At 45.4% G+C, this 72,089-nt stretch overlaps 1 protein-coding gene across 1 annotated transcript; it reads left to right on the top strand.

Moving 5' to 3' along the window:
* Positions 1 to 26,667: 26,667 nt before the first annotated feature.
* LOC129699111 (contactin-associated protein-like 5) lies at positions 26,668 to 57,357 on the top strand. The gene is made up of 2 exons (XM_055638769.1): positions 26,668 to 27,275; positions 56,932 to 57,357. Exons 1-2 carry the CDS (start codon positions 26,972 to 26,974, stop codon positions 57,162 to 57,164), a joined length of 537 nt encoding a protein of 178 aa, XP_055494744.1. The 5' UTR covers positions 26,668 to 26,971; the 3' UTR covers positions 57,165 to 57,357.
* The last annotated feature ends 14,732 nt before the right edge of the window (positions 57,358 to 72,089 follow it).

Raw genomic sequence — 72,089 nt, 5'->3', positions numbered from 1 at the left:
ATTTCAGTTTATTAAAATTTAACACCACAATAATTATACATTTCAGTGTTGATGTGCTGAAATTCCTTTGAATTAATTCACCAAAATATTAGCTTTTATGAGGTCTGTGTTTTTATAACAGTTGATGTATTGCATTGGAATAAGGCAACACAGAATCAGTTTTTAAAAATTGTATTTGCAAATCACGGATGTGGATTTATTTAAAAAAAAATAATAATTCTATGATATTCCAAAGGCATCAATCATTCTGTTTAGATTCAATCAGAAATCATTTTCATAGAAACCCTTAACCAAGTCCCAGGCATATTGATTCTACTTTAGTTTAGAGATACAGCGCAGAAACAGGCCCTTCGGCCCACCAAGTCTGCACCAACCGGCGATCCCGCTCTCTATAACACTGTCCTACACACACTAGGGACAATTTTACATTTTACACCAAGCCAGTGGACCTACAAACCCGTACGTCTTTGGAGTGCGGGAGGAAACCGAAGATCTCGGAGATAACCCACGCAGGTCACGGGGAGAACGTACAAACTCCGTACAGACAAGCACCCGTAGTCGGGATCGAACCTGTGTCTCTGGCGCTTTAAGGTAGTAGCTCTACCACTACGCCACCGTGCCGCTCAGTAATCATAGCATTTGACAAAGTTTCTTCATAGCGTTTCCACAGCCTGCCTGACTAGTTGAATTATTCCAGCTTTGTGTCACTGAATCATACAGCACAGAATCAGGCCCTTCAGCCCAATGTGCTTATGCCAACCCATCTACACTAGTCCCATCTGCTCACGTTTGGCCCATATTCCTTGAAACCTTTCCTATCCATGTACCTGTCTAAGTGTCTTGTAGAAGTTGCTATAGTACCTGCCTCAAATACCCCCCTTTGGCTGATCATTCCATATACCCACCACCATCTGTGTGAAAAGGCTGCACCTCGGGTTCCTATTAATCTTTCCCTGCTCACCTTAAAACAATGACCTCTGGCTCTTGGTTCCCCTACTCTGGGTAAAATTATCTGTCCATTTACTCTATCTATTCCCCTCACCATTTTTTACACCCCTATAAGATCACCCCTCATCCTCCTGCACACACCTGTACACTCGGGACAATTTACAGTGGATAATTAGCCTACAAGCAAGCACGGTTTTGGAATGTGGGAGGAAACCGGAGCAGCTGGAGCAAACCCACGCAGTCACAGGGAGAAGGTACAAACTCCGTACAGCCAAGCACCCCGCAGTCAGGATCGAACATGGGTCTCTGGCGATGTAAGGCAGCAGCTCTACCGCTGCACCACAGTGCCGCATCTAAACTAGCTAAACTACCATTCATCATGTCTTGAGAGACTGGACTAGTTGAATATATCTTTCAAAAGCCAGGGTGAGGAAAATGGGCTGTATGCCATATTTCTATGATATATTATTTGACGTACATCGCTCCTTTAAGATCTTTGAAGTGAGCCAGTTTATTTTATTTTGTTCTTGCTGGTGATGGATTGATTGTAACAGTCACAGAGGGGTCTGAAGAAGGGTAAACACTATGGTTAGGCATCCAACAAAATGGGTTAGAAGCAGAGAAAACGTCCCTGCACAATGTCCCATTTTTACACGTAAAATAACTGCACTCTGGCACAAAAAGCTGGAGTAACTCAGTGGGTCAGGCAGCATCTCTGGAGAAAACAAATAGACAATTGGTGCAAGAGTAGGCCATTCGGCCCCTCGAGCCAGCACCGTCATTTAATGTGATCATGGCTGATCATCCACAATCAGTTCCTGCCTTTTCCCCATATCCCTTAACTCTGCTATCTTTGAGAGCTCTCTCTAACTCTCTCTTGAAGGCATCCAGAGAATTGGCCTTCGCTATCTTCTGAGGCAGAGAATTCCACAGATTCACAACTCTCTGTGTGATCTTTCTTCAGACAGAGAGTGAGTCAATTTTTCAGGTCCCCGTTCCCCCATCATTACTATCTTATGTCCAAGACACCTCACACACCCTATGGCTCTTCGATGACTTCTGTTTACCAGACCCCTGTTCCCTCATCTTTGCTCTTTACGAAATAACTGTAGATGCTGGAACAATCGAAGGTGGACAGAAAATGCTGGAGACACTCAGCGGGTGAGGCAGCATCTATGGAGAGAAGGAATAGGTCGAGACCCTTCTTCAGAAGAAGGGTCTGAAGAAGGGTCTCAAACCGAAACGTCACCTATTCCTTCTCTCCAAAGATGCTGCCTCACCCGCTGAGTTTCCCCATCATTTTTTGTCCACCCTCATCTTTACTGTTTTGCCTGACTCTCAGACCGAATAAGGGTCTCGACTCAAAATGTGACCTATTCTTTCTCTCCAGAGATGCTGCCTGACACACTGAGTTACTCCAGCATTTTGTGTCTTATCACCGGTGTAAGCCAGCCACTGCAGTTCCTTCCTACACTGGGACAAAAATCAAGTGTGCAAGCAGCATTACTCAGGAAAACTTGATACATTGCTTGAATGAAACCCAACCAATTATTTTCTGCAGTAAAACATCTTTATTACTATTTTTGCAAACCACAATCACTCCAGGAAATTGGAGTAAATAAGACATTTTATAGCAATGATGCGGCATTTTATAGCAAGTAACGGACATTTCACTATATATCAGCACTCAGTTACTCCCCCATCATCCAATCCCCAATGACAAATGTCTTCTTTGTTTCCAGATGCTCATAAATTCATGTGATAGGAGCAGAATTAGGCCATTCGGCCCATTAAGTCTACTCTGCCATCCAATCATGGTTGATCTATCTCTCCCTTTTAATCTCATTCACCTGCCTTCTCCCCATAACTCTCAACACCCCATGACCTGCTGTAAGACATTGACACCTGTTGACATTTTGCAACTCCTGTACCAATGTTTAAAATTTGAGTTTAAGGTGTTGCTTAGAAAGTCAGAGTCATTGTCTTGGAGACAGTGTGTAAACAAGCCCTTCGGCCAAACGTGCCCATACCGACCAACTACAATTGTCCCACCTGTCTGTATTTGCCCCATATTCTTCTAAACCTTTCCTTCCCATGTACCTGTCCAAGTGACTTTTACAAATGTTCAAGAAGGAATTGCAGATGCTGGAAAATCGAAGGTAGACAAAAATGCTGGAGAGACTCAGTGGGTGCGGCAGCATCTATGGAGCGAAGGAAATAGGCAACATCTAAACATTGTGATAGTACCTGCCTCAACCAACATCTCCTCTGGCAGCTCATTCCATATACCCACCACTGTGTTAAAAAAAGCTGCCCCTCAGGTTCCTATTAAATCTTTCCCCCCTCACCTTAAAAATTCTGTGTAGTTTTTCACTGTACCTCCACACACAAGACAATAATAACCCTAACCCCTAACCTAGACCTGGTTCAATAAAATCCTCTCTTCTTCCTGAATTGTGGCTTTAACCCACAAGAATCCATGGTTTTCCTGATCCACTCTTTCAAATCCATTCAGAATTTTGAATACTTTTATTAAAACCTTCCCGACTCTAATGGGAATAATCTCATGATTTTAAGGGGCTGTCCCACTTGGGCGACCTAATCCGCGAGTTTGCCCTAGATTCGTACTCGCAGTATGGTCGACACGAGGTCATAGGAGGTCTTCGTAACTCTCCTTCATGCTCGAGAGTGGTTTCCCGAACTCGAGGCCTCAGCTAGGTCGCGGCCTTTTTTTTCAATATGCTAATAAATGCCCACGAGTAAAAAAAGGTCGCCATGGAACAAAATCAATATTTTATTTTACTCGTAGGTTTAGTCGTAGTAGGTCGTAGTAGGTCGGCATGTTAGTCGTACGTAATCAAGGGTTGTCGAAGGTAGTCGAAGGTAGTCGTAGATAGTCTTCATCATAGTCGAAGGGAGGTCTCATTGGTAAACTGGTCACTCTCGGCCTCCCCACTCTCACATGTGCCTGGATAAAAGATTTCCTCACCAACCGGCCGCAGACTGTGAGACTCGGCCCCCACCTCTCCTCCACTCGCAGGTCTGGAAGGCGCTATAGGTGCATCAAATCCAGGACAAATAGACTCAGGAATAGTTGCTTTCCGAAAATTATAACTACTCTTAATTCACATGCACTGACTTCACAGCCCAACACCCAGACTTCCATCTGTATATATGTACATAGCGCCGCAGAATTGTGCACCTATCCCCCCCCCCCCTTCTCCCTTCTGTTTTTGTTTTTCTGTTTCTTGTTTTTTGTACTAAATTATATGTATGCACTGAGTACGAGCAGCTTTTAATTTCATTGTACATGTATAGTGACAATAAATGGCATATCATCGCATATCATCAGGTCGAAGGAGATAGAAGGAGGTCGTCTTCACTCTCCACTATTTGGTGTGCAATCTAGTCGTAGCTAGTCGAAGATAGTCGTAGCTAGTCTTCAACATAGTCGAAGGAGGTCTTCAACATGTCATTTTTTCAAACTCTTCTAAACTCGCCAATTAGGTCGCCCAAGAGGGACTGCTCCTTTAGGGCATAGAAAAAGTACAGCACAGGAACAGGCCCTTCAGCCCACAATGTCTATACCAAACATAATCTCATCTGCCTGCACATGAACCATATCCTTCCATTCCCTGCATATCCATGTGCCTATCGAAAAGCCTCTTAGATGCCATAAATGTATCTGCCTCCATCTGGCAGCATATTCCAGGCACCCTTTCTGTGTAAAGACCTTAACCCACACATCTCCTTGAGACCTTGACCCTTCCATCCCTCTCTCACGTTGCAGGTACATTGCAGGTGCCGTCCATTCCTCGGAAGCCTTAACATAAACTTCATAGTTTAGATTCGTGCTGAAAGAGGCCCTTCGACCCACCGAGTCCGCACCGGCCAGCGATCCCCGCACTTTAACACTACCCTACACACACTAGGGATGATTTACAATTTAACCCAAACATAGAAACATAGAAACATAGAAAATAGGTGCAGGAGTAGGCCATTCGGCCCTTCGAGCCTGCACCGCCATTCAATATGATCATGGCTGATCATCCAACTCAGTATCCTGTGCCTGCCTTCTCTCCATACCCCTGATCCCTTTAGCCACAAGGGCCACATCTAACTCCCTCTTAAATATAGCCAACAAAATGGCCTCAACTACCTTCTGTGGCAGACAATTACAGAGATTCAACACTCTCTGTGTGAAAAATGTTTTCCTCATCTCGGTCCTAAAAAATTTCCCCCTTATCCTTAAACTGTGACCCCTTGTTCTGGACTTCCCCAACATCGGAAACAATCTTCCTGCATCTAACCTGTCCAAGCCCTTAAGAATTTTGTAAGTTTCTATAAGATCCCCCCTCAATCTTCTAAATTCTTGCGACTACAAACCGAGTCTATCCAGTCTTTCTTCATATGAAAGTCCTTCATATGAAGTCCTTTCATACTACATATGAAAGTCCAAACCAATTAACCTACAAACCTGCACGCCTTTGGAGTGCGGGAGGTAACCGGAGATCTCGGTGAAAACCCACGCAGGTCACGGGGAGAACGAACAAACTCCGTACAGACAGCACTCAAGGTCGGGATCGAACCCGGGTCCCTGGCGCTGTAAGGGAGCAACGTGGTATCCAGATTGTTCAGCTGAAGCAGAAAGTTACGACAATTTCCCAAACTCCAGTCTGAGGAAAGGTCCCGACTCAAAACTCCATCTGTCCTATCTGACCCATTGAGCTCTGCCAGCAGTGTTGTTTTCACTTGCTTCCTCAGTATTAACTTGTCACACATGAGGATTAGTTTTACGTAAACCTCAAGGTATATCTGGTACTGTCCGTCCCACCATTGCACCATTTATTTTCTAATCTTTGTCTTCTTTCTTCATTTCAAATGCATCACTTCTTATCTCGGTCAACACTAGCTTCTTCCCATCACTCTTGCACCTGAGTCAGGAGACTGTTGGATAAATTTCATATCTTTACTCTGCAAGTATCAACCTTCTACACCCATTTTGCACTTTTCCACAAGACTTGGCCATGGAAAGATGAAATGGAACCCACAATTTTTAGTTCCGTTTGGTTCAGAGTCCGCGCCGACCAGCGATCCACGCGCATTAACACTTTCCTACACACACTAGGGTTAATTTACAATTACACCCAAGCCAATTAACCTACAAACTTGTACGTCTTTGGAGTGTGGGAGGAAAGCGCAGATCCCAGAGAAGTCCACACAAGTCACGGTGAGAACTTTCAAACTCCGTACAGACAGCACCCGTAGTCAGGATTGAACCCAATTCTCTCTGGTGCTGTGAGGCAGCAACTGTACCACTGCACCCCTGTTTTCTCTTGTACCTTATGGGTAATCTTATGGGTAATCTTATGGGTAATCTTATGGGTAATCTTCTTATGGGTAATTAACAAATCATTCACTGATAAGTCTGTTTAGTCTAGTTTAGAGATTGGTCGGTCCCTGGTGTGTTGAAGAGTGCGAGCGTACGGGGTGATCGTAAGTCGGCGCAGACGGTGGGCTGAAGGGCCTGTTTCCGTGCTGTTTCTCAAAACTCGAACGTCTACAGAGTGGGATGTAAAAGTGGATAGCGAGGGAATCTGGAGAATTGATGTGCAGATGGATCTTGAGATGCAAGTGGGGAAAAAAGACACAAAGTGCTGGAGTAACTCAGCAGGTCAGACAGCATCTCTGGAGAACCCCAATAGGTAGCGTTTTGGGTCGAGACCCTTCTTCAGTCCACACAGTGGGTCCGTGAAAGTGGCAACACAAGTAACTAGGGTGATAAAGAAGGCATACAATAGGTGCAGGAGTAGGCCATTCGACCCTTCGAGCCAGCTGGGCAGTTGCCCGGGGGCCCACGAGCATAGGGGCCCCACGCTAATCTATGTATTGTAGAATGTTATTGTAGAACATGAAAATGGAGAAGAACGGCATATTTGATTCGGCATAAAGAAACTGAAAGTGTAGGGCCCCAGTCCACTGCTTTGCCTGGGGGCCTATAATGCTGTTAAGATGGCCCTGAGTCCACGTCCCCGCGATGGGGCTCAAAGTCAGACCCGAGCAAGGCTACCAGCTCGATGATGTTAGGCCGCAGAGCGATCGGAGATGCGATCCGGAAAACATTCGCATCTCCGGCAAGGTAAGAGATTGAAACAAAGTTTCCTCCACCCCCCCACGTAAAACAAACCAGCGAACATTACCGCCATCTTTTAAAACACACTGAAAAATACCAAAAAAGACAAAAAGACAGACAGACCGTTGGCGGGGCTGCCATCGCTGATGGCGCCACCCGGTGGAATCAATCAATCAATCAACTAATCATTCAATCGATGAATCAAAAACACGCTGTGTTTCTGTCCTGTGTTTTGAATGAAAATTGACCTTAACATATCCTGAATAGGAAATAGACCACATCCAAAACTCTCCTTACAGAACCTCCAGCACATCTACCATATCCTCAGCAGCAAATATTCCACCACTGATATTCAATTGAAATTGCTGCGCTGAGACATCCCATAGGAGTTTCCGGCATTTATGATGATGCAGTTCGACAGACATTAAGTGTTGTTAGTATTAATAAAGAACAACTTACATTACTGAAGCACAGTTTATGACCCAAATGCTTTGTATCATTGAAGCACTTTTCGAAATATAATAAAAAGGAAGATAGACACGAAATGCTGGAGTAACTCAGTCACGCAGGCACCATCTCTGGAGAGAAGGAATAGGCGATGTTTCGGGTCGGGACCCTTCTTCACCTTTGTTATGTCGGCATCACTACCAGTAATTTTCACACAGTGAGGTTTCTCTAGCAATGCAACTTTAACCCGATAACTTTTTTTATGATGTTGCTTGATGGATAAGTGTTTTTTTAGTTTCGTTTAGAGATACAGCGCGGAAAGTGCCCCTTTGGCCCACCGAGACCACACCGACCAGCGATCCCCGCACATTAACACTATCCTACACACACACTAGGGATAATTTACAGTTTTCACTTGGCCAATTAACCTGCAAACTTTGGAGTGTGGGAGGAAACTGAAGATCTTATAGAAAACCCACACAGGTCACGGGGAGAAGGTTCAAACTCCATATAGACCAGCACCCGTATCCGGGATCGAACCCGGGTCTCGTGTATAAAATCGTGAGAGGAATAGATTGGGTAGAGGCACAGAATCTCTTGCCCAGAGTACGGGAATCGAGGACCAGAGGACATAGGCTCAAGGTGAAGGGGAAAAGATTTAATAGGAATCTGAGGGGGAACTTTTTCGAACAACGGCTGGTGGGTGTATGGAACAAGCTGCCGGAGGAGGTGGTTGAGGCTGGAACTATCCCAATGTTTAAGAAACAGTTAGACATGGATAGGAAAAATTTGGAGGGATATGGAGCCAGGCAGGTGAGACTCGTGCAGCTGGGACATTTTGGCCGGTGTGGGCAAGTTGGGCCGAAGGGCCTGTTTCTATACTGTATCACTTTATGAGTCTATGACTCTTTGATTCGGGCGCTGTGTGGCAGCAACTCTACCACTGCGCAACCGTGCCGCCCACATGTCTAAGACATAGAGGGAGCTATGCTGTAGCTCTGCTTCTATGTTGAGGGTTAAGGGCCTCTCCCATTTGGGCGTCATTTGCGCATCACGCAGATGGCATGCGAAGATTTTGTACATCCCAAAATCCCGGGGCACCTTGCGCGTCACTGCCTGTGTCACCATGCACCGTGCGCGCATCACATGCGCGTCGTGCATCGTGACACGTAAATGATGTTGCGTAAATTACGCACAAATTACGCCCAAGTGGGACAGGCCCTTTAAGGTTTGCTTCCCAGTTTAGGGTTCCATTCATTCTGTCAAAGCAGCACTGTCTCCTCACTGAGGTTTTTGGAGATTCAAAGTTATAGTTCAATCCTTGTCAGCTAAATAGCTCATTTATCTATTGATCAAAAATAAAATGTTGATATTAAGTATAAGGTTACTTGCATGTATCCATTGATTCAGGAAACTGAATAGATGTTTGGACACCACTTTAGCGGTAATAATAGCAGTTGCAAGTACTGGCGATCTCAGGTCAATGGATGTTTTAGGATGTGCTTTTAATGAACTGGGTAATTTGCTATAAGTGGGAAATTCTGCATTCAATTACCTGCATTATCTAAGCAAGATTAAGTCAGTGAAAGTTTTGCCTGGGCAAGCTTACAGCCTGAATAATGAGTTTAATTAACCTTTGTATTCCCTCTCTCTCCTTCCCTCCCCACCCTAGTCATCCTGCCAGTTTCACTGTTCACGTTCCCTCGTTATCACCTCTTCCGCAGCCAACAATGGACTATTGTGGGCTCCACCTTTCTTTGGTCTTCGGGGCCAGCTCTGATTTTTTCCTACCCCTAGTCTCTCTCTCTCCCCTGACTCTCAGTCTAAAGAAGGGTCTCGACCTGTGACATCGCCTATTCCTTTTCTCAGAGATGATGCTGCCAAACCCGCTGAGTTCCTCCAGCATTTTCATAAGTTCATCATTTGTAAGAGCAGACTTAGGCCTGTTGGCTCATAAAGTCTACTCCGCCGTTCAATTATGGCTGACCTATCTTTCCCTCGCATCCCTATCCTCCTGCCTTCTCCCCATAACCCCTGACACCCTTTCAAGACTCAAGTATCCAGCGATCTCCACCTTGAATATTTCCATTGACTTGGCCTCCTCAGCCTTCTGTGGCGATGAATTCCACAGATTCGCCGAATAGCAAAGGGGAGAGGACCATTTTAAGGAGCAAAGACGTTTCCCATGAGTAGATTTGAAATATGTGGATAAGGTTTTCAATTAAGTTTTCACGACTGTCTTCACGTAAGAGTGGGAACGCTACCCGTGCTGTAGTTAAAATGAATAAATGTGAATTATCAGAGGTGATAAAATGAGGGAAAGAGGAAGTATTAAGGGTTTATCATCTATGAAAATGGATTCGTGGCCAGGCCTGGCTTTCTAATATATCCCAGGCTGTTAAAGAAGTCAAGTGAGCAAATTCTAGAGGCTGTGACGATCATTTTTCATTCCTCTCTGGTACAGAGGATTGGAGCACGGCTCGCTTTGTACTGTTGTTCGTGGGGAAGAAGGCAGCCATGAGCCAATTCATCACAGCCCAGGTAGTTTAACTGTGATATCAATCAAATTATTGGGATCCATTCCAAAGGACAATACCAACGTTCGATTAGAAAGGCACAGATTAAATCAGGGAACAGTCAGCGCAGATTTGTGAAGGAAAGATCCCATCTGACTAATGTGATGAAATTCTTTGAGGGATTCACATAAATGGTCGATGAGGACCGATGATGGGCCCAGGGCAGACACGAAATGCTGGAGCAACTCAGCGAGTCAGGTAGCGTCTCTGGATAGAAGGAATGGGCGACATTTCATGTCGAGACCCTCCTTTAGACGGAAGAACCCAGACTTTTGACTTTCTCCCCGTGACCGCGTGCGTTTATCTCAGGTGCTCCAGTTTCCTAGCACACTCCAAAGACATACAGGTTTGTAGGTTAATTGGCTTTGGTAAAAATTGTAAATCGGCCCTAGGGTGCAGAGCTAGAAGCCATTTGGATCCAAGGGAGAGAGGCAACTTGGTGCCAAAATTGGATTCATTGGCAGGAAATAGAACGTTATTTGTGACTGGAAGGTTCTTACCGGCAGGGCTGTTTCTTTGCAACAGAGGACTTTGAAGAATCTTAGCTGAGTAATATAAAAGTATGAGGGGTCCAGGTAGAGTTATAAGAAAGAAGATATGGCTATCTGTGGGTAGTTAAGTGATGGTACTAGCATCATGTTCGGCATGGTCATTGTGGGCCGAAGGGTTTGTCCTTCTGTTGTACAGTAACAAAACAAAGAAAGGAAGAACATTGGGCGTTGTGGAGGAATAAAGGGATTTTGAGCTGTACTTCCACAGATTCTTAAGAGTCATAGAGTCATACAGTGTGGAACCAGGCCCTTAGGCCTAGCTTGCTCATGCCAACGAACATCTCCTTGCACCTCCTCCAACCTCATCTACGGTATCCGCTGTTCTTCAGTCTGACGAAGGGTCTCGACCCGAAAAGCCACCCATTCCTTCTCTCCAGAGATGCTGCCTGTCCCGCTGAGTTACTCCAGCATTTTGTGTCTACCTTCGATTAAAAACAGCATCTGCAGTTCTTTCCTACTCAAGGAATCAAGAGATATGGGGAGAAGGCAGGAACAGGGGACGGATTCTGGATGATCGGCCATGATCATATTGAATGGCGGTGCTGGCTCGAAGGGCCGAATGGCCTACTCCTGCACCTATTTCCCATGTTTTGAGCAAGGATTTGAGTATAGGAGCAGGGAGGTTCTACTGCAGTTGTACAGGGTCTTCGTGAGACCACACCTGGTGTATTGCGTACAGTTTTGGTCTCCTAATCTGAGGAAAGACATTCTTGCCATAGAGGGAGTACAGAGAGGGTTCACCAGACTGATTCCTGGGATGTCAGGACTTTCATATGAAGAAAGACTGGATAGACTCGGCTTGTACTCGCTCGAATTTAGAAGGTTGAGGGGGGATCTTATAGAAACGTGCAAAATTCTTAAGGGGTTGGACAGGCTAGATGCAGGAAGATTGTTTCCGATGTTGGGGAAGTCCAGAACAAGGAGTCACAGTTTAAGGATAAAGGGGAAAACTTTTAGGACCGAGATGAGGAAAACTTTTTTCACACAGAGAGTGGTGAATCTCTGGAATTCTGTGCCGCAGAAGGTAGTTGAGGCCAGTTCATTGGCTATATTTAAGAGGGAGTTAGATGTGGCCCTTGTGGCTAAAGGGATCAGGGGGTATGGAGAGAAGGCAGGTACGGGATACTGAGTTGGATGATCAGCCATGATCATATTGAATGGCGGTTCTGGCTCGAAGGGCCGAATGGCCTACTCCTGCACCTATTTTCTATGGTTTCTATGTTTCTGTTTCCGTGTTTGAAGGCAAGCTTCACGTTTTGCTTCTCGCATTTCTCTCACGCTTGTCCTTTGTTTTAGATGTTATCACCCAAAGACATCAGTGTATTTTTGCGGATGCTACAACGGAAAGGGTGAGGGTCAGAAGGACACGTGCGGGTTCCACTGATTAAGTTGATGCCCCAGGCTAAATCTCTTTCTGCAGCCTCAGCGTTAACATAGACAGGGAGTCCAAGGGGAATTCTTCATGTTTAAAATCCGGGCATTATTTTATGAATCGTATCTAACGGCCAGAGCAGAATTCATCTTCTGATATTTTAATCGAGCTTTTTATTAGTGACTCTGTTCAGGTCACTGCATCTGCTCAGCTGTTATACAGATGACCCCCCTTCTTCTCTATATCATTCCCAAATTCAACGGCGGCACGGTGGCGCAGCGGTAGAGTTGCTTCCTTAAGGGGCTGTCCCGCTGCGGCGACCACCTAATCCACCAGTTCAGAAGAGTTTGCCCTCGACTCATACTCGCAGCATGACGAGGTCCGAGGAGGTCTTTGTAACTCTTCTTTGTGCTCGAGAGTAATCCCCGCGTACTCGAGGGCTCAGCTAGGTCGCGGCGTATTTTCCAACATGCTGAAAAATGCCCGCGAGTAAAAAATGGTCGCAATGGAAAAAATCGATATATTTTTTACTCGTAGGTTCAGTCGAAGTAGGTCGTAGTAGGTCGGCATGTTATTCGTAGGTAATCGAGGGGAGTCAAAGGTAGTCGAAGGTAGTCGTAGATAGTCTTCAACATAGTCGAAGGGAGGTCGAAGGAGATCGAAGGAGGCTGTCTTCTCTCTCCACTATTCGGTGTCTAATTTTCCTAAGCTAGTTGAAGCTAGTCTTCAACATAGTCGAAGGTGGTCTTCAACATGACATTTTTTTCAAACTCTCCTAAACTGTTATAAACTCGCCAATTCGGTCTCCGCAGTGGGACAGGCCCTTTACCCCGCCAGAGACCTGCGTTCAACCTTGACGACGAGTGCTGTCCGTATGGAGTTTATATGTTCTCCCCGTGACCTGCGTGGGTTTTCCCTGGGTGCTTCGGTTTTCTCCCACATCCCAAAGATGTACAGGTTTGTAGGCTAATTGCTTTCTGTGAAATTGTAAATTGTCCCTAGTATATGTAGGATAGTGCAGGGATCGCTGGTCGGAGCAGACTCGCTTGGTCAAGGCTTGGATAGAGTGGATGGGGAGAGGATGTTTCCACTAGTGTGAAGGTCTAGGACCAGAGGTCACAGCCTCAGAATTAAAGGACCTTCATTTTGAAAGGAGATGAGGAGGAATTTCTTTAGTCATAGGGTGGTGAATCTGTGGAATTCTTTGCCACAGAAGGCTGTGGAGGCCATGTTAATGGATATTTTTAAGGCAGAGATAGATAGATTCCTGATTAGTACGGGTGTCAGGGGTTATGGAGAGAAAGCAGGAGAATGGTGTTAGGAGGAAGAGATAGATCAGCCATGATTGAATGGCAGAGTAGACTTGATGGGCTGAATGGCCTAATTCTGCTCCTATCACTTATAACCTTATTACCTTTTGACTCGGTGGGCTGAAGGACCTGTTTCTCTGCTCTAAAATATCTCTAAAATAAACAAATCAAAACTAAATGAAACTAAACTCCTGCACTTTATATATTAGGCATGAATTATCTCGATGGGCTGAATGGCCCAGTCCTGTTGCCCGGCAATACAGGAAGCCACCCGGTGCATGAGATTTGAGCTTTAGTCGAGTTTGGCGATTTATTACTATTCATGTCAACATATTATACATGCGCATAAATTTCCATATGCATGTACCCACTCACATTTACATATGCATAATTGTATATTTACATATGTGCATATTTGCAAAATAAATCACATTTTTGTTGATTTGAGAATCCCAAGAAAGCAATCTACACTTGACATAAAACAGAGGATAAAATCAAAATGGACCAGTAAATCTGTTTTTGCTCATTTAATGAGTCAACCAATGCAGATCATCAAATAACATAACGCCATTTCAATACTGCACAAAGCTTTAGTGCAGATCAGTGGTTTTCAAGCTCTTTCCCCACAATGTGCCGATCTTGCAGTTTTTTGTGGCATAACATACCACTGCCGCACAACTTGTGCGCGATGTTTTGTCTCTGTTATCTGACAGGAACACAATATTACGTGAATATATTGTGTAGGAAGGAACGGCAGATGCTGGTTTAAACCGCAGATAGTCGTGGCCCTTCTTCAGACTGGTTAGGGATAAGGGGAACAAGAGATATAGACGGTGATGTGGAGAGATAAAGAACAATGAATGAAAGATATGCGAAAAGGTAACAATGATAAGCCATTTGTAGGGTGAAAATGAGAAGCTAGTTCGACTTGGGTGGGGGGTCTTCAACCAAAACATCACCCATTCCAGTCTGAAGAAAGGTCTCGATAGACAATAGACAATAGACAACAGACAATAGGTGCAGGAGTAGGCCATTTGGCCCGTCGAGCCAGCACCGCAATTTAATGTGATCATGGCTGATCATCCTCAATCAGTACCCCGTTCGTGCCTTCTCCCCATATCCCCTGACTCCGCTATTTTTAAGAGCCCTATCTAGCTCTCTCTTGAAAGCATCCAGAAAACCTTCCTCCACAACCCTCTGAGGCAGAGAATTCCACAGACTCCAACTCTCTGTGAGAAAAAGTGTTTCCTCATCTCCATTCTAAATGGCTTTCTCCTTATTCTTAATCTGTGGCCCCTGGTTCTGGACTCCCCCAACATTGGGAACATGTTTCCTGCCTAGCGTGTCCAAATCGTTAACAATTTTATATGCTTCAATGAGATACCCTCTCATCCTTCTAAACACCATAGTGTACAAGCCCAGCTGCTCCATTCTCTCAGCATATGACAGTCCCGCCATCCCGGGAATCAACCTTGTAAACCTACGCTGCACTCCCTCAATAGCACTCTGCCTTGACCCGAAACGTCACCCATTCCTTCTCTCCAGAGATGCTGCCTGTCCCGCTGAGTTACTCCAGCTTTTTGTGTCTATCTTAAGTGAATATTGTGTCGTGCCTCTCATTTCCACACGATCGGCTATCCATCAAGCACGTTCTAAATTGAGCAACTTAAAAATTAATGTCAATGGAATACAACAAGGGTTGAGCCAACTGTGGTCAATAGACTGGGGCTGAGAACAGTTTGAATCGATTCGTTCAAAAGTAGTTTATCTCATATTGACACAGTGGGTCTGTGGTGTGATGTGCGATCTTGAAAACTGAACTTTGCTGGTTGCCGTTTGACCCGCTTGGTCAAGGCTTAGAAAGAGTGGATGTGGAGAGGATGTTTTCACCAGTAGGAGAGTCTAGGACCAGAGGTCACAGCCTCAGAATTAAAGGGCCTTCCATTAGGAAGAAGCTGAGGAGCAATTTCTTTAGTCAAGGGGTGGTGAATCTGTGGAATTATTTGCCACAAAAGGCTGCGGAGGTCATGTCAATGGATATTTTTTAAGGCAGAGACAGATGGATTCTTGATTAGTACAGGTGTCAGGGGTTAAGGGGAGAAGGCTGGAGAATGGGGTTAGGAGGGAAAGATAGACCATTGAATGGCGGAGTAGACTTGATGGGCCGAATGGCAAATTCTCTTCCTATCACTCATAACCTTATGGCCTTATGGCTTGTTGGGCCAAAGGGCCTGTTTCTGTGCTGTATCTCTAAAATAAACCAAACTAAACTAACTAAACTATTGCACTTTATATGTCAAAAAGGGAAAAGTGAAAACTGAACTTCATCTTTCTCTTTTGAAGTTGGCTGAGTGGCAGACTTGCAAATCAGCCTGAAAAATGGCTGAAGGTGACAATTCAGCATAAAGCATTGAAAATGGCTAAGCTAGCGCTGTGCTCCAATTTCTAAGGCAGAGAAGTGATGCTAAACTTGTTCAGAACAATAATTGCACTGCACTCTGAGTACAGTGCACATGTCTCCTCTCCACGTTACAAAGAGCTGCAGGCAGCTGAAGGCAGCGACAGGCAGCAGTTAGTGCGGCTGCTAATAAGTTCCGATGAACCAGATTCCAGTGATGGGGCTTCAACTTGAAGCACTAACTCCGGTTCTCTCCCCACCCTCATTTAGTCAGAGGGTGGTGAATCTGTGGAATTCTTCGTAGAGGCCAAGTCAGTGGATATATTTAAGGCTGAGGCAGATAGATTCTTGATTAGTACGGCCCGATTCTAACGTTGTGCCACCTAGCCGCCCAGAGTAGGTTGGTCAAATCAACCACAGTCCGAGAGGAGTAAGCACTTAATGGGACACAAAATGCTGGAATAACTCAACGGGTCAGGCAGTACCCCTGGTGTCTCCAGTCGAGACTCTAATTCAGATAAGTATTTAATTTAATTAACATTGTCTTTATTTTGTCAAGGAAGTTCAGATACAAAATGGGAAGAGTTTTACTTTCATGGCCCTAAAATAGACAAAAGGTGGGATTAATTTCCCGAAAGGATACTTGCGGATACTGAAACCGTTCATGAGTTCATTGCGGTGGCATGATAGAGTTGCTGCCTTACAACGGCAGAGACCCAGGTTAAATCCAGACTATGGGTGTTGTCTGTATGGAGTTTGTATGATCTCCCCATGATAGCGTGGGTTTTCATAAGTGGGTCTGAAGAAGTGTTTCGGCCCGAAACGTTGCCTATTTCCTTCGCTCCATAGATGCTGCCTCACCCACCGAGTTTCTCCAGCACTTTTGTCTACCTTGCATTTTCATAAATTCATGTGATAGGAGTAGAATTGGGCCACTCGGCCCATCAAGTCTACTCCGCCATTCAATCATGACTGACCTAATCCCATTTTCCTGCCTTCTCCCCATAACCCCTGACACCCGTACTAATCAAGAATCTATCTATCTCTGCCTTAAATATATCCACTGACTTTGCCTCCACAGCCTTCTGTGGCAAAGAATTCCACAGATTCACCACCCTCTGACTAAAGAAATTCCTCCTCATCTCCCTCCAAAAAGAACGCCCTTTAAATCTGAGGCCATGACCTCTAGTCCTGGACTCTCCCACTAGTGCAAACATCCTCTCCACATCCACTCTATCCAAGCCTTTCACTATTCTGTACATTTCAATGAGGTCCCCCTCCATTCTTCTAAACTCCAGCCGACAAATGCACATCATACGTTACTTGAGGCAACGTTTTTCTCTTGGTGCTCTGATTTCCTCCCACACTCAAAAGACATACAGATTAATTGGCTTTGGTAAAGATTGTAAAATTGTCCCTCGTGTGTGTAGGATAGTGTTTGTGTGCGGGGATTGCTGGTCGGATCAGACTCGCTAGGCCGAAGAGCCTGTTTCTTTGCATTGAATTGAATACATTTTATTAGCCAAGTATGTATACATACAAGGAATTTGAGCTGTATCTCTAAATTAAACTAAACTAAAACTAGGCTAAAGTATGTTCTTTGTTTAGTGTAAAGAGAAGATTGTGGTTAGGTGGACTTGATGCTGATCAGCTGTTGATTAAATTGAATGGGAAACCCGGTTGGCCTATGCCTGCTGCTAATATTAACAGGCCTCTCTGGTTTGGAGATCATTTCTGTCTGAAGCTTTTACAAGGTCATGGAGACGTATGTGGAAAAGAAAAATTTAGATGTCTATTCCTTGGAGCACAGGAGGATGAGGGATGACCTCATAGAGGTGTACAAAATCATGAGAGGAACAAATCTTGTCCAGAGTATGGGAAATCGAGAACCGGAGTACATAACTTTAAGGTGAGTGGGGAAAGACTTAATAGGAACCTGAGGGGGTAACCTTTTCACACAAAGGGTGGTGGGTGCATGGAATGAGCTACCAGAGGAGGTAGTTGAGGCAGGTACTATCGCAACGTTTAAGAAACATTTAGACTGGGTACATGGATAGAACTGATCTAGAGGGATATGGGGCAAACACAGGCAGGAGGGTCTAGTGTAGTTGGGACATGTTGATCGGTGTGGGCAAGACGGGCCGAAGGGCCTGTTTTGGTGTTGTGTGACTCTGAGTCTAAGTATCTATACTGTCGTAGTGCTTAAGATTCAGTAATAGATTCATCCATTCCTTCTGCTGTGTCTCACACTCTCCATCAACTGATGTTTAGCGTACACTGTTGAATAAACGTCAACCTTTATTACACAGGCAAAAAACAATTTGTCTTACTAAAAGTACAGTTGAAAATGTAATGAAATGTAATTTTTTGATTGAACTCAAATTTATGGGTAGACAAGAGATTTGCTTAACTATTTCTAATATACTGTTGTCAGGTGCTTTTAAAATTGCAAACCTGCACCGTATAATTACAGAATCGAGAACAGAAATGGAAGATTTACCTGCAAAAGAGATATTGGGTAAACTATAGAGTATTTATGCCTCACAACACAATATAAATCCAGCATGTACATTTACATAGACAATTTTGATCCAACCTGAGATGAAATATGAAACAGTTTTTCAGATTTGAATAATTGTTTCTCTTTCTACAAATGCTATTTTATGTTTTCATTTCATCAACTTTTTAACAAAAGGATGGTGGGTGTTTGGAACGAGCTGGCCGAGGAGCTACTTGAGACAGGGACTATCGCAGTGTTAAAGAAACATTTAGACAGGTACATGGATAGGACAGGTTTAGAGGGGTATGGGCCAAATGCAGGCAAGCGGGACTAGTGCAGATGGGACATGTTGGATGGGGTGGGCAGATCAGGCCGAAGGGCCTATTTCTATGCTGCAAGACTCTATGACTCTCTACGATTCTCTTTTATGCCTGGTTTAACGGGTTGTTAATGATGCGGTTGTGGGTCAATAGACAATAGACAATAGGTGCATGAGTAGGCCATTCGGCCCTTCGAGCTAGCACCGCCATTCTTAATGGCTGATCATCCATAATCAGTGCCCCGTTCCTGCCTTCTCCCCATATCATATAACCATATAACCATATAACCATATAACAATTACAGCACGGAAACAGGCCATCTCGACCCTTCTAGTCCGTGCCGAACACATAACCTCCCCTAGTCCCATATACCTGCGCTCAGACCATAACCCTCCATTCCCTTCCCATCCATATAACTATCCATTTTATTTTTAAATGATACCAATGAACCTGCCTCCACCACTTCCACTGGGAGCTTATTCCACACCGCCACCACTCTCTGCATAAAGAAGTTCCCCCTCATATTACCCCTAAACTTCTGTCCCTTAATTCTGAAGTCATGTCCTCTTGTTTGAATCTTCCCTATTCTCAAAGGGAAAAGCTTGTCCACATCAACTCTGTCTATCCCTCTCATCATTTTAAAGACCTCTATCAGGTCCCCCCTTAACATTCTGCGCTCCAGAGAATAAAGACCTAACTTATTCAACCTATCTCTGTAACTTAGTTGTTGAAACCCAGGCAACATTCTAGTAAATCTCCTCTGTACTCTCTCTATTTTGTTGACATCCTTCCTAGAATTAGGCGACCCCTGACTGCTATCTTTAAGAGCCCTATCTAGCTCTCTCTTGATGTATCCAGAGAACCAGCCTCCACCGCCCTCTGAGGCAGAGACATCCACAGACTCACCGCTCTCTGTGTGAATAAGAGACGTAAAAGGACATAAAAAAGGACACGGGAAAAAGGACACAAGCCAATCATTGCATTATGTGAACATTTTGCTAAAAATTATCTTTAAATAAATAGCAAGAGGACAAAAATGCAATACTCTATTCTGGCAATATTAGCAGATATTTTGAAAATTGTGAATCTATTTGGTATGAATAATAGAAGAGAGCCTCGGCTAAAGTTTTAGTTGGTGAGGATGTTTCTGCTCGTGGGCAAGTCGAGGACCAGAGGTCATAGCCTCAGAATTAAAGGACGTTCCTTTAGGAAGGAGAAGCGGAGGAATTTTTTTAGTCAAAGAGTGGTGAATCTGTGGAATTAATTGGCTATACAGGTCAAATCAATGAATATTTTTAATGCAGAGATGGATAGATTCTTGATTAGTACGGGTGTCAGGGGTTATGGGGAGAAGGCATGAGAATGGGGTTAAGAGGGAAAGATAGATCAGCCATGATTGAATGGCGGAGTAGACTTGATGGGCCGAATGGCCTAATTCTGTTTCTATCACTTAAGAACTCGGTCCTGCTGCGTTTCTTAACTACATGAAACTGTGTGAGAGTTATAGCGTCATAGAGTCATATAGGGTGGGAACAGGCCCTTCAGCCCAACTTGCCCACATCGGCCAACATGTCCCATCTGCTTGAGTTTGCCCGATATCCCCCCAAACCTGTCCTATCCATGTACCTGTTTAACTGATTCTTAAACGTTGGGATAGTCACTGCCTCAACTACCTCCTCTGGCAGCTTGTTCCGTACACCCACCACCCTTTGTTTCACCTCACTGAAATTGTTTCGAAGAGAAGTTCGCAGTTTTGCCTGACTGCCACATGCCAAGTTAAAAGCTGAGACTGCTGATGAGATTTGAATTGAATTGAATTGAAATCATTTTATTAGCCAAATATCCATCCATACAAGGAATTTGCCTTGTTACTTTGCTCGCAGGTAACAACATGATATACAGTAAACAATTAAAAATAAAACATTATAATTTAAACATGTGAAATAAAATATGAGAGCAAAAGGAGGCCAAAGACTTTTGGCTGTTGACTAGAGCTACCGCTCATAGAAAAAGAGCTGATTTTATGTCTGGCTGTGGCAGCTTTGACAATCCGGAGTCGCCTTCCAGAGGGAAGTGATTCAAAGAGTTTGTGGCCAGGGTGAGAGGGGTCAGAGATGACCTTACCGGCTCTCTTACTGGCCCTTGCAGTGTACAGTTTGTCGATGGGGGTAAGGTTGCAGCCAACAACCTTCTCGGCTGATCAAATGATGCGCTGCAGCCTCCGATGTCATGCTTGAGCCAAACCAGACCATGATGGAGAAGGTGAGGACAGACTCTATGATGGCCGTGTAGAATTGGACCGTCATTGCCTGTGGCAGATTGTGTTTTCCCAGCTGCCACAGGAAGTATATCCTCCGTTGGGCCTTTTTGAGTTTGGAGTCGATTGTGGCCTCCCATTTAATGTCCCTGGAGATGATGGTTCCAAGGAACTTAAAAGACTCCACAGATGTGACTGTGGTGTTGTTGATGGTGAGTGGGGTGAGGGGAGGGGGAGCTCCCTTAAAGTTTACAATTAATTCCACTGTCTTAAGAGCATCAGCGTTATGTCATCCTCAAACTTGAGAAGCTTGACAGAGGTGTCTGTGGAGGTGCAGTCGTTGGTGTAGAGAAAGTAGAGGAGAGGGGAGAGTACGCAGCCTTGCGGTGCTCCTATGCTGAGGGTATGCGGGTCCATGATGTGCTTTCCCAGCCTCACATGCTGCTTCCTGTCTGGCAGGAAGCTGGTGATCCACCGACAGAGGGGTTCAGGCACAGTCAACTCGGAAAGTTTGGAGTGCAGTAGCTCTGGCACAATGGTGTTGAATGCAGAACTAAAATAAACAGACAAAATCCTTGCATAGGTCCCCTGACGGTCTAGGTGCTGGAGGATGAAATGCAGGCCTAGGTTGACTGCATCATCCACTGATCTATTTGCCCGGTATGCAAACTGCAGGGGTCCATCGAGGGGGTTTGTGATTTCAGGTGGGCCAGCACAAGTCTTTCGGGGTTGATCAATTGAAGCCATCCTTTTGGCAGTTCTATTCCCAGTAGGACCAGGGTGTCATGGTGGTGCAGCAGTAGAGTTGCTGCCTTACAGTGCTTACAGCACCAGAGACCCGGGTTCGATCCTGATCAGTCCCACCTCCATTCACAAAGTTCCTAGCATTCATCTTGCCTTTAATTACTTTATTTTTCTTATTACATCATGGGCGTGAACGTGGCTGGTAGGATTAATATTTAATACCTGTCCTCCAGTCTGAAGAAGGGTCTCGACCCGAAATGTCAACCATTCCTTCTCTACAGAGATGCTGCCTGTCCCACTGAGTTGTTCCAGCTTTTTGTGTCTGTCTTCAGTGTTGTGTTCGAGGGCTAAATAAGGTGACTCCAGGCCACAACATTCGGTTTAAACCCAGCATCTGCAGTTCCTTCCTGCACTTAACTGCCCTTGGAACAGGTTGTGGTGGGTATTGAGTCCCACACCGACCTGACTGCCAAAATTCCTTCCCCGGTGGACAGTTGTGAACAAGATGGGTTTTTATGACAATCTGGTAGTTTCACAGTCACCATTGATGATATTAGCTTTTTAGTCAAGATTTATCGAATTAGCTGAATTTAAATTCACCAGATACACTGATGGGATTTGAACTCATGTCTCGGTGATTATCAGTCCAGGCTCCCTATTTGTCTGTGGAGCAATAGAACTATGATGCCATTGCGTGGAACTACCTGAAATTTGAGCTTTTCAGTGTTGCTTTTGTGATTTAGTTGAGTCTTAGATTAGTTTAGAGATACAGCGTGGAAACAGGCCCTTCGGCCCGCCGAGTCGGCGCCGACCAGCGATCTGTGTACCCTAGAACTATCCCACACACTAGAGACAATTTACAATCTTTATCGAAGCCAATTAACCTGGAAAACCTGTACGTCTTTGGAGTGCGGGAGGAAACCAGAGCACCCGTGGAAAACCCATGGGGAGAACGTACAAACTCCGTACAGACTGCACCCATAGTCAGGATCGAACCCGGGTCTCTGGCGCTGTGAGGTAGCAACTCCACCACTGCGCCACCGTGCCGCACAATTTCTGTATTGCCTTTTTTTAAATGTTTCTTGTGCCTTTCAGAAAACCTTTTTTTGCTTACCTCAGGGGCACCTCATGTTGCCAAGCCCTACATCCACATGGATTGTTGATCCCATTGTCTCCACTCCCTCTGTAATGCCACAGGAGATGAACTAGTCTCAGTTTGGTTTATTGTCACAGGTACACAAAAAAGCTGGAGAAACTCAGCGGGTGCAGCAGCATCTATGGAGTGAAGGAAACAGATTGCCTATCTCCTTCGCTCCATAGATGTTGCTGCACCCGCTGAGTTTCTCCAGCTTTTTTGTGTACCTTCGATTTTCCAGCATCTGCAGTTCCTTCTTAAACAAATGGTTTATTGTCACATTTGCCGAGGTACAGTGAAAAGCTTTTGTTGCATGCTAACAAAGGGCCTAACATCACCGCCCCGCGCGGCTTGGAATGGCCGCGGGACTCTGCGAGCGCACGCCGGGGGCTCTAACACCAAGACCCGGTGTGCGACCTCGCACCACCCGGCGTGGCTTTAATGGCCGCGGGACAATCGCCATCGCCAGCCGGGGGCTTTGACTTTGACTCTGACATCGGGGGGGGGGGGGGGAGAGTGCAGTGGAGAGATAAGTTTTTTTGGCCTTCCATCACAGCAATGTGATGGATGTTTATGTAAAATGTAAATTGTGTTGTGTCTGGGGTCTATTTGTTTGTAATGTATGGCTGCAGAAACGGCATTTCGTTTGGACCTCAAGGGGTCCAAATGACAATTAAATTATATTGTATTGTATTGTATTATAACCAGCCAGTGGAAATACAATGCATGATTACAATCGAGCCATCCGCAGTGTACCCATGCAGATAACCAGTGGGAAGAAAACAATGAAAAGCCCATATGATTCTGATATATGCACCCTATCGCAAACTTGTTTTTTTTTATCAAACCTTCAGGCTACCAGTGTAACTGAAGATGAGTTTTTTTCCTGATGTGTTTTCCATTTATCTCTGCTGTTATTTTAATCTTAGTTTGGCCTTAAATATTGTGTCCAATTTAATGGTTCAATATTGCCTCAGAGGTAGCTTAATTGTTTATTTAACTTCAGGATATCCCTGACAGTCCAGCAAGAAAGTAAGCAGCAATGTAACTTTGAAGAAGCAATATATTGGATCCACAGAGTCCTCTGAGTCATTTTTATGTTCTTCTGATCATTTGTCCTCTTTCTCTGAGGTGAATGATTGAATGGCACAGGGTATCAGATGTCCAGTTGCTTCATTGAGCCTATGCTGGTTCTTTGGAAGAGTAAAGGGGGGGTTATATAGAAACATAGAAACATAGAAAATAGGTGCAGGAGTAGGCCATTCGGCCCTTCGAGCCTGCACCGCCATTCAATATGATCGTGGCTGATCATCCAACTCAGTATCCTGTACCTGCCTTCTCTCCATACCCACTGATACCTTTAGCCACAAGGGCCACATCTAACTCCCTCTTAAATATAGCCAATGAACTGGCCTCAACTACCTTCTGTGACAGAGAATTCCTCAGATTCACCACTCTCTGTGTGAAAAATGTTTTCCTCATCTCGGTCCTAAAAGATTTCCCCCTTATCCTTAAACTGTGACCCCTTGTTCTGGACTTCCTCAACATCGGGAACTGCATCTAGCCTGTCCAACCCCTTAAGAATTTTGTAAGTTTCTATAAGATCCCCCCTCAATCTTCTAAATTCTAGCGAGTACAAGCCGAGTCTATCCAGTCTTTCTTCATATGAAAGTCCTGACATCCCAGAGATCAGTCTGGTTGGTAGAGCTATTGCATTACAATGCCAGAGAACTGGAATCGATCCCGACTACGGGTGCTTGTCTGTACAAAATTCGTATGTTCTCCCCGTGGCCTGCATGGTTTTTCTCCGAGATCTTCGGTTTCCTCCCACACTCCAATGTTAATGTGCGGGGATCGCTGGTCGGCGCGGACCACGTGGGCCGAAGGGCCTGTTTCCACGCTGTATCTCTGAATCAAACTAAACTGGGGTGAACGGGTGACCGAGAGTCGGCATGGACAGTGGGCCGAAACACTTGTTTCTGTGCTGTCTGTACGGAGGTTGCACGTTCTCCCCGTGACCTGCGGGGGTTTACTCCGAGATCTTCGGCGTCCTCCCTCACTCTAAAGACGTACAGGTTTGCAGGTTAATTGGTTTGGTTTAAATGTAAATTGTCCCAAGTGTGTGTAGGATAGTGTTAATGTTCGGGGATCGCTGGTCGGTACGGACTCTGTGGGCCGAAGGGCCTGTTTCCAGGCTGTATCTCTGAACCAAACTAAACTAGGGTGAACAGGTGGCCAAGAGTCGGCGTTGACGGTGGGCCAAATAACTTGTTTCTGTGCCGAAGGGCCTGTTTCCGTGCTGTGTCTCTAAATCTAAACTAAACTAAAAACAGAAGATAGGCAGAAAATGCTGGAGTAACTCAGCCGGACAGGCAGCATCTCTGGAGAGAAGGAATGGGTGACGTTTCGTGTCGAGGCCCTTCTTCGCACTCAGTTAAAAACAGATTGCCCGATGTTTTGGCAACATTGTGAACAGCAATAAGGAATATGAGAGTTATTTCTGTAGGGTAGGAACTTGCCTGGGAATTTGATACACCATGTATTGCGGGATCAGATGCACGCTCCACTCCTCACTCCACACTCTTCAGTTCTGTGGTTGTAAGTGAGAACAATTGTGCAGAAAGTGTGAGTGATTCCCAATGTAATGCAAGGTGAATCTTTGCAATCCCTCTCCGGCATTTTCATGACATTCCCTTGAAATGGAAACGGAGGTTCGCGGTTGCGTTTACTCCGTCTCTCTTGCATTAGAAATTCAACGGCCACACAGCGATTCAATACGCTTAGCATTGCCAGGCAATAGGTTCATTTGGAGTATTAAATACAATATTTTATTTTTTCATTCAATTAAGTTATCTCTTTGGCAGAGAGGAAAAAAAAACTAATTTGTGCATCGGTGATGTATAGAAAGTAGAAATGATTAGATCAGAAGATAGACACAAAAATGCTGGGGTAACTCAGTGGGTCAGGCAGCATCGCTGGAGAAAAGGAGTAGGTTACATTTTATTTCAAGACCCTTCTTCAGACTAGCATCTTTAAGAACAGGAGAGAAGGAATTGGAGACATTTTCTTCAGTCTGAAGAATGGTCTCGGCCCGAAACGTCACCCATTCCTTCTCTCCAGAGATGCTGCCTGTCCTGCTCAGTTACTCCAGCATGTTGTGTCTACCTTCGATTTAAACCAGCATCTACAGTTATTTCCTGCATCTTTTAGAACCGTATCTTTTAAAGAGGCATAAAGCACAGAAACAGGCCCTTCAGCCCAACTTGCCCCTGCTAATCACAGTGCACCATCTATGCTAGTCCCATCCTTATGTATTTGGTCTATATCTCTCGATACCTTTCCTATCCATGTACCTGCCCAAGTGTCTTTTAAATGTTGTTATAATACCTGCCTTAACTATTTCTTCCGGTAGCTTGTTCCATATACCCATCACACCTGTGTGAAAAAGTTGCCCCTCAGATGCCTAATAAATCTTTCCCTTCTCACCTTAGACCTATGTCCTCCTCCTCCTTGATTCCCCCCCCTCTGGGTAAAAGACTCTGCACATTCACACTCTCTGTGCCCCTCATGATACACCTCTATAAGATGGCCCCCTCAGCCTTCTACGCTCAAAGGGATAAAGTCCTAGCCTGGCCAGCCTCTCCCTCTAACTCAGGCCCCCGACATCTTCTCTGCACTCTTTCCACCTCAATGGCATCCTTCCGATAACAGGGTGACCAAAACTCAACACTCAGAACACAATTCTCCAAATGTGGTCTCACCAACATCTTGGACAGCTGTAACAAAAGTTCCCAAACTGCCCCCACCCCCCCACCCCAGATTTGGCCCATATCTTTAATGGCGACACGGTGGTGGAGCGGTGGAGTTTCTGCCTTACAGCGCCAGGGACCCGGGTTCGATCCTGACTACGAGTGCTGTCTGTACGGAGTTTGGACATTCTCCCTGTGACCTGCGTGGGTTTTAGTCAATAAACAATAGACAATAGGTGCAGGGGTAGGCCATTCGGCCCTTCGAGCCAGCATCGCTATTCACTGCAATCATGGCTGATCATCCACAATCAGTACCCCATTCCTGCCTTCTCCCCATATCCCTTGACTGCTCTTTAAGAGCTCTATCCAACTCTCTCTTGAAAGCATCCAGAGAATTGGTTTCCCCCCACCCTCCAAAGACGTACAGGTTAATTGGCTTGGTATAATTGTAAATTGTCCCTAGCATGTGTAGGGTAGTGTAAGTGCGCGTGGATCGCTGGACCTGGCGGGTTCCAGATAAGTAAACTCCAGATGTTCCAGATAAGTAAACTTGGAGAGAAAAGAGGATTTAAAATATGCTTTGTTTCAATTGCAGGAGGAACAGCCTCAAGGCAGAAAGGATTTCTTGGCTGCATCCGGTCCTTGCAATTAAACGGAGTGACCCTTGACCTTGAGGAGAGGGCAAAAATGACCCCAGGGGTGAAGCCCGGATGCCCCGGACACTGCAGCAGCTACGGCAACCTGTGCCACAATGGAGGGGGGTGTATTGAGAAGTACAATGGCTATTCCTGTAACTGCAGCCACTCTGCCTATAATGGGCCATTCTGCAAGAAAGGTAAGATGCAGCAAATAGATCTTGTACATGTTAAATGCAGCTAGACCTTAATCCCTATGGCTGCTCTGGCTTTAGCGTGGCACAGCGCCAGGGAGGACCAGGGTTCGATCCCCACGACGGGTGCTGTCTGCACTGAGTTTTTTGTACCTTCTCCCTGTGACCGCGTGGGTTTTCTCCGGTTTTTCCTCTGTGCCTCCACCTATGTTCTCCTAAGTTGGGCTGAAGGGCCTGTTTCTGTGCTTTATGCCTCTTTAAAAGATACGGTTCTAAAAGATGCAGGAAATAACTGTAGATGCTGGTTTAAATCGAAGGTAGAACGGTTTGCAGGTTCGATGCCTTAAAAAGAATAAATTCCAGAAAAACATTTTTTGAGACCGTGCTAAAAGTAAAAATAAAAGTGTCGAGACAAGGATCTGCAGATTAGTTTAGTTTAGAGATACAGCTTGGAAACAGGCCCTTCGGCCCACCGAGTCCATGCCGACCAATTAATTACCCATATACTAGTTCTACCCTCCACAGCAGGGGATAATTTACAGAAGCTAATTAACCTACAAACATAATTTGTATATTCCCGCCGTGACCACATGGCTTTTCCCCGGGTGCTCTGGTTTCAGCATATGACAGTCCCGCCATCCCGGGAATCAAGGTTAATTCCCGGGATGGTGGATCTGATATGCTGAGAGAATGGAATAGCTGGGCTTGTACACTCTGGGGTTTAGAAGGATGAGAGGATATCTCATTGAAACATGTAAGATTGTTAAGGGCTTGGACACACAGGAAACATGTTCCCGATGTTGGGGGAGTCCAGAACCAGGGGGCCACAGTTTAAGGATAAGGAGTAGGCCATTTACTCCTTAGAAGGGTGTCGATGGCCTGTTTCCGTACTGTAATTGTTATATGGTTATATGGTTATTTAGGACGGAGCCGAGGAAACACTTTTTTCTCACAGAGAGTGGTGAGTCTGTGGAATTCTCTGCCTCAGAGGGTGGTGGAGGCAGGTTCTCTGGATGCTTTCAAGAGAGAGCTAGATAGGGCTCTTAAAAATAGCGGAGTCAGGGGATATGGTGAGAAGGCAGGAACAGGGTACTGATTGGGGATGATCAGCCATGATCACATTGAATGGTGGTGCTGGCTCGAATGGCCGAATGGCTTACTCCTGCACCTATTGTCTATTGTCTATTGTCTCCCACGCTCCAAAGACGTGCAGGTCTGTGGGTTCATTGGCTTTGGTAAAATTGTAAATGTCCGCAGTGTGTAGGACAACGCTAGTGTACGGGGTGATCGCTGGACGGCGCGGACTCGGTAACCGTAGGGCCTGTTTCCACGCTTTAGGTCTAAAGTCTAAAGTCTATGCCTGCTAACACGTGATGTCATGGAGCTGTTTGTAGAAGTGTTTTTAATGGATGAGTTAATTTTTCACAAGGGCACTGTTTAACTTGTAAGCCAAATCAGATGGTTAATTGAACAAGGCAAATACTTCACTGAATATAATTTGCCAGTAGATCATCGCTGCTTATTACTTGCACAGTTAAGTCAGTTTAATCCGTTTCAAGGGCCCAAGTTAATGTTTGTGTGTCCCACGCACAACTGGGAGATCCCTCAAAAATCACTTTTAATTTGTGCAGGGGATGTTAATGTGACTGGATAGACCAGCCACTTCTATCCATCCCCAAACGCCCCTAAACTGAATGAGCAGAGTGCATTCAGAAGGGAATTAGCTTGGTGTGTCTGCAGATATCTGTCCTGGGCCTCCTCCGCTGTCAGAGAGAAGCCAAACGCAAATTCGAGGGACAGCACCTCACACTTCGCTAGGGCAGCTTACAACCCAGCGGTATGAATATTGATTTCTCTAACTTCAAGTAACACTTGCATCCCCTCGATTCCCATCCCTCCCCCACCCAAGTCATTGTACCACCCAAGTCGTCTTGTTGAGTCTCATTGTCTGTAACTCATTTTCACCTTGCTCACAGCTAACAATGGACTGTTATCATCCTTTATCATCATTACTTGTTTGCATATATTTTGTTCATTTGTTCTACATCTCTCGATATCACCATCTATATCTCTCGGTTCCCTTTCCCCTGACTCTCAGCCTGAAGAAGGGCCTTAGGCCGAAATGTCACCCATTTCTTCTCTCCAGACATGCTGATAATTCTCCGTCTAGTTCCACCGTCCTCCTGATTAAATTTTACTGATTGTATGCCTCGTTGTCAACTTCCCCTCAGGTAACAATGAACCATTCTACATTTCCCTTGAGCTTTGTCCCGTTTGATCTCTCATTTTCACACCTTACCCTTCTATATCTCTATGTCTCCCTCTCCCCTGACTCTCAGTCTAAAGAAGGGTCTCGACCCGAAACGTCACCTATTCCTTCTATCCAGAAACGCTGCCTGTCCCGCTGAGTTATTCCAGCATTTTGTGCCTGTCTTTGGTGTAAACTAGCATTTGCAGTTCCTTCCTCCATAAAATAACTTCTTAAAGGAAAGATATATGCATTGGAAAGGTTTCAAAGGATATGGGCCAAGTACAGAAATCTGGGACTATTGCAAAATGCAAAGTCAGCATTGACAATGTAGGCAAAAGGACCTGAGCCCCTGTTGTGTAGCTCAGTAGCTGGATGGATACAAAATCTGCAAAGCTGCAGAAACAAACACTAGCTGTGAAGGGTTATCTAACAGAATGCAGTAAATAGAAACGAGTGGTATCTTAGAACATTCCCATGTCTGTCTCTCTGCTGCCTGATATCTGTGTCAGCTATTTGGTGCTAACTTCATCTTGACATTAAATGCTTTATCCAAGGAAATATTCCTGCACTCCTTCTGGGAGGTTTCATATGACTCAGAAATGTTTGACTAACAACATTTCTAAACCTTCCAAAGCAGAATTAAGACAGAGAACCATTATTTCTGAAAGTACTGCGAATACTTTTAGTTTAGTTCAGTTTAGTTTAGTTTAGAGATACAGTGCGGTAACAAGCCCTTCGGCCCACCGGGTCCGCGCCGACCAGCGATCCCTGCTCACTAAAACTATCCTACACCCACTAGGGGCAATTTACATTTATACCTAGCCAATTAACCTACAAACCTGTACGTCTTTGGAGTGCGGGAGGAAACCACAGATCTCGGAGATAGGGAGAATGTACAAACACCGTACTGACAGCACCCGTAGTCGGGATCGAACCCGGGTCTCCGAAGCTGCATCATTCGCTATAAGACAGCAACTCTACTGCTGCGCCACCATGACCGTCCAAGCCACTGTTGTGGTTTTATAACTGTAGACACTTCAAACCTATTGGAATTTACGCAGTTAAAACACAATATCTCTTTTAAACCAAACTAAACTAACATGAAAGGTTCCATGGGGATTTTCTGAATTCCCTGATCAATCCTTAACCCTAATCACATCACAGTAAAGTATGGAACTGCTGATCATCATCACATTGCAACTTATCAATGTTTGCTGTTTGTAAATTGGTTGCTATTTTTCCTACAATTATACAGCACCCCCCACTTTTTTGTTTAGTTTAGTTTAATTTAAACATACAGAGCGGAAACAGGTCCTTCGGCCCACCGAGTCCGCGCCGACCAGCGATTACTCCATAACTGTCACGTGTACCAACGTACAGTGAAAAGGTTTTGTTGCGTGCTAACCAGTCAGCGTAACAATATCCATTGATATTATAAATGTACCAGTCAGTGAAAATATGAAACATGATTACAATCAAGTCGTCCACAGTGCACAGATACACATACTGTGTACAATAATTAAACACTATTGTGAATGGGTGATCAATTGTTTGCGAGGACCTGGTGGGCTAAACAGCCTGTTTCAGTAATACTATGGTTAAACAGTATCTTTCAATTTAGCCATTCGTGACCAGAACTATCCTACACACTAGGGACATTTACAACCTTTACTGAAGCCAATTCACCTAGTGGTCATGAGGACGATATTCAAACTCCATACAGACAGCAGCATAGTCAGGTCTCCAGTACTGCAAAGCAGCAAATCTACCGCTGAGCCACCGTGATGCCCATTTATTTTCATAAAGGACATGGTGCCAATTATACAAAATCCAGTTTATGTGAGATAATTAATGAATATAATGAATGGTGGGACAATCTCAATCAATCTTTATAGGATATCAAATTAATTAAGACTATATCACTGTTGCTCTGTTCCCTCTTGATTAATAACATAAGTTATGAAGTTGCTTTAGTTTGCAGGAAACTTTTGTTGTAATCATAGTTGGAATCTGTGCATTGCTAACAAGGCTGGCGTTTGATGCCAATCTCTTGTGGCACTGGTGCATCTGCTGGTAAGCACCAATCAGTGGATTCATTACTGGTACATAGAGGACAATTCAGACAAACATATTGTGTAAGAGGGAACTGCAGATGCTGGTTTACACCGAGGGCAGACACAAGGTGCCGGAGTAACTCAGCGGGACAGGCAGCATCACTGGAGAGAAGGAATGGGCGACGTTTCGGGTCGAGACCCTTCTTCAGACTGAGAGTCAGGGGAGAGGGAGACACAGAAATAAGGATGGGTAAGGTGTGAAAACGAGGGATGAAAGGGAACAAAGTTCTAGGAAAATGTGGAATAGGTCATTGTTAGCTGGGGGAAGGTGAAAAAGAAACATGCAAAGATAAACTTTAATCAGGAGGTCAGTCAGACTGATCGGAGAACTAGGATGGGGGAGGGATGGAGAGAGTGGGAAAGCAAGGGTTATCTGAAGCTAGAGTGGTCAACGTTCATACCGCTGGATTGTAAGCTGCCCAAGCGAAATATGTGCTGTTCCTCCAATTTACGTTGAGCCTCACTCGGACAGTGGGTCAACCATATTAGTCGACAAACTCTTCATCGGCGAGAGACCATGCGTAGACCAGGCGATCGTTTCGCCGAACCTTCCTTGAGCTTCTGGTTGCTCACCATTTTAATTCCTCTTCCCATTCCCATACTGACCTTCCTGTCCTTCCAGATTGTGGCCACACACAAGAACAAGAAGGCAAATTATTATCTGAATGGTGTCAGATTAGGAAAAGGGGAGGTGCAACGAGACCTGGGTGTCCTTGTACATCGGTCACTGAAAGTAAGCATGCAGGTACAGCAGGCAGTAAAGAAAGCTAATGGCGTATTGGCCTTCATTGCAAGAGGATTTGAGTATAGGAGCAAGGAGGTCCTACTGCAGTTGTACAGGGCCCTGGTGAGACCCCACCTGGAGTATTGTGTGCAATTTTGGTCTCCTGATTTGAGGAAGGGCATTCTTGCTATTGAGGGAGTGCAGCCTGGGTTCACCAGGATAATTCCTTGGATGACGGGACTGTCATATGATGAAAGAATGGATCAACTGGGCTTATTATATTCACTGGAATTTAGAAGGATGAGAGGTGATCTGAGCGGTGATAGAAACATATAACATTCTTCAGGGATTGGACAGGTTAGATGCAGGAAAAATGTTCCCAATGTTTGGGGAGTCCAGAACCAGGCATTACAATTTAAGAATAAGGGGTAGGCCATTTAGGACTGAAATGAGGAAAAACATTTTCAGCCAGAGAGTTATGAATCTGTGGAAATCTCAGCCAAGGGGACATGACTTGAGAATTAAGGGACAGAAGTTTAGAGGTAACATGAGGCGTAAGTGATGTCAACGCGTAAGTGATGTCACGTAAATTATGCGCAAATAACGCCCAAGTGGGACAGGCCCTTTATTATTCACAAGCAACAAAATGTTATAGGAGACGACATCCAAGCACTCATGTGGAGCTGGGGCATTCAGTATTGAACCAGTTTACATGGTGTTCATGATCCTCAAAAACAGCCACTGAGCGGCAAATGGAATCGAAAGATGCTTGAGTTGTGGTTAATTACATGGGAAGTATATATTTTCACTGATTTCCATTATGGTGCTGCAGTGCTTTTGGTACATGAACCAATAATCGGCTATTGTCGAAAAGAAGACAATGCAATCAATCTTTCTCTGTTGCTATCTCTCCAACGAATATCGCATAAGATAGACCCAGAATGATGGGGTAACTCAACGGGTCAGGCAGCATCTCTGGGAAAAAAAGGAATAGGTGATGTTTCGGGTCGTGACCCTTCGTCAGAATGAGTGTCAGAGGAGAGGGAAACTAGAGGCATGAAAAGGTTCAGAACAAATGCAGGAAAAATGTTCCCAATGTTTGGGGAGTCCAGAACCAGGCATTACAATTTAAGAATAAGGGGTAGGCCATTTAGGACTGAAATGAGGAAAAACATTTTCAGCCAGAGAGTTGTGAATCTGTGGAAATCTCAGCCAAGGGGACATGACTTGAGAATTAAGGGACAGAAGTTTAGAGGTAACATGAGGGGGAACTTCTTTACTCATAGAGTGGTGGCTGTGTGGAATGAGCTTCCATTGAAGGTGGTGGAGGCAGGTTCGTTTTTATCATTTAAAAATAAATTGGATAGTTATATGGACGGGAAAGGAATGGAGGGTTATGGTCTGAGCGCGGGTATATGGAACTAGGGGAGAATACGTGTTCGGCATGGACTAGAAGGGTCGAGATGGCCTGTTTCCGTGCTGTAATTGTTATATGGTTATATGGTTATGGTTATAAGACAGTGGAGGCCAATTCACTGACTGTATTCAAGAGAGAGTTGGATATAGGTCTTAGAGTTAATGGAATCAAGGGATATGGGGAGAGAGCAGGAACGGGGTACTGATCCTGGATGAGCAGCCATGATCATATTGAATGGCGGGGCTGGCTCGAAGCGGCGAAAGGCCTTCTGCTGCACCTATTTTCTGTTTCTACGTATCCCAATAACACCTCATATTCTGCTTGGGTAGAGCATTGACCTGAATGAACAATGAATTCTCCAATTTCAAGTAATAGATTTTTAAGGCAACAGAAGGTGGATTGATAGATACAGCATGGAAACAGGCTGTTTAGCTCCAGGTCCACGCCGACCATTGATCACCCGTTTACAATGGTTTTATGTTATTGTACATGTTATCCATATCTGTGTACTATTGACGACTTGATTGTAATTATGTTTAATATTTTCACTGACTGGGAACTTGAAAACAAGTTTCCCCCGATCCCCTCCCCCCTCCCCCCACATGAAATAAACTGAAGAACATTAAAACAAAAACTTTTAACAAACTAAAAAAGAACAAAAAGAGTGAAAAGACAAAGACTGCCGGCAGGGCTGCCAGCCCCTCGGCGCCCCCTGGTGGTCAGTAAAGGGTGATAGGGTGAATGCACAGTTTTGTTACCCAGAGGACAGGACAGAGGTTTAAGGTGAGAAGGAGCGAGTTAAGGGATTTAAATAAGATTTAAGGGACAACTGTTTCACACTGAGAGTGGTGAGTACATGGAACGAGCTGCCAGATGAGGTAGATGGTAGGGAATTGAAGAATACAGTTGAACAGAGGGATCTGGGTATAACCGTGCATAGTTCCTTGAAGGTGTAATCTCATATAGATAGGGTGGTAAAGAAAGCTTTTGGTATGCTAGCCTTTATAAATCAGAGCATTGAGTATAGAAGCTGGGATGTAATGTTAAAATTGTACAAGGCATTGGTGAGACCAAATCTGGAGTATGGTGTACAATTTTGGTTGCCCAATTATAGGAAGGATGTCAACAAAATAGAGAGAGTACAGAGGAGATTTACTAGAATGTTGCCTGGGTTTCAACAACTAAGTTACAGAGATAGGTTGAATAAGTTAGGTCTTTATTCTCTGGAGCGCAGAATGTTAAGGGGGGACCTGATAGAGGTCTTTAAAATGATGAGAGGGATAGACAGAGTTGATGTGGACAAGCTTTTCCCTTTGAGAATAGGGAAGATTCAAACAAGAGGACATGACTTCAGAATTAAGGGACAGAAGTTTAGGGGTAATATGAGGGGGAACTTCTTTATGCAGAGAGTGGTGGCGGTGTGGAATGAGCTCCCAGTGGAAGTGGTGGAGGCAGGTTCATTGGTATCATTTAAAAATAAAATGGATAGGTATATGGATGAGAAGGGAATGGAGGGTTATGGTATGAGTGCAGGCAGGTGGGACTAAGGGGAAAAAAAAATTTGTTCGGCATGGACTTGTAGGGCCGAGATGGCCTGTTTCCGTGCTGTAATTGTTATATAGTTATATGGTTAGATGAGCTAGTTGAGGCAGGTACTATCACAACATTCAAAAGACTCTTGGACAGGTGCATGGAGAGCAAATATTTGGAGGCATATGGGCCAAATGCAGGCAGGTGGGAATTGCGTAAATGGGCCATCTTGGACAGTATGGGCAAGTTGGGCTGAAGGGCCTGCTTCTCTGCTGTGTGACTGTAACTCCATGGCTCACTGCCAATCCCAGATGCCTCCATTAACTCCTAGAAGTTGTACCACAAATCCCTGTCTATGGTTAGGCATAACTCTAATAACTCTACACCTTAGGTTTGGCTGTCTAGATGGACATTCTTAATGTTTTTCTTTTCAAATATATTGCAGTAGATTCCCCGTCATCGACGCAGTAGTCCGATAAATCCCAGGGACATGTTTTGATACTTTTTGTAAAGAATTATATCATTTTAACTATTTTCCATTTCTCATGGGCCACCATTAAATAACAGTACACTTCACGAGATACCCTACTCTTCCCTTTGCATTTATACTATCGACTTTTATCAGGTTTTTCTGCAATAAAATCCATCAGAAGTGCCAGATTCCTTCCTGGCTGCTATCTGTTTTTCCATGGTTTCAACCTGTACCTTGTAATTTTAATAGACTCTCCAACATCTATTGTGCAAACTGGCATGAAATGATAATTGAAAAATTGTACCTCAGCTCCAAGCTTCCGCACAATTGTACTTCGAGCATCCTTGACTGATTGTTGTGTCTCTTCTTGCCTAGTTTTTTAATTTAGTTTAGCGATACAGTACGGAAACAGGCCCTTCGGCCCACCGAGTCCGCACCGACCAGCGATCCCCGCACATTAACACTATCCTACACACACACTAGGGACAATTTACACTTATAACCAAGCCAATTAACCTACAAACCTGTGTACGAAGGAACTGCAGATGCTGGTTTAAACCGAAGATAGACACAAAAAGCTGGAGTAACTCAGCAGGACAGGCAGCATCTCTGGAGAGAAGGAATGGGTGACGTTTCGGGTCAAGGCCCTTCTTCAGACTGGTTAGGGATAAGGGAAACGACAGATATAGACGGTGATGTGGAGAGATAAAGAACAATGAAGGATATGCAAAAGGGTAACAATGATAAGCCGTTTGTAGGGTGAAAATGAGGAGCTAGTTCGACTTGAGTGGGGGGGGGGGGGGGGGCACTGGATAGACTCGGCTTGTACTCGCTTGAATTTAAAAGATTGAGGGGGGATCTTATAGAAACTTACAAAATTCTTAAGGGGTTGGACAGGCTAGATGCAGGAAGATTGTTCCCGATGTTGGGGAAGTCCAGAACAAGGGGTCACAGTTTAAGGATAAGGGGGAAATCTTTTAGGACCGAGATGAGGAAAACATTTTTCACACAGAGAGTGGTAAATCTCTGGAATTGTCTGCCACAGAAGGTAGTTGAGGGCAGTTCATTGGCTATATTTAAGAGGGAGTTATATGTGGCCCTTGTGGCTAAAGGGATCAGGGGGTATGGAGTGAAGGCAGGTACAGGATACTGAGTTGGATGATCAGCCATGATCATATTGAATGGCGGTGCAGGCTCGAAGGATGGATCCATCTTAAAGAATGGATCGACTGAGTTTGTATTTACTGGAATTTAGAAGGATGAGAGAGGATCTCATAGAAACATAAATATTCTTAAGGGATTGGACAGGCTCGATGCAGGAAAAATGTTCCCCATGTTGGGGGAGTCCAGAACCAGGGATCACAGTTTCAGAATAAGGGGTATACCTAACATGAGGAGAAACTTTTTCACCCAGAGAGTTGTGAATCTGTGGAATTGTCTGCCACAGAATGCAGTGGAGGCCGATTCACTGGGTGTTTTCAAAAGAGAGTTAGATATAGCTCTTCGGGCGAACAGAATCAAGGGATATGGGGAAAAGGCAGGGAAGGGGTACTGATTTTGGATGATCAGCCATGATCATATTGAATGGTGGTGCCTGCTCGATGGGCTGAATGGCCTACTCCTGCACCTATTTTCTATGTTTCTATGTTTCAATGTTTACGCGGTGGTGGTTTTCACTGCGTTTCTTTTCCCACAAGGCTAGTCTGGTTGCTTGAGGAGACTGGACTGTGTGAAGGAAGCTGTTCCTCCACTTCAGCCGCTTTAGGGCTGGGTGATGGGAGTGACAGGAATGGCGGGTGTCCCCAACTTGCGTTCAGTTCTACCGACAACTGACCTATGGATTCTGGCCAAGACATGCAAGCTATCCACATCCGTTGGTTTTAGGTAGCCAGTGTTGCATCTGCAGCTGTCATTAAGGGCGGCATCAACTTTCTTCGCATGAGAAGAGCTCTCCCAAGCGGGACAAGCATACTCTGCAGCAGAGTAGCACAGCCCAGGAGCAGTTGACCGCAGTGTGGATGCATTGGTACCCCACGACAAGTTTGCCAGCTTGCGTAGGAGGCTGTTCCTCGTCCTCACTTTACCCTTCACCCTATCGATGTGTTGCTTGAAGGAGCGTCCACATCTTGAGCAATGGATACTGTAGATGAGGTTGGAGGAGGTGCAAGTGGATAACTGCCTAACCTGAAAGGACAGTCGGGATCCCTGGACTGTCGAGTGAGGAGATATAGGGACACGTGTTGCATCTTCTGCGGTTGCAGGGGAAGGTACCTGCGGAGGGGGTGGTTTGGGTGGGAAGCGATGAGTTAACCAGGGAGTTGTGGAGGCGAAAAGGGGTGGAGATGGGAACATGTGGCCAGTAGTGGGATCCCGTTGGAGGTGGCAGAAATTTTGGAGGATTATGTGTTGTGTGCGACGGCTGGTGGGGTGGAAGGTAAGGACTAGGGGGACTCTGTCTCTGTTGTGACATGGGGGGAGGGGGAGCAAGCGCGGAGCTGCAGAGTACGAGTGAGGGCCTCACGTTAACCTACAAACCTGTGGAGCGTGGGAGAAAACCTGAGCTCCTGTGGAATCGTACACAGGTCACGGGGAAAACTTACAAACTGCTCACGGTGGAACCCCGGGTCTCTGGCGCTGTACGGTAGCAACTCTATTGCTGCGCCACCGTGCCGCACACCTGTCTCCAGAGATAGTCGGAATCCTTGTAGTAAATCCCTTTGTGGCCATTTCTATCTTTCTCTTGCCACTGTTAGAATGTGTTTGTAGCTTAAAGGGCCTGGCCCACTTGGGCGTCATTTGCCTATGTCACTACGCACCATGCGCGCGTAACGCACACCATGCGCGCATCACGTGCGCGTCGTAAAGCGTAAGTGATGTCACGTAAATTATGCGCAAATGACGCGCAAGTGGGACAGGCCCTTTATTATTCACAAGCAACAAAATGTTATAGGAGACGACATCCAAGCACTCATGTGGAGCTGGGACATTCGGTATTGAACCAGTTTACATGGTGTTCATGATCCTCAAAAACAGCCACTGAGCGGCAAATGGAATCGAAAGATGCTTGAGTTGTGGTTAATTACATGGAAAGCATATATTTTCACTGATTTCCATTGTGGTGCTGCAGTGCTTTTGGTACATGAACCAATAATCGGCTATTGTCGAAAAGAAGACAATGCAATCAATCTTTCTCTGTTGCTATCTCTCCAACGAATATCGCATAAGATAGACCCAGAATGATGGGATAACTCAACGGGTCAGGCAGCATCCCTGGGGATAAAAAGGAATAGGTGATGTTTCGGGTCGCGACCCTTCGTCAGAATGAGTGTCAGAGGAGAGGGAAACTAGAGGCATGAAAAGGTTCAGAACAAATTAGAGCCGGCTCCAATGACCCAGGAATCATGGAGCCCACAATGGTCCATTGTTGGTAATGGAAGAGGTGATGATGATGGGATACGAATACTGAAACTAACAGGACAACTTGGGGGGGGGGGGGGGGGGGGGGGGGGGGGGGAGCGAGAGGGACTGCAATGGTTACTTTGAATTAGAAAAATCAAAAGTCATACTGTTGGACTGTAAGCTGCCCAAGCGACGTATGAGGTGCCGTTCCTCCAATTTGCATGTGGTCCCACTCTGTCTGAAGAAGGGTCTCGACCCAAAAAGACACCATTTATTTTCTCCAGAGATGCTGCCTGACCCGTTGAGTTAACCCAGCATTTTTTGTGGAAACTCCGTACATACAGCACCCCTAGTCGGGATCGAACCCGGGTCTCTGATGCTGCAAGGCAGCAACACTTCAGCTGTGCCACCATGCCTGACCCACTGAGCTATGCCAGCACTCTGTGTCTTCTATTGGAATAATATATGGTTAGTTTGTTAATATCCAAATCATCTTTAGCTGTTCCCATCACATCTGACAAGTCATTTTAGTTTCTCGTTTTCAAAGCAAGTCAAATTGGCTCTCCATTTGGTTTCAATTTCTGCATTAAAGCCTCTCCTATCAATCTTTCATCCTTAGATAAGTTTCTTGGCAACAGAATTTCTGCCTCAGGGCTTCTAAAAAATGTATGTGTGTAATAAAGGCCTTCGGCCTTGTCCTTCACAATAATTTATCAGCCAGATTCATGTAGATGAAATATTCTGATGCCTTTCATCAAGCTTGGCCGTCTCAGTGACCAGCTTTCTAAAGGGAACACATTATATCCCTCTTCATTCTGTTGGTACTCAGATGATGTCTTGCTAGAAATGTTTGTCCTCTAAGCCATTGACATGAACCGTAAAAAAATCAATATCATCCTGTCTCTCAGTTTGAAATATATGCATGATTAATTTTGTAGGGCCTTCTCGTATGTTTATGTGTTTAACACTGTGTGTACATGTGTGTTAATATATGAGAGGGATAGATCGTGTAGACACACAAAGTCTCTTGCCCCGAGTCCAGGGGCGGCACGGTGGCACAGCAGTAGAGTTGCTGCCTTATGCCCCTGTCCCACTTAGGAAACCTGAAGGGAAACCTCTGGAGACTTTGCGCCCCACCCAAGGTTTCCGTGCGGTTTCCGGAGGTTTTTGTCAGTCTCCCTACCTGCTTCCACTACCTGCAACCTCTGGCAACCACCTACGACCTCCGGGAACCGCACGGAAACCTTGGATGGGGCGCAAAGTCTCCTAAGTGGGACAGGGGCATTCCAGAGCTGGCAGTGCCGGAGACCCGGGTTCGATCCCGACCACGGGTGCTGTCTGTATGGAGTTTGTACGTTCTCCCTGTGACCGCGTGGGTTTTCTCCGAGATCTTCGGTTTCCTCCCACACTCCAAAGATATACAGGTTTGTAGGTTAATTGACTTGGTGTATATGTAAATTGTCCTGAGTGTGCGTAGGATAGTGTTAATGTGCAGGGTTCGCTGGTCAGCGCGGACACGGTGGGCTAAAGGGCCTGTACCTCTAAACTAAACTAAATTAAAAAAGTTGGGGAATCGAGAATCAGAGCACATAGGTTTAAAATGAAGAGGGGAAAGATTTAATAAGAATCTGAGGGGTAACTTTTTCATGCAAAGTGTGGTAGGAGTGTGGAACGAGCTGGCGGAGGAGGTTACCATTGCAACGTTTAAGAAACATTTAGACAGGTATAAGGATATCCACAGGTTTAGAGGGATTTGAGCCAAATGCAGGTAGGTGGGACTAGTATAGATGGGAAGTTGGGCAAGTTGGGCCAAAGGGCCTGTTTCCACGCTGCAAGACTCTAATAACTCTCTATGACTCTATGTGTATTTCAGTGTATATGTCTGTGTTTAAGTGAGTAAATGTGTGTACCTGCACACATCCATGTGAAATGCACATACTTTGTCTCAAGTTCTTCATTGTATCAGATGAACAGGAAAAAAAAAGGCGAACCTTTCCTATTCCGAATTAATGTTGCGATGGAAACTAGCATGGCAGTAAAAATGACAACAATTTTCATTTACGAAGTGCCATTAATCTAGTAAACATCTCCAGTGGCTTTATTCGAGTGGTTATTAATCAATATTTGACATTAATCCACCTTCGGTGTTGTGACTAAAGATTTGGCCAAAGAGAGATATTGTCAGAGAGATTTTAAAGAAGGAAGGGTATGAAGAGAAGGCACAAACCAAAGCTTGAAGCTCTACTTCATTGGAGACACTCGGAATATCTTTATTCTGACTTCTCTGCCTTTATCGTGCACTAAATATTATTCACGTCATTCCCTTTATCATGCATCTGTACACTGTGGTCGGCTCAAATGTAATAATGTGTTGTCTTTCTACAGCCAAGGTTTGAAGAAAACTGTTGGGCAGGAGTAGAGGCCACAGAAGGCTGTGTCGGCCATCTCAGTGGACATTTTTAAGGCAGAAATAGATAGATACTTGATTAGTACAGGCTTCAGAGGTTATGGGGAGAAGGCAGGAGAATGGTGTCAGGATGGTGAGATAGATCAGCCATGATTGAATGGCGGAGTAGACTTGATGGGCCGAATGGCCTAATTCTCCTCCTATTCCTTTTGACCTTATACAATACACAATACAATACAATACAAATTTATTATCATTTGAGCCCCAGTGAGACTCAAACGAAATGTTGTTTCCACAGCCATACAAACAAAGACACTGTCTTACAGACATACACATAATTAAATTCACACAAACATCCATCACAGTGAAGCCACTGTGATGGAAGGCAAGTCTTTTCTCTCCCCTGTTCTCCGTGTCTCTCCCGATGTTCAAGCCCCAGGCGGGTGATGATAAGTCCCACGGCTATCTTAGGCCGCGCGGGGCGATTTACGGCCCCGCTCCCGGTCTGAAAGTCCAAGGTTGGAACCCCCACGGGCGATGGTGAGTCCCACGGCCATGAAGCCGCGCCGGGTGATATACTGTCCCGGTCCGGGTTGTTCCAACCCCGTGACACCGGCTGGTGAAGTCGCGTTGCGGGAGCTCCGGGAAGCGGTCTCTCTCTCTCCTCCCAGACCCGCGAGCTCCCGATGTCCCAGTCCACCGGACCTGCGGCTGCGTTGCTGGAGCCTCCGAGCCCCAGGAGTCGAGTCGCAGCAGCGAGTCACCGCCGCTCCCCACGCTCCGAGGCCGGCGAGCCCCGCGATGGTGAGTCCGCAGCTCCACAGCTCCGCAGTCTCCTGAGCCCCCGGGTCGTTCAGGCTGGAGGCCGCTCCACGGTGCTAGGCCCCAACGACAGCCGAGACCCGACAGGGAAAAAGTCGGGTCTCCCGGACAGGGAAGAGATTTAAAACATGTTTCCCCCTTCCCCCCCCCCCCCCCCCGCCCCCCCACCATTACCTTCCATTCCCTTACCCGTTTAAAAATACCAATTATTAAAAAACTAATCACCAAACACTACATTTAACTAGACAAAAAATAAAAAAAAGACAGACAGGCTGTAGGGGCCGCTGCAACGGGTGAGTCGCGCCGCCGCCAAACACCTTATGACCTTACTACAAAGATTACTTCGATAAGGAGTGACCCTGCATCTAGGGATCATGTTTAAAACTGCTAAACGTTACTCCCTTATCATGTATCTGTACACTGTAAATGGCTCGATTGTAATCATGCATTGTCTTTCTGCTGACTGGATAGCACGTGACAAAAGCTTTTCACTGTACCTAGTACATGTGACAATAAACTAACCTGTAACTGTAAAAGCCTAATGTCTGAACTACCCTCCCTCAACATCCCTGCCTTTCATTCCACCCTTAGGCCACTTTTTAAACCATAAATCGTTGACCAAGCCTTTCATCATGAGCTTAAATTATTTTTAAGAATGCATAGTCACAGAGTGAAACAGGCCCTTCAGCCCACCTTGCCCACACTGGCCAACAATGTCCCAGCTACATTAGTACCACTTGTCTGCACTTTGTCCATATCCCTCCAAACCTGTCCTATCCATGTACCTGTTTAACTGTTACTTAAATGATGGGATAGTCCCTGCCTTAACTATCTCCTCTGGCAGCTTGTTCCATACACCCAACACCCTGTGTGTGAAAAAGCTACCCCTCGGATTCCCCTTCACCTTGAACCTATGTTCTCTGGTCCTCCATTCCCCCACTCTGTGCATCTACCCGATCTATTCCTCTCATGCTTTTATACATCTCTATAAGATCTCCCCTCATCCTCCTGTGCTCCATAGAATAGAGACCAAGCCTACTCAACCTCTCCCTATAACTCAGACCCTCTAGTCCTGGCAACATCCTCATAAATCTTTTCTGAACCCTTTCAAGCTTGACAATATATTTCCTATAACATGGTGCCCAGAACTGAACACAATATTCTAAATGCAGTCTCACTAACGTGTTATACAACTTCAACATGACCTCCCAACTTCTATACTCAATACTCTGACTGATGAAGGCCGAAGTGCCAAAAGGCTTTTTGACCACCTTATCTACCTGCGACTCGACCTTCCTGTTGCAGAACCTCCTTCCTCTTCCGACCTGAGGGCTATATATATGTATTTAAGTATGTACGTAATCTATGAACCAATGTTGTATAACGTTAGTACCTCCACCAATGTAAAGCACTTTGGCCAACGAGAGTTGTTTTTTAAATGCGCTATAGAAATAAAAGTGACTTGACTTGACCTATATCATTTGTGCCAACATGCACAACAACCTCCTGCTGCTCCCCCTCACTCTTGATGATGCCGTGTAGCTGCTCCGAGACATCCTGGAGCCTGGCACCAGGGTGGCAACACACCATCCTGGAGTCCCGCCTGCTGCCACAGAATCTCCTGTCCGCTCCCCTGATGATGGAGTCACCCGCCACTATGGCACTGCCTGGCATCACTCTTCCCCACTGAGCCTCGGCACCAGGGTTGGAATAACAGCCCTGGCTATCGCTCAATCTTGTTGTGTCATCCGCTCCCAATAAAGTGTACCTGTTTTCAGTAGGTACAGCCACCTGCACTGCACATTTATACTTCTTTCTCACAGTCACCCTCTTTCACTCTTCCTGTATCCTTGGGGTAACAACCTCACTGTAGGTCCTGCCCAGGAAACTCTTGTTTTACCAGACGCCCCCTCAGGTCATCCATCTGCTGCTCCTCCAGTTCCCCAACATATTCATTCTGGGCACAATTTCTGCAGGTGTAGTTTCCAGAAGCACCAGTGGTGTCCCTGACTTCCCATATCCTGCAGGAAACACACTGTACCAACTTGCCTGCCATTTCTTCAGTGGACAAAAAAATCACAAATTTCGAATCAAGTGCAGCCTCTTTGCCACAGCCTCCTTGCTGAAGACTCTCGAGCCAAAGACTCACACTATACTCTCCAAGGCACTTGTGCCTAAAGTCTCATACTATACTCACCAAGGCACTTGAGCCATAGACTCACACTATACTCACCGTGGCACTTCACCTCAACAAGGCCACTCTGAACAAGGTTGCTCCGCTACAGCTGCACATATTTATCTGTTACCTAATCAATTACTTTCGGGCTAATTTGTAAATTATTCGAACCTGGGCCTTTGGTGCTCTTTTTAAATCGTCTTTCCCTCTGACTCACCTACTTCCAGCCAATACTACTTTAAAGTGCTCTCGCTGCTTCTGGCTGCAGCTTCTCTCCCACCTTCACGGAAAACACTTGAACCGGGCCTTTGGCGCTCTTTTTAAATCTTCTTTCCCTCTGACACCTACTTTAAAGTGGCCGCATATCTTTTGTAACTAATCTTTTAAAGACAAAATAGTGTAATCTTGCACCTAAGGTTGTACTCTTTAACCCTTATCTGTTCACTGTGGATGATTGTATCCACATGGAGGCTTCATTGACTGGGCAGCACGCAACAAAAGCTTTTCACTGTACCTCGGTACACATGACTACAATAAACTAAACTAACCCAATATAACTAAGCTAAACTAAAGTTACGTGTGTGAAGGAACGGCAGATGCTTGTTTAAAGCAAAGATAGACACAAAATGCTGGAGTAACGTCTTCAGTCTGAAGACGGGTCTCAACCCGAAACGTCACCCATTCCTTCTCTCCAGAGATGCTGCCTGTCCCCCTGAGTTACTCCAGCATTGTGTGTCCATCTTTGCTTTAAATTAAAGTTATATTTTGTACAAATAAAAACTATCCTGCCCTATAAAATTTAAGTATTTTTTATCTTGTGAGATAAATAGAAAATTATTTTCCCACACCATCTTGTCTTTGATGTTATTCACAAATATCCCAAAATCTATTATTGTATGAATTGATTTATATATGGTGCTTTCAGAAATGTGTTGTTTAATTAACGAACGTCTGAAAATCTTTTTTTGGGGAGGGATTTGTTTCCTTAATTCCTTTATTCTCTGCAGTATTGCTTCCTTGATCAGTTAGTATGGTTCTAAATCTTACAAAAAAAACTTTCAGTTCGGATAACATAGGTATCCTTTACTATTTTTAGTTTAGTTTATAATTATTATCGTCAGGTGTACGGTGCAAAGTGTTTTGCTGCATGGTATTCAGTCAGCGAAAAGACTGTACATGATTACAATCGAGCTGTTAGAGGTAATGGGGAGAAGGCAGGAGAAAGGGGTTGAGAGGGAAAGATAGATCAGCCATGATTAAATGGTGGAGTGGACTTGATGGGACAAATGGCCTAATTCTGCTCCTATAACTTATGAACATCCACAGTTACAGATACAGGATAAATGCACAGTGCATTATAAAGTCCAATGAAGTCCAATTAAAGATAGTTTGAAGGTCTCCATTGAGGTAGATGGGTGGTCAGGACCGCTCTCTAGCTGGTGAGAGGACGGTTATATGCATATTGAGCTCAGTCCTGGTGATCTTCCGATCATACATTTGTTTGTCCGTGAAATTGTTGTCAAGTGTCTTGAAACACCTGGAGGCTGTGAAATGAACCTCAGTGACGTTATTTGTTGATGCCATCTCTTGGGATCTGCTATGGAAGTGGATGTGTGGGAAGCAACTGCATTTGTTGGTTTACACTGATGTTAGACACAAAATGCTGGAGTAACTCAGCGGGGCAGGCAGCAACTCTGGAGAGAAGGAATAGACAATAGACAATAGGTGCAGGAGTAGGCCATTCGGCCCTTCGAGCCTGCACGGCCATTCAATATGATCATGGCTGATCATCCCCAATCAGTACCCCGTTCCTGCCTTCTCTCCATATCCCCTGACTCAGCTATTTTTAAGAGCCCTATCTAGCTCTCTCTTGAAAGCATCCAGAGAACCTGCCTCCACTGCCGTCTGAGGCAGAGAATCCCACAGTTTTGGGTCGAGACTCTTCTTCAGACCCAAAGCGTCATCCATTCCTTCTCTCCAGAGGTGCTGCCTGTCCTGTTGAGTTATTTCAGCATTTTGTGTCTGTCCATGGTAATGGATAATTTACTTGACCAGCAGTATAGTTCTGGTCATCGATCCGGATGAGAGTTAAAATCTCATCATGGGAGATAAAGGGTTTAAATTAAAGGATGTTAAAAAATATAACTCTGTTAACGACTGGCTTGTTAAAGAAAAACTATCTGCTTCGACGAAGCAAATCTGCCATCCTTTGCTGGTCTTCATGTGAGAACTTTCACACCAATCATCCCGCTAACACCTCAGAACAGAGGCAATTATGCATTGGGCATGATTACATCTACATCACATCTGGATCCTATACACATTATTTTTAATGGACTTGTGCTGGTTTCAGATTACATACTTAAATAGTTTAATTTAGTTGAGTTTACTGTCACGTGTACCGAGGAACAGTGAAATGCTTTGTATTGCGTGTTATCCAGTCAGCGGAAAGACTGTATATTATTATATTCGAGCCGTCCACAGTGTACTGATACAGGATAAAGGGAATGATATTTAGTGCAAGATAAAGTCCAATAAAGTCCGATTACGGATAGAACAAAGATCTCCAATGAGGTAGGTAGTAGCTCAGGACTGCTCTCCAGTTGTTGATAGGATGGTTCAGTTGCCTGATCACAGCTGGGAAGAAACTGTCCCCGAATCTGGAGGTATTCGTTTTCATATTTCGGTAGCTCTTGCACGGTGGGAGAGGGGTGCAGAGGGAGTGCCCAAGGTGCAACTCGTCCTTAATTATGCTGCTGGCCTTGCCGAGGCAGCGTGAAGTGCAAATGGAGTAATTGGAAGTGAGATTAGTTTGTGTGTGTAGGTCTGGGCTGCGTCCACAATTCGTAAATTCATAAACATTTTACACACAGAGAGTGGTGAATCTCTGGAACTCTCTGCCACAGAAGGTAGTTGAGGCCAGTTCATTGGCTATATTTAAGTGGAAGTTAGATGTGGCCCTTGTGGCTAAAGGGATCAGGGGGTGTGAAGAGAAGGCAGGTACAGGGTACGGAGTTGGATGATCAGCCATGATCATATTGAATGACGGTGCAGGCTCGAAGGGCCGAATGGCCTACTCCTGCACCTATTTCTATGTTTCTATGTTTCTATAAGTGATAGTAGCAGAATTAGGCCATTCGGCCCATCAAGTCCGCTCAGAGCCTGCTTGACAAAACATTATTGGCTGTGCAATGCTTTGGCACATTCTGAGGAAATGTAAGGTAATATGGGCGTGAGGGTCTTAAATATCATTGAATATGTTACCCACGACAAATCCAGGTATTTATCAACCCCATCTTGGCTATTTTAGCATCACTGAATCTGCATTTAGCCTATTTCATTCATGTTGATCAGTCACAGGAGCAGAATTAGGCCATTCAGCCCCATCGAGTCTACTCCGCCATTCAATTATGTTTGATGTACCTACCCTTCCCTCTCAACCCCATTCTCCTGCCTTCTTCCCATAACCCCTGACAAGTCTCTGCAATTTCTTGCGGTCTTGGATGGAGCTGTTCCCAAACCATGCCGTGATGCATCCCAATAAAATGTTTTCCAAGGCACATCTGTAGAAGTTGGTGAGAGGTGTTGGGGACATGCCTAACTTCATAAACCTTCTAAGGAAGTTGGTCTCCTCTCATGGCCATTAATTCAATATGGCTGGTCCTGGACAACTTGCTGGGGATATTTGCTCCTCGTAACATGGCAATATGTGGTTGGTTTGAGTTTTGTTTATTGTCACGTGTACTGAGGTACAGTGAAAAGCTTTTGTTGCATGCTAACTGGTCAGCGGAGAGATTATACATGATTACATGATTCCAATCACTCTCTGTTTAGAAGGATGAGGGGGCACCTTATTGAAACTTACCGAATACTAAAAGGCCTGGATAGAGTGAAAGTGGAGAGGATGTTTACACTAGTGGGGACTTGTGCGGACGTGGCGCCGATGGACAAGAAGCCGAAGCAAAGAAGTGGAAGCCAAATAATCGAATGGAAACAAAGCCGAAACGCCAACTAACCGAAAGGGTGGGATGCGTAAAAGCCAACTAACTGAAAGGGTGGGATGCCTAAAAGCCAACTAACCGAAAGGGTGGGATGCCTAAAAGCCAACTAACTGAAAGGCGGCATTGCCTAAAAGCAAACTCACTGAATGGCGCTCAGCAGAAAAGTCAAATAACGGACATGATGTTGCCGGGGGGTGGGACTTGTTCGCGATTGGTCCAGACCCCTCGCGTCTATCACATCACTGTGTAGGGATGAACATTGTCCCACACCTCCGCTACACCCGACCCACAGCCCGCGGAGGGTGGCCGTGGGAGAGTGGGGGCTGTCCCGAGGGATGCGCATCTTTGGCCACTTACAACTTGGTGCTTGGGTTCAGATTGCCCAGTCACCCTTGGCTTGTGTGGGAAAATAAACCCCACACTCCCGCCGGTGGAGCCTGATTCTGCTCCTGTGAATGATAAACTTATGAATTAAATAGGCAATATGCAGATTCAATGTTGCTAAAATAGCCAAGATGGGGTTGATAAATACCTGGATGTCTTCGTAGGTAACATATTCAATGATAATTAAGACCTGCACATGAATAGTATCTTCAGAACGTGTCAGTCGAATAATAGGACCAATGACAGTCAATCTGTGCAGAGGAAGCTCCCAAAATACCATCAAAATCAGAAATTGATGGTTTTAAGACTCTCTTCAGGAATGTTAGGAACGTCAAGAATAAAATGATCCCGTTATTGTGAAATTGTTTGACGATTATGTATTCCCCTGCAAAATATTGTGCAGGGATTGTCTGAATTTAGCTCATAGCCCCAAGTATGGAGACAAATCTCAATGAGGTAACAAAGGTAGCTTACCTACAAACCACCCTCCCCCATTATCTCCCCTTCTTTTCCCCCTTCTCTCCCCCTTTTCGGCTGTTCAGCCACAATTGCTGGCCAAACATGATGTCAATTTAATCCGCTCGGTCTACATGTGATCCATATCCCTCCATGTCCTGCATATGGACGTGTCCATCTAAAAACCTTCTAGCAGTCACTCGCTGCTTCAACCCTCACCCCTTGCAGTGCATTTCAGACTCCCACCACTGTGTGTCTACAAACCCTTCCTCTCATATCTTAAAGCTTTGCCCTCTAGTGTTGGACATTTATAGACAATAGACAATAGGTGCAGGAGTAGGCCTGCGAGCCAGCACCGCCATTCAATGTGATCATGGCGGATCATCCACAATCAGTACCCCGTTCCTGCCTTCTCCCCATATAGCCTCCGCTATCTTTAAAGAGCCCAATCTAGCTCTCTCTTGAAAGTATCCTGAGAACCGGCCTCCACCGCCCCCTGAGGCAGAGAATTCCAGACTCACAACTCTCTGTGTGGAAAAAGTGTTTTCCCCAACTCTGTTCTAAATGCCTTACCCCTTATTCTTAAACTGTGGCCACCCTGAGAAAAAAGTCTGATTATCTGCCCTATACATACCTCTCATAATTTTATATATTTCTATCAGCTCTCCCCTCAGTCTCCTACGCTCCAGAGAAAACAATCCAGCTTTTGTCCAACCTCTCCTTGTAGATAATACCCTCTAATCCAAGCAACATCTGGTAAAACTCTTTTTTTTAGCGATACAGTCTAGTAACAGGCCCCTCTGTCCACCGAGTCGGCACCGACCAGCAATCACCCGTACATTATTTCTATCCTACACACTAAGGGCAATTTACAGCTGCAAACCCACACGTCTTTGGAATGTGGGAGGAAACTGGAGCGGTTGGTCATGGGGGGAACGTGCAGACTCTGTATAGACAGCACCCGTAGTCAGAATCAAACCAGGGTCTCAGGCGCTACAGGGCCGCAAATCTACCATGCCGCTCCTCACCAGAACCTCCACTTTATTCATGTTCATGCTTTAGGAGCAGAATTAGGCCATTCGGCCCATCAACTGTATTCAATCATGGCTGATCTATCTTTCCCTATCAACCCCATTCTCCTGCCTTCCCCCCCCATAACCCCTGACAACCCCTACTAATCAACTCCTATAATAGGGTGATCGGAACTCTAAACAATACTCCAAATGCAGCCTAACCAGAAGTTTATAAAGTTGTAAGTGGGAATTATAGAGTCACACATAGTGGAAGCAGGCCATTCGGCCCAACTTGCCAACGCCGACCAACATGCCCCATCAACACTAGTCCCACCTGCCTGCCTTTGGCCCATATGCCTCTAAACCTATCCTATCCATGCAGCTGTCCAAATGTTTCTTAAACATTGCAATCGTGCCTGGCCTCAACTACCTACTCAAAGCAGATAGAGTGCCTGGAGTTAGCAATGTCGGCAATGGAGTGTCATAATACTTGTAAGGTTTTTCTAAATATTACCAGTTCTGCGTGTTATTAAGTGTGTGATTAAGTTGGGAAACTTTTGCTCATTTTTTATAATGAATTAGCAAAGACTACAAAAAAAAATGTTGGATCTGGAAAGCGTGTTATAACAACAGAATTAATGTAACACATTGCTTGGCATTTGAAAAAGTGAAATGGTGTTTTCTTTCATCAGAATCCTAGATTAGTTTTGATTAAAATAGGCAATTTATCAAACTAAAGCAAATGTGTTACATCAACAAGCCAAGTGTTGTTTATTCATAAGAAAACACTACTGGCCAAATTCAGTTTGGTTTAGTGCAGTTTAGTTTATTTTTTAGTTTAGATTATTGTCACGAGTACCGAGGTACAGTGAAACGCTTTTGTTTAGTTTAGTTTTGGGGTACAGCGCGGAAACAGGCTCTTCGGCCCACTGAGTCCGCACCGCCCAGCGATCTCCACACATGAACACTATCCTACACACACTAGGGACAATTTACACGTACACCAAGCCAATACACCTACATACCTGTATGTCTTTGGAGTGTGGGAGGAAACTGAAGATGTCGGAGAAAACTCGCGCGGTCACGGGGAGAACGTACAAACTGCGTACAGACAGCGCCTGTAGTCGGGATCGAACCCGGGTCTCCAGCGCTGCAAATGCTGTAAGGCAGCAACTCTACCACTGCTCCACCGTGTGTGCCAACCTGTCAGCGGAAAGCCAATACATGATTTACAATCGAACCATTCACAGTGTAGGGCTAGAGCTAGTATACAGGTGATGGTTGGTCGGCATGGCCTGAGTGGGCCGAAGGGCCTGTTTCCACACTGTATCTCTAAACTAATCTAGACTAAACTAAACACTAAACCATTACCTTAGCAACTAGTTTCAGGTTAGTTTATTGTCCCATATACCGAGGTAGAGTGAAAAGATTTTGTTGCATGCTAACTAATCAACGGAAAGGCAATAAATGATTACAATTGAGCCATTAACAGTGTATAGATACATGATAAGGGAATAATGTTTAGTGCAAGGTAAAGCCAGTAAAGTCTGACCAAAGATGTTCCGAGGGTCACCAATGAGGTAGATAGTCGTTCAGGACAGCTCTCTAGTTGTTGGTAGGATGATTCAGTTGCCTGATAACAGCTGGGAAGAAACAGTCCATTAATCTGGAGGTGTGTGTTTCATACCTCTATATCTTTAGTCTGATGGGAGAGGGGAGAAGAAGGAATGGCCAGGGTGCAACTCACCCGTAATAATGCTGCTGGCCTTGCCGAGGCAGTGTGAGGTATAAATGGAGTCAATGGAAGGGAGGAAAATTTAGTTCAGGTGCCATCGATAACCCAAGGAGGACATGATTGTGGCAGCAATAATAATCATAATTTTAAAATCTCATAAATAATACACAGTTCAGTTAATGAAGGATTTATGCCTCAAGGTAGCCAGCAGCATATTCATCAGCAAACTTGACAGCAACCAGTAGGGTCAAATCATAATTTCTGGGTCAGATGAAATTCTCTGAAAAATAAAACAATTCGCATAAGAATGAAAATTAATGCATATTCTGCAGCTCTCTTGGGTAATTTGAAAATTGGAGAACTTCTCTTTTAACTCTTTAAAAGTCCATTCAGCCAACCTTGCAACGGAACATTTCACAGAATCTTTTTTACATTCAACTCCTGAAGCAGAGAAAAATGGGAAAAGATAAAGTAAGTACAAAATAAAGCGTAGTAGTCTATTGTAGTTCAGAGCTTATATGAGGTTGTTGTGTTTAATAGCCTGATGGCTGTAGAGAATAAGCTGTTCCTGAACCTGGACGTTACAGTTCTCAGGCTCCTGTACCTTCTTCCTGATGGCAGTGGTGAGATGAGTGTGTGGCCAGCATGGTGTGGGTCTTTGATGTCGGCTGCCTTTTTGAGGCTGCAACTCCGAAAAAGCCCTTCAATGGTGACGTCAGAGCCGGTGATGGACTGGGCAGTGGTCACAACTTTTTGCAGTCTTTTCCGCACAATGGAAATTTGTGGGGGAAACGTCATTGAAACTTACCGAGTACTGAAAGACCTGAATAGAATGACATGATACAACAGTGGCATTTTAGAGGCTTTGAGATTGGCAGATGAATATGCAGGGAATGAAGAGATATGGGTCTCGTGATTCATTTAACCTGGCACCATGGATATTGTGGGCCAAACATCCTGATGCTGTGCTGGACTTATGTATAACATAGAGAAAGGACCCGGATAGAGTGGATGTGGAGAGGATGTTCTGAATGGCGGGGGAGCCTTGGACCAGTGGGCACATCCTCAGAATAAAAGGATGTATCTTTAGAAAGCTTTAGTCAGAGGATGGTGAATCTGTGGAATGTATTGCCACAGATGGCTGTGGAGGCCAAGTTATTGTGTAAATTTAAAGTGGAGATTGACATTCCTGTGTATGAAAGAACTGCAGATGCTGGTTTAAATCGAAGGTAGACGCAAAATGCTGGAGTAACTCAGCAAGGGAGGCAGCATCTCTAGAGAGAAGGAATGGGCGACGTTTCAGGTCATGACCCTTCTTCAGACTGATGTCAGGGGAGGGGACGGGACAAAGATAGAATGTAGGCAGAGACAGTGGGACTAGTGAGTGAACTGGGAAGGGGAAGGGGATGGAGAAAATAAGCAAGGGCTATCAGAAGTTAGAGAAGTCAATGTTCAGACCGCTGGGGTGTAAAGTACCCAAGCAAAATTTGAGGTGCTATTCCTCCAATTTGGGCTGGGCCTCACTCTGACAATGGAGGAGGCTCAGGACAGAAAGGCCAGATTGGATGGCGATGTAGACTCGATGGGCCGAATGGCCTAATTATGCTCCTATGACTTGTGATCGTGTGAACCTTATTAGGTTTGTGTTGCAAATATACACTGAAAACAGTGGTAGAACATAAACTGTCTTGACTAGTGAACTGGGTGCACTTCACACCTGGCCCCTCAGCTCTACTATAAGGATGGCTGTCGCAGATCAATGAGGTTTTGCGGATGGGGTTGCTGTTCATAATTGGTAGGTTATGTAAAGTAGGTACAGAAGCATGATTTACAAAAAAAATTATAAATGTGGAAATTGGGCGGTCATGTTGCAGTTGTATAAAACGTTGGTGAGGCCGCATTTAGAATATCGTGTTCAGTTCTGGGCACCATATTATAGGATATTTGTTGTCGAGCTGGAAAGGGTACAGAGAAGATTTATGAGGATGTTACCAGGACTAGAGGGTCTGAGCTATAGGGAGATGTTGAATAGGCTGACTCTATTCCTTGGAGCACAGGAGGATGAGGGGTGATCTTACAGAGGTGTATAAAATAGGAATAGATTGGGTAGACGCATGTAGTCTTGCCCAGAGTAGGTGAATTGCGGACAAGAGGGCATAGGTTTAAGGTGAAGGGGAAAATATTTAATAGGAATCTGAGGGGTAACGTTTTCACACAAAGGGTGGTGGGTGTATGAACCAGAGGAGGCAATTGAGGCAGGGACAGTAGACAGGTACATGGATGGGACAGGTTTGGAGGGATATGGGCCAAACGCGGGCAGGTGAGACTAGTGTAGATGGGGCATGTTGGCTGGTGTGGGCAAGTTGGGCCGAGGGGCCTGTTTCCACACTATATCACTCTAGCTTACCACTAGGGGCATCGCACGATGGCAGCCTCGCCAACAGTCTGTCTGTCTTTTCATCTTTTTTTGTTATTTTTAGTGTGTTTTAAAAGTTTGTGTTAATATTCTTTGGTTTGTTTTATGTGGGGGATGGGCGGGGGTGTCGGGCAAACATTTTTTTCAATCTCTTACCTTGCCTGAGATGCAATTGTTTTCCGGATTGTATCTCCGGTCTAAGATCATGGAGTTGGCGGCCTTGCTTGGGACTGACTTTGAGCCCCACCACTTGGACGTGGACTTACCATCGGAGCCACTCCCTTGCCTGGGATCGACGCTCCTGCGGATTTCACCATCGAGGAACTCGCAGGTCTCGGGTAGAGACTGATGTCGGGAGGCACCAAACGGCGCAGAAGGCCCGGGGTCAATCGCTTGGCGCGGGGGAGCTGACATCCCCCTCGATGCAGGAGCTTGATCGCCCAGACGTGGAGGGCCTGACCGCCGGCTATGGGAGCCAAGATTGTCCCGTCAACGGAAGTCTCGAGGCCCCCGACCGCAGGAGAAGAAGGGTAGAGATTGAACTTTTTTTCGTTTTCCATCTCAGTGTGGAAGAGTCACTGTGGTGGATATTCATGTTAAAATGTAATTTGTGTGTCTTGTTGCTTTTAAATGGTACTAGACCAAGTGCAGACCCGTTGGGTCTGCTCCCACAATGGTGTGATCCCTCAACCCAATATTCCACCATGCACCCGTCTCCTCCAATGGAACTGAAGCCGTTCTCAAAAGTAAGATTCCAGCACTGCCCTGCCTCCCTCAGCAGTGGATTAAAAAAAAAATCCAATGGCACCTGCCCTGCCTGCTGCAGCAGTGAAAGGTTCAGAGTGTTCCTGTCTTGCAACTTTGTTTCGAAGTGTGTTGGAAGCTGACATGTAAATGGAGAAGAGTTTATTTTTTAAATACTTGGTGGGGGGGGGAGAAGGATTTGATTAAAAACGTGTACTTCAACACGACGAAATGTAATGAGGAGCGGATACTTAGAAAGAAAAGCGAAATCTCTACCGAAATGGAAAAGATCTCGGAGATTGAGCATCTGGATTGGGCGTGGCAATGAATCAAAGGAAGAAATGCAGCCGGCAGCCGTACATGCAAATGGATCCATTCCGATTGGACATCTGCGAGCATCGGCCATTCCGATTGGACATCTGCGAGTATCGGGCACAAATCAAAAGGCAGAAAGGGAACCGGACGGCAGCCGGACGGATAGCCCCAGAGTTTTATAGATATACTAGACCAAGTGCAGACCCGTTGGGTCTGCTCCCCCAATGGTGTGATCCCCCAACCCAATATTCCACCATGCACCCGTCTCCTCCAATGGAACTGAAGCCGTTCTCAAAAGTAAGATTCCAGCACTGCCCTGCCTCTTTAAAAAAAATCCCTGCCTGCTGCAGCAGTGAAAAGTTCAGTGTTCCTGTCTTGCAACATTGTTTCGAAGTGTGTTGGAAGCTGAGGAAGGAGCAGCCGTCAACGAATCGAAAGGCAGGAAGGGATCCGTACTGCAGGCGGACTGATTTGAGTTTTATATATATATGGATAGAAGATAGATAGATAGATAGATAGATAGATAGATATGATAGATAGATAGATAGATAGATAGATAGATAGATAGATAGATAGATAGATAGATAGATAGATAGATAGATATTGATATATATATATATAGATGACTGTACTGCAAGTCAAATTCCTCGCATGTTGCAAAACATACTTGGATAATAAAGTGTGATTATGATTATGATTGTGACGACACTGTGACTATAATGACATTCTTACTTGCAGCAGCGAGACAACAGGTCTGTAAACACATTACTCAAACAGGCCCATTGTTCACGAGGCAAATGGGCCCAAAATTGGCCCACTAGAAAAGGAGTAATTGGGTGTCATTTATGCATCACGCAGATGACGTGCATCATTCACGCATCACGACGCACTCGTCTTGCCGCGCTCGTGATGCGCGCATGGTGCGCATTACGCATTACGTCACCACGCACAATGCGCGCGTAATGCACACCATGCGCGCATCACGAGCACGGCAAGACGAGTGCGACGTGATGCGTGAATGATGTCGCGTAAATTATGCACAAATGACGCCCAAGTGGGACAGCCCCTTAAGCTATCTCCAATAGCACAGCTGAAGGTGGCTGCCCTCTCAACTCATTCACAAAACCATTTACACTCTATTCGACTGTACGACCCCAGTTATCTTGATGTGGCTCTTAAAGGCGACTTTAAATGAATTTGTTATTTGTTCTTTTCCTGCTTAACTACTGGTGAACAGCCTTTGAATATCCACTGACAATGCTTTCTCCTCCTCCTCCCCCCCCCAGAGGTGTCCGCGCTCTTGGAAGCTGGGACGACGGTGATCTACAATTTTCACGACGCGTACGGGATTGCCCGAAACATCAGCAGCCATTTATCTGCCATCTACTCCGACCTGACGCTTTCCAGGGAGAAAATCGTGTTCAGTTTCCGGACAACGCACATCCCCAGCATTCTACTTTACGTCAACTCCTACTATCAGGAATACATGGCGGTGGTGCTGTGCAGCAACGGTGAGTGAAGGAAGCTGTTGAACAGTCCACTTGAGTTTGAGCTTGAGCTTAGCTTATTGTCACGTGTGCCGAGGTGCAGTGAAAAGCTCCTTGCTGCCTGCTATCCAGTCAGCAGGAAGACAACACATGATTTAGTCAGAGGGTGGTGAATCTTCGGAATTCATTGCCACAGAAGTCCTATTTCATTACCTCGTTGTAACCGTACCGAATAGTGAAAGACCTGGATAGTGGATGTGGAGAGCATGTTTTCGATTAGTGGTAGAGTCTAGGACCAGGGTCATAGCCTCAGAATTAAAGGGTGTTCACATTTAGGAAGGAGACGAGGATGGATTTCTTTAGTCAGAGGGTGGTGAATCTGTGGAATTCATTGCCACAGAAGGCGGTGGAGGCCAAGTCAATGATATTTTTAAGGCAGGGATGGATAGATTCTTGATTAGTACGGGTGTCAAGGGTTATGGGGAGAATGCAGGGGAATGGGGTTAGGAGGGAGAGATAGATCAACCGTGACTGAGTGTCAGAGTAGAGTTGATGGGCTGAATGGCCTAATTCTGTTCCTTTCACTTTTAAACATGTATTACAATCCAGCCATCCGCAGTTTACCGATACACGATAAAGGGGATATCGTGAATAATGTTTAGTGCACAATAAAGTCAAGTATAGTTCAATCTGAGGATGCTCCTCAGCTTCTTCCCACAGGCTATAAGACTGCTAAACGGACTTTACCCCCTGCCAAAGTATCGCGTACCAACCACCAACCTGGACACACTGCAGCAGAGGCACTGTTGTGCCGCTGCCGATCGGAACGCCTGTTGAATGTTTAGTAGAGTGTTAAATTTGTTCATGATATATGTATTTTTATTTCTATTTATTTTTAATGCACACTGAATGGACACTGGTTGAGCAACGTTTTTTTGTTTCCTCTGGGTATGTGAATACTCAGGAAATGACAATAAAGATATACAATACAATCAAAGATAGTTCTTCCAATTAGGTAGATAGTAGATGTGTTTGTTATGGAAGTTGTGTTTAGTTATGTTTGTCACCAAACAACAGGAATATATTTAATGTAGAAACGAAGAAACATTTGAACATTCAAGACCTTTTCTCTTCTACCGTCAACTGTGACAAGTGATTGAGAGAATCTTTGCGTCTATCTGCCCCTTATTATCGTATAGGAAAAAAAAACAGATGTATCAGACATCCGCTGAGAGGAATGCCGTTGTCAAATAAAAATGGAAACATACCGAATAGTGAAGGGCTTGGATAGAGTGGATGTGGAGAGGATGTTTCCACTAGTGGGAGAGTCTAGGACCAGAGGCCAGAGCCTCAGAATTAAAGGATGTTCCTTTACGAAGGAGATGAGGAGAAATTTCTTTTGTCAGAGGGTGGTGAATCTGTGGAATTCTTTGCTAGGCTTTGGAGGCCAAGTCAGTGAATATTTTTAAGATTCTTGATTAGTATGGGTGTCATGTGTTGTGGGGAGAAGGCAGGGGAATGGGGTTAGGAGCGAGAGATAGATCAGCCATGATTAAACAGCTGAGTAGACTTGATGGGCTGAAAGGCCCAATTCTGCTCCTATCGTTGACCTTATGACTTTATGACCTAAAAGGCCACAGCATTCTAAGGTCACACAGTTGTTGACCATGGCTAATAGCCAAGAAGTTAGCTTCGCTAAGATGAACCTTATATGAAAATGAAAGAATTTTGAACCACGATGATTGGAAGAGTTTCAGTGGATATGAGCCAAATGGGGGCAAATGGGACTGGCTTAGATGGGGCCTTGTGGTCTTCATGGACAGGTTCAACCGAAGGGCCTGGTTCCGTGCTGTACGACTTTTATAACTCCAAGACTCTACGCGGAAACGGGAGTGAAACTGAACCACTGAAATCTCATATAACATGTTACATAGAAACAGAGAAACATAGAAATTCGGTGCAGGAGTAAGCCATTCGGCCCTTCGAGCCAGCACCACAATTCAATATTATCATGTCTGATCATCCAAAATCAGTACCTCGTTCCTGCTTTCTCTCCATATCCCTTGATTCTGTTAGCCCGAACAGCTATATCTAAGGTACACAAAAAAGCTGGAGAAACTCAGCGAGTGCAGCAGCATCTATGGAGCGAAGGAAATAGGCAACGTTTCAGGCCGAAACCCTTCTTCAGACTGATATCTTCAGAGCTATATCTAACTCTCTCTTGAAAGCATCCAGTGAATTGGCCTCCACTGCCTTCTGTGGAGGAGAATTCCACAGCTTCACAACTCCCTGGGTGAAAAAGTTTTTCCTCATCGCAGTCCTAAATAGCCTACCCCTTATTCTTAAACTGTGACCCCCCTGGTTCTGGACTCCCCCAACATGGGGAACATTTTTCCTGCATCTAGCCTGTCCAATCCCTCAAGAATTGTATATGTTTCTATAGGATCCCCTCGCATCCTTCTAAATCCTAGTGAATACAAGCCCAGTCGACCCATTCTTTCATCATACGTCACACGGAATAAACAGATCATTTGCTGACAAGAATATTAACAGTGGCAGCCTATGAATTGGGGCCAGAGTGCATGTTTCATTCAGGTTGAGACAATGGGGTTTGTTCTGCAGCAAAACAAAGTCAATGTACTCGTAGAACCAGAGTCTGTTTAAAAGCTAAAGAAAGCAGTAACGACACCGACTTCTCCCCGCTCAAAGAAAACCGCAGAAGTTGGAAGGTACTTACCCACAAAAGTCACGCAATCAGTCACTGGCATTGGGGTAGTCACCAAGCTTGTTTGCCTCACTCAATCATCTCCACGTCATCTGGCACTTGCTTTGTCACTAAATGCGAGCAAAAGCTGGGAATAGTCGGTCAATCAGGCAGAATCCAATGTTTCAGACTGACAGCCTGCCAAGTACTTGCAGATTTCAGAGCCCTCCATGCCAGAGATCCAGCATATAGAGTTGTTTCCCTTTTTAGTGAAAAACAGCATCCAGTTGTATTCTTACACTGGTCTTTTGTCTTAGTTTAGTTTGTCGGTACAGCATGGATCCAGGCCATTCGGCCTGCCGCGTCTGCTCCGAACCAGCGACCCCCACACACCAACCCTGTCCTACACACACTAGGGACAATTTACACTTGAAGCCTTCTTCTTCTTCTTCTTCTTCTTGCGTATGGCGTGTACAGCCTAAAGTTGTGGGACAACTTGTTCTATTTGAACTTATTTGATTGTGCACGCCGGGTTGATTGCATTAGTCGAAACAGGGCGGATCACATGAAGGTTGCAATCTTCCCCCCCCCCATACCAAGCCAATTAACCTACAAACCTGTACGTCTTTGGGGGCGTGAGAGGAAACCGAAGATCTTGGAGAAATCCCACGCAGGTCACAGGGAGAATGTACAAACTCCATACAGACTTGCACCTGTAGTCAGAGTCGAACCCTGTAAGGCAGTAGCTCTACCACTTCACCATCGTGCCGTCCACAGTAATTGGGGTCTTGTCTGGGATTTGATCATGGGACCTCCGCACCCAAAGTGAGAATCATACCCCTCGACCAACAAGCCATTCGATTGATTGCATTACAACCAATATACAGTGATCCAACATACCCATGTACAATTGTGAACAATGATTGTTCTACCTTCAGTGGTGACAGAATGTTTCAAGATTGCTTTACCCCGACGTTACTCCATGTCATGTTGCTTTATCGGGAAGCCTGATTTGAGAGGAAGTGGACAGTGGTGAGGATGTAACTAGCAAAATGGGCAAGGGAGAGCCAGTGGATGTAGTGTACCTGGACTTTCAGAAAGCCTTTGATAAGATCCCACATTGAAGATTAGTGGGCAAACTTAGAGCACATGGTATTGGGGGTAGATTACTGACATGGATAGAAAATTGGTTGGCAGAAAGGAAAAAACGAGTAAGGATTAACGGGTCAAAGTTACCTAAGCTAATTTGCAGATGACACAAAGCTGGGTGTCAGCGTGAACTGTGAAGAGGATGCTATGAGGTTGCAGGGTGACTTGGACAGGTTGGGAGATGCAGTTTAATGTGGATAAATGTGAGGTTTAAAACAGGAAGGCAGATTATTATCTGAATGGAGACGTGAGGAAAAGGTGAAGTACAACCAGATCTCGGGGGTCCTTGTACATCAGTCACTGAAATTAAGCATGCAGGTACTGCAGTTAGTGAGAAAGCTAATGGCATGTTGCCCTTCATAACAAGAGGAGTTGAGTGTAGGAGCAAAGCGGTCCTCCTGCAGTTGTACAGGGCCCTGGTGAGATCACACCTGGAATATTGTGTGTAGTTTTGGTCTCTATATTTGAGGAAGAACATTCTTGCTATTGAGGGTAATGCAACGTAGGTTCACAAGTTTAATTCCTGGGATAGAGGGACTGTCATATGTTGAAAGGATGGAGCAATTGGGCTTGTATACTGGAATTTAAAAGGATGAGAGGGGATCTTATTGAAACATATACAATTATTAAAGGATTAAACACTTTGTAGGCTGGAAACATGTTCCTGATGTTGGGGGAGTCCAGAACCAGGGGCCACAGTTTAAGAATAAGGAGTTTGCCATTTAGAACGGAGATGAGGAAAAACGTTTTCACCCAGAGAGTTGTGAATCTGTGGAATTCTCTGCCTCAGAGGGCGGTGGAGGCCGGTTCTCTGGATACTTTCAAGAGAAAGCTAGATAGGGCTCCTAAAGAGAGCATAGTCAGGGGATATGTGGAGAAGGCAGGAATGGGGTACTGATTGCGGATGATCAGCCACGATCACAGTGAATGGCGGCGTGGCTCGCTGGCTGCACCTACTGTCTATTGTCTGTTGTGTTGTATGTTGGCTCGTGGTTTTTGGCTGCAAGGCATTGAATCTAGACCAGCCTAAAGGAATGAACAAATTGCCTTAAGCCTTTTTAAAGTGCCCGCAGCAAAGTCAGCATGACAGAGTCTCAATTTAGTTCCCGGAGAGAGTGTTGATGTGTCCGTAATTGGACACTAATTGGCACCAAATTAATATCCTGATGGACATGGCATAATGTATTAAGAGAGATTACCCGCAGGATATATTCTTTGCCTTTGATTCCCCCTAATTAAAATAAATTGCAATGAACTGACAACAACCAGTACTATATACATATCTTAAATTATTTTTTCTCAATTAACTATTCATACAAGCAACTAATTATTAATAAAATCTATATTTAGTTTGCTTTCGAGATACTGCGTGGAAACAGACCCTTCAGCCACGCCGACCAGCTATCCCCGCAATTAAACACCACCTTATAAATTTACTATAAATTTTACATTTATATATTTACACCAAGCCAATTAACCTACAAACCTGTATTTCTTTGTAGTGTGGGAGGAAACTGGATCACCCGGAGAAACATAGAAACATAGAAAATAGGTGTAGGAGTAGGCCATTCGGCCCTTCGAGCCTGCACCGCCATTCAATATGATCATGGCTGATCATCCAGCTCAGTATCCTGTACCTGCCTTCTCTCCATACCCCCTGATACCTTTAGCCACCAGGGCCACATCTAACTCCCTCTTAAATATAGCCAATGAATGACCTTCTGTGGCAGAGAGTTCCAGAGATTCACCACTCTCTGTGTGAAAAATGTTTTCCTCATCTTGGTCCTAAAAGATTTCCCCCTTATCCTTAAACTGTGACCCAATTAGAAGGTACAGACTCGGTACAGACAAGCACCTGTAGTCAGGATCGAACCCGGGTCTCTGGCACTGTAAGGCAATAGCACGACCACTACACTGTATCCACTATTGATTTAACTAAACATGAAGCCACTTCTTTTCCAACCCTCTCAATAACACCACAAAATATATCAGACTTAATATTTTGACAGTGTGAACCAACCCAACTAATGACATCAACAATGGCCCCCCCATGTTATAACAAACCCCTTTCTTGCACTAACAAGTTACACTTAATTCTTCTTAAAGAATGGATCCATCTTAAACAATGGATCGACTGGGCTTGAATTTACTGGAATTTAGAAGGATGAGAGAGGATCTCATAGAAACATAAATATTCTTAAGGACAGGCTCGATGCAGGAAAAATGTTCCCCATGTTGGGGGAGTCCAGAACCAGGGATCACAGTTTCAGAATAAGGGGTATACCTAACATGAGGAGAAACTTTTTCACCCAGAGAGTTGTGAATCTGTGGAATTGTCTGCCACAGAATGCAGTGGAGGCCAATTCACTGGGTGTTTTCAAGATAGAGTTAGATATAGCTCTTCGGGCGAACGGAATCAAGGGATATGGGGAAAAGGCAAGGAAGGGGTACTGATTTTGGATGATCAGCCATGATCATATTGAATGGTGGTGCCTGCTCGATGGGCTGAATGGCCTACTCCTGCACCTATTTTCTATGTTTCCACTATGTTTTTTTCTAATTGTACTTTTGTCCGATAAAGTAAATCACATCCAAATTTCAAAATCAATTACAACCAACCAATCAATCAATCAATCAATCAATCAATCAATCAATCAATCAATCAGATTTATTCATCACATACACAATAAAGTACAGTGAAATGAATTTGCCAGCAGCGGTACAATAAAAAAAGAACACACAATACAAAATATAAATTTAACACAAACATCCACCACAGCATTCTTCACTGTGGTGGAGTCAGTCCAGTCAGTCCTCCTCCATTTTCCCCCGTGGCCGGGGCCATAACCGCCGCAGTCACTGCTGCAGGCGGCTGGGTGTACAGGCCCTCGGAGCTCTTCTCCTGGGATTCCCAGCGGTGGAACCCGCACCGGAAGGTAAGTAAGTCCCCGCCGCACCCACGGCTAGAGGTTCCGCAGACTGCGGCTTCAAGATGTTGAAGGCCGCAGGCTGGCGGGTTGGAGCTCATCTCCTCTGGAGATCTCCAACGAGGGATCCCAGGCTCCGGACTCCACGCCCGTGGCTAGAAGCTCCGCAGTCCGCGGTTTCAAGGTGTTGTAGGCCGCGGGCCGACAGTTCGGAGCTCTTCTTCTCTGGGGGTCCCCAACAAGGGCTCCCAGGCTCTGGATGTCGCGCCCACGGCTTGAAGCTCCGCAGACAGCGGCTTCAGACTGAACAGTTCGTGGGCTAGCGATCGGAAAAAGTCCACGCTGCGCCCGCTGCTGAAGCTCCGGGCCCGACTCCGGGAAAGGCCGCACCACTCCTTGGTATCAGGCCGCGAGGGAGACGACATGGACAAAGTCACCTCTCCATGGAGGAGGCGACCAAAAGCGATTTCCCCATTACTTCCCCTCACCACCCCCCACACAAGACACACCGAGAGACATTAAAACACACAATTGGACAAACGGAAAAAAAAAAAATGATGAACACGCTGCTGGCAGGGCAGCCGTTTCACAGCTCCCCCCACTGAACAACCTTGAAGTTTTATCTCAGGTTTCCTCTACTTTCCTGGCACAGCCAACACTCGCTTGGTCTTTCCTTTTCTAGTGGATCCATTAGTGATAATTTTTCAAAACTCTTTAGATTCTGGAGTATTTCCTGAGGATTGGAGGGTAGCTAATGTAACCCCACTTTTTAAAAAGGGAGGGAGAGAGAAAATGGGGAATTACAGACCAGTTAGTCTAACATCGGTAGTGGGGAAACTGCTTGAGTCATTTATTAAAGATGGGATAGCAGCACATTTGGAAAGTGGTGAATTAATTGGACAAAGTCAGCGTGGATTTATGAAAGGTAAATCATGTCTGACGAATCTTATAGAATTTTTCGAGGATGTAACTAGTAGAGTGGATAAGGGAGAACCAGTGGATGTGGTGTATCTGGACTTTCAGAAGGCTTTTGACAAGGTCCCACATAAGAGATTAGTATTCAAACTTAAAGCACACAGTATTGGGGGTTCAGTATTGATGTGGATAAAGAACTGGCAGGCAGGCAGGAAGCAAAGAGTAGGAGTAAAAGGGTCCTTTTCAGAATGGCAGGCAGTGACTAGTGGGGTACCACAAGGCTCAGGAACCCAGCTGTTTACAATATATATTAATGATTTGGATGAGGGAATTGAAAGAAACATCTCCAAGTTTGCGGATGACACGAAGCTGGGGCGCAGTGTGAGGTGTGAGGAGGATGCTAGGAGGCTGCAAGGTGACTTGGATAGGCTGGGTGAGTGGGCAAATGCATGGCAGATGCAGTATAATGTGGATAAATGTGAGGTTATCCACTTTGGTGGCAAAAACAGGAAAGTAGATTATTATCTGAATGGTGGCCGATTAGGAAAGGTAGTTGAGGCCAGTTCATTGGCTATATTTAAGAGGGAGTTAGATGTGGCCCTTGTGGCTAAAGGTGATCATGGGGTATGGAGAGAAGGCAGGTACAGGATACTGAGTTGGATGATCAGCCATGATCATATTGAATGGCGGTGCAGGCTCGAAGGGCCAAATGGCCTACTGCACCTATTTTCTATGTTTCTATGTTTCTATGTCCTGAGGCTTTCACAGTTAGGAAATTGTGAACTTTTCACAATTACTTTTGGCCTTTGTCCTTTCCTTTCTGGGTGGTCCTCCAATGCGCCCAAACCAGCTATCGGGGGTCTCAGCTTTTTTTGCTGCTCTTTGGCAAAATGAACTACGTCCGAGGTTTAGTGTGGGAGGGAGCTTCTGATGCCAGCCAACGCCGAAGATGGACACAAAATGCCGGAGTAAAGGGCCTGTCCCACTGTACGAGGTAATTCAAGAGCTCTCCCGAGTTTAAAAAATAATCAAACTTGTGGTAAGCACGTCGAATGTACGTAGCAGGTATGTCGTTGCTCGGGGACGTCTCTAAGCGGCTCGTAATGCTAATGGCAGGCATTCGGGAAACGTGGTAAGCTCGTGAAAACTCGTGAAGATTTTTCAACATGTTGAAAAATGTCCATGAGAGCCCAGAGTACCTATGAGCAGCCATTACCGTAATTCTCCGAGCTCGAATCGGGGGAAACTCGGGAGAACTCTTGAATTAGCTCGTACAGTGGGACAGCCCCATACCTCAGCGGGCCAGGCAGCATCTCTGGAGAGAAGGAACAGGTGTGAGTCAGGGGAGAGGGGAACTAGAGGCATGAGTTGGTACAAAGAACAAACGAATGAAAGGTATGAAAGGAACAAATCAAAGTCAGCAATGATGATCAAGGAAAGGTGAAGCCTGTTCTTACCGCTCGGCTCCCTCTCCTCTGTGTCTATATCCGAGGTTTAGTTTAGTTTAGTTTATAATTATCAAGTGTACCAAGCTACAGTATAAATGTTTTTGTTGCCTGCTATCCAGTCAGTGAAAAGACTATGCTTCATTACAATCAAGCCATCCACAGTGTACAGATGCAAGATAAAGCCAGATTAAAAATAGTTCAAAGGTCTCCAGTGAGGTAGATGGGAGGTCAGGACCGCACTCTAGCTGGTGATAGGATGGTTCAGTTGCCTTATAACAACTGGGAAGAAACTGTCCCTGAATCTGGAGCTGTGCGTTCTCAACCTTCTGCACCTTTTGCCACATGGGAGATGAGAGAGTGACTAGGGTGAGACTGGTCCTTGATTGTGCTGCTGGCCTTGCTGAGGCAGCGTGAAGTGTTCATGGTGTCAATGGTAAGTAACATTCTGAAGGGAATTGTTAGACTTTGCAACATAAAACAAAGACTCTGCAATATAAAAGACAGAACAACGCAGCCGTGGGCAGTTTAGTTTAGTGTAGTTCAGAGATACAGTGCGGAAACAGGCCCTTCGGCCCACCGAGTCAACGCTAACGAATTTTGGCGGCGCGACTCACCCGTTGCAGCGGCCCCTACAGCCTGTCTGTCTTTTTTTTATTTTTTGTCTAGTTAAATGTAGTGTTTGCTGTTTTTTAGGGGTAACTTTAAATGCATAAATGGGGGGGGGGGAACAAACGGGGGGGGGGGGGGGGGAACAAATCAAAATCAGCAATGATGTCCAATCTCTTCCCTGTGACCCCGACTTTTTACTGTCGGGTCTTGGCTGTCGTCTGTGGGGCCTAGCACCGTGGAGCGGCCTCCAACCTGAACGAGCCGGGGGCTCGGGAGACTGCGGAGCTGCGGATCTGCGGACTCACCATCGTCGGGGGTGGCCGGCCTCGGAGCGTGGGGAGCGGCGGTGACTCGCTGCTGCGACTCGACTCCTGGGGCTCGGAGGCTCCAGCAACGCAGCCGCAGCCGCAGCAGGTCCGGTGGACCGCGACATCGGGATAGCTCGCGGGTCTGGGAGGAGAGAGAGAGACCGCTTCCCGGAGCACCGCACAACGCGACTTCTCTGGTCCAGCCGGTGTCACGGGGGTTGGAACGACCCGGAGCGGGACGAAACATCACCCGGCACGGCTTCATGGCCGTGGGACTCACCATCGCCCGTGGGGCTCCAACATTGTGACTTTCAGACCGGGAGCGGGGCCGTAAATCGCCCCGCGCGGCCTAAAATGGCCGTGGGACTCATCATCGCCCGCCTGGGGCTTGGACATCGGGAGAGACACGGAGAACAGGGGAGAGAAAAGACTTGCCTTCCATCACAGTGGCTTCACTGTGATGGATGTTTGTGTGAATTTAATTATGTGTATGTCTGTAAGACAGTGTCTTTGTTTGTATGGCTGTGGAAACAACATTTCGTTTGAGTCTCACTGGGGCTCAAATGATAATAAATTTGTATTGTATTGTATTGTAACCAGCGATCTCTGTACACCTAGCACTATCCTACGCAATGGGAACAATTTACAATCTGTATCAAAGCCAATTAACCTACAGACCTGTTCATCCTTGGAGTGTGGGAGGAAACCAGAGCACCCAGAGAAAACCCACGGGGTCACGGGGAGAATGTACAAACTCTGTACAAAATCAGGATCACACCTGGCTCTCTGGCGCTATAAGACAGCAACTCTACCGCTGTGCCACCGTGATTGTAATCATGCATTGTCTTTTCTTTGTAATCATGCTTAGTCTTTTCTTTAGCTACACAAAAATGCCGGAGAAACTCAGCGGGTGCAGCAGCATCTGTGGACATCTATAGTCTTTTCTTTGACTGGATAGCACGCAAAGAAAAGCTTTGTTCTGTAACTCGGTACATGTGACAATAATAAACTAAACTAAACTAAATACTTGAAACCGAACATCTCAGAGAAAAAAGACCAAATTAACCAGTTAATTTGGTTATATCTGTGTAATGTTTACTTAACAGAAGCTATAATGCAAACCGACTGAGGAAGCTTCTGGCAACAACTAATTGTTGGCATTATCACCTTTACAGAATGACAGTAAATATTTCAAAGACGCTAAGTCGACTACTGAACAATTTTTGGATATAAAGCTTTACCGAATCATGAATGACATGCAGATCTTTGTTTAAAATTTGGTGTTGGTGTTTATTGCATATTTTGAAGAATAGCAGCTCCTGTTCTTCGGAAACCAAAGTGCCAAAAATAATCTGCATTGGTATCGAAAAGTAAGTATTGGGAAGATAGACACAAAATGCTCGAGTTAGTCAGCGGGACAGGCAGCATCTCTGGAGAGAAGGAATGGGTGACGTTTTGGGTCGAGACCCTTCTTCCGACTGAGAGTCAAGGGAGAGGGAGACACAGAGATAAGGAAGGGAAAGGTGTGAAAACGAGGCATCAAAGGGGATGTGAATCAAGGTAAATGTAGAAGAGACCATTGTTAGTTAGGAGAAGTTGACAACGAAACGTAAAGAGATAAAATTTAAACAGGGGGACAGTCAGACAAATTGGTCAGAGAACTGGGAAGGGAATGGAGAGAGACACAAGGCAAAGGTTACTTCAAGTTGGAGAAGTCACTATTCATACCGCTGGGTTGTAATCTTCCCAAGCGAAATATGAGGCGCTGTTCATCCAATTTGTACTTGGCGTCACTCTGACAGTGGAGGAGGCCCAGGACAGAAAAGTCAGTGTGGGAATGAGAGGGGGAGTTAAAGTTGAGCAACCGGGAGATCACGTAGGTGTAGGCGGACTGAGCGGAGGTGTTCTGCGAAACGATCGCCAAGCCTGCACTTGGCCTCGCCGATATATAGGACTCCACATCTGGAACAGCGGGTACAGTAGATGAGGGTGGAGAAGGCGCCTGATGTCATCTTTCAGCTGAACTGCCCAGGTACAGTGTATAGGAAGGAACTGCAGAAGCTGGTTTACACTTAAGACAGACACAAAAAGCTGGAGTAACTCAGCAGGTCTGGCAGCATCTCAGTGGAAAAGGAATAGGTCACGTTTCAGGTCGAGACCCTTCTTCAGACTGAGACTCAGGCAAAATAGTAAAGATGAGGGAATGGGGGCCAGAAAAGCGAACAGTCTCTCAGAGTGAAGAAGGGTCCCAACCTGAAACGTCACCTATTCCTTTGCTCCAGAGATGCTACCTCTCCCGCTGAGTTATTCCAGCTGTTTGTGCCCAAGCACAGTGTTATTTCATGTGTAAAATGGGACAGTGTGCAGGGACCTTTTATCTGTATCTAACCTGTATTGATGGACATTAACCATAGGGTTTACATGGCTTTATCTAAACTGTGTTGTTCCTGTCCTGGGAATATGTGACAGAACAGCATTGAGAAATGTAGAAACAAAGAATTGCAGATGCTGGTTTATACACAAAAGGACAGAAAGTGCCGGAGTAACTCAGCAGGTCAGGCAGCATCCCTGGAGAACATGGATAGTTCAGAGGGTTAGGGTTCAGAGAAGATTTACAAAGATGTTGCCAGGACTAGAGGGTCTGAACTATAGGGAGAGGTTGGGTAGGCTGGGTCTCCATTCCTTGGAGCACAGGAAGATGTGGGGTGATCTTATAGAGGTGTATAAAATCATGAGAGGAATAGATCGGGTAGACACACAGAATTTCTTGCCCAGAGTAGGGGAAACAAGGACCAGAAGACATGGGTTTAAGGTGAAGGGGAAAAGATTTCATAGGAATATGAAGGGTAACATTTTCGCACAAAGGGCGGTGGGTGTATGGAACAAGCTGCCAAAGGAGGTAGTTGAGGCTGGGATTATCTCAACATTTAAGAAACAGACAGGTACATGGATAGGCCAAGTTGGGAGGAATATGGACCAAGCTCAGGCAGGTGGGACTAGTGTAGCTGGGACATGATGGCCGGTGTGGGCAAGTTGGGCCAAAGGGCCTGACCCACCTGTGAGCAAACTCCACACAGCCAGCACCAGAGTTCAGGGTTGAACCTGGGCCTCTGGCAACTTTACCAGTGTTCATTTGTTGTTCTGAGTATTGCTTGCACGGCAATAGACCATCCTCACGTCCCTTCATAAGGTGGGGATGAGCTACCTTTTAAAGTCATTCTGCTAAAGGCAGTAACCAACCTGATCTCCCTGTGGCTCAGCACTTCAACTCCCCCTCCCATTCCGAATCCGACCTTTCTGTCCTGGGCCTCCTCCATCGCAAATTAGAGGAGCAGCACCTCATATTTTTGCTTGGGTAGTTTACACCCCAGCGGTATGAACATTGACTTCTCCAATTTCAGGTAGTCCTTGCTTTCTCCTTTCTTCCCCTCCCCTTCCACAGCCTACTGTCTCCGACTCTCCATAGATGCTGCCTCCCCCAAGGCACAGGTAGTTCTACAATACTACAAGTTTCCAAAAATGAATTGGATACAAGACGATCGATGAATTCGGGAAGACAGACACAAAATGCTGGCGTACATGCAGAAGAAAGATCTCAATCCAAAACATCACCCATTCCTTCTCTCCAGAAATGCTGCTTGCCCCGCTGAGTTACTCCAGCATTTTGTGTCTCTCTTTGGTGTCGACCAACATCTGCAGTTCCCCCCTACCCATGATGAATTAGGATACGTCATTTGGACTACGTGGGCTGAATTGGCTACAGGGCAATTTTGATCGGGAACTAGAGAACCACTCAAGTTACTTTGGAAACTGACAAGCAGAAAAAAAGCTGTACCGCTATATGGCACCAACTCAAAGAACACCTAGTTTGAAGATTGGACATGCTGACATTGAGCTCAACATTGTTCCATTCTACAGTGGACAATGCACAGGCAGATTCTGTGGCAGAAATATGGGGTGGCACGGTGGCGCAGTGACAGAGTTGCTGCCTTACAGCGCCAGAGACCTGGGTTCGATCCTGACTATGGGTGCTGTCTGCATGGAGTTGCTACATTCTCCCAGGGACCTTGTGGGTTTTCTCCTGGCGCACCAGTTTCCTCCCGCACTCCAAAGACACACAGGTTTGTAGGTTAATTTTGCTTCTGTAAATTGTAAATATGGTGGGCCAAAGGGCCTGTTTCAGTGCTGTATCAATAAAGATCCCCTCTTGTGATGGACCAGCCTTGACGACCATTTTGTGAGGCCTCCTTTGTCCCTGGGTGTTCAAATTACTGAACCAGGTTGTGATACAAAGCTCCAATAGTTATGATAGACTTGACCTTGGCTATCATAATAATTGGAGCTCTATAGAATAGTGCAATTTCAGTACAAAATCTCTTTAAATAATGGGGAGCAATGAATAACACACTCCTCTTTAGGCTGATATATTTCCTCTTTCAAATTAATGTAAAGGGTCTGTCTCACTTAGGCTATTTTTTAGGCGACTACAAGTGACTAGGCTGTTGCCACATGGTCGCCGGGGTATCTCCTCAGTCGCCCAAAGAGTCGTAGAGTCTTTCTTGTCGCCACTGGATTTTCAACATTTTTCAGCAGCAGTGAGTTTGACGCCAATAAGCGTAGCTTGACGTCTCCTGACGTAGGTGCTGTCGTAGGTTGTCGCCGGTGCTGACTTTGGTGAATTCCATTGGCAACTACCTGGGTCAACCGGCAACTAAATTGTCTTCAGTTGTCGGCGACAGGGTCGTAGGTTGTCATGGATGGATGTAGGTTGACACAGGTTGTTGCCTGTGTGGTCGTAGGTTGTTGTAGGTGTGGTCGTAGGTGGACGTCCTAATGGGTTGCCGGTTGTCGTTAGCTTGCCGTCGACTAGGTGATAGGTTGTTGTAACTTGTCGTAG

The sequence above is a fragment of the Leucoraja erinacea genome, chromosome 7, assembly GCF_028641065.1.
Source record: "Leucoraja erinacea ecotype New England chromosome 7, Leri_hhj_1, whole genome shotgun sequence".
NCBI lineage: Eukaryota > Metazoa > Chordata > Chondrichthyes > Rajiformes > Rajidae > Leucoraja > Leucoraja erinaceus.
This window is presented reverse-complemented; position numbering and strand designations above follow the sequence as displayed.

Excerpts from the sequence above, each read along its gene's own strand:
- LOC129699111 (XM_055638769.1), top strand. The coding sequence starts at position 26,972 with ATGTTCCAGATAAGTAAACTTGGAGAGAAAAGAGGATTTAAAATATGC. Across the intron at positions 27,276-56,931 it reads TGGGCCATTCTGCAAGAAAG|AGGTGTCCGCGCTCTTGGAA; the intron begins GTAAGATGCAGC and ends TCCCCCCCCCAG.